The 72,089-nt window shown below is 38.3% G+C and overlaps 1 protein-coding gene across 3 annotated transcripts; it reads left to right on the top strand.

Moving 5' to 3' along the window:
• Positions 1 to 15,880: 15,880 nt before the first annotated feature.
• Positions 15,881 to 59,359, top strand: TFAP2D (transcription factor AP-2 delta). 3 transcript variants are annotated; one of them, XM_073625166.1, is made up of 8 exons: positions 15,881 to 16,597; positions 17,203 to 17,700; positions 20,966 to 21,026; positions 40,168 to 40,333; positions 44,316 to 44,434; positions 49,106 to 49,247; positions 51,278 to 51,391; positions 57,446 to 59,358. In XM_073625166.1, the coding sequence occupies exons 1-8, from the start codon at positions 16,559 to 16,561 to the stop codon at positions 57,663 to 57,665; spliced, it is 1,359 nt and encodes a 452-aa protein (XP_073481267.1). In that variant the 5' UTR covers positions 15,881 to 16,558; the 3' UTR covers positions 57,666 to 59,358. The 3 variants fall into 3 exon arrangements, with proteins under 3 accessions (XP_073481267.1, XP_073481269.1, XP_073481268.1); XM_073625168.1 differs by lacking the exon at positions 15,881 to 16,597 and adding an exon at positions 16,689 to 16,919 and having other exon boundaries at positions 57,446 to 59,359; XM_073625167.1 differs by lacking the exon at positions 15,881 to 16,597 and adding an exon at positions 16,689 to 17,004 and having other exon boundaries at positions 57,446 to 59,359.
• The last annotated feature ends 12,730 nt before the right edge of the window (positions 59,360 to 72,089 follow it).

Genomic DNA, 72,089 nt, shown 5'->3' with positions numbered 1-72,089 from the left:
TGTATTGGCTGTGTCCACAGCAGGTATGGGGCATAGGTTTAGGAAAATAGATGATGGATCCATGGCCTTTGTTAGGTAATGTGAAATTTGGGCATAACATAGAGCTGTCTAGTAAGTGCCGTTCACTATACAGAGGGAGCTTTTGTTACAATGCATATCCTGGTGTGATATGATCCAATGACATGCTGTAATCCTTGAGGACTGGCCATGGGTGAATTGCCATTTCATTGTACACTGTACAATTCAATGTATTCATTTTTACTGCTTGAGTGGGGCCTCATGTATAAGTTTTGCCTAAGGCCTCACAAAGCCTAGAGCCGCCTCTACTTAGGGAACCCAGTCAAGTAATTGCCAGACCATTGTTCCTAATTTTTACTGACAGTCTGCTGACTGGGATGGTACCAGCTGATTGGAGAAAAGCCAATGTAGCACCAATATTTAAAAAGGGCACAAAATACATCCCTGGGAATTACAGACCAGTTAGCCTAACATCAATAGTATGTAAACTCTTGGAGGGGGTGATAAGGGACTATATACAAGATTTTAGTAATGAGAACGGTATCATTAGCAGTAATCAGCATGGATTCATGAAGAATCGTTCTTGCCAAACCATTCTATTAACCTTCTATGAGGAGGTGAGCTGCCATCTAGATAAAGAAAGGCCCATAGACTGGTGTATCTGGATTTTACAAAAGCATTTGACATGGTTCTCCATAAACGTTTACTGTACAAAATAAGGTCCGTTGGCATGGACCATAGGGTGAGTACATGGATTGAAAACTGGCTACAAGAGCGAGTTCAGAGGGTGATGATCAATGGGGAGTACTCGGAATGGTCAGGGGTGGGTAGTGGGGTCCCCCCGGGTTCTGTGCTGGGACCAATCCTGTTTAATTTGTTCATAAACGACCTGGAGGATAGGGTAAACAGTTCAATCCCTGTATTTGCGGACAATACTAAGCTAAGCAGGGCAATAACTTCTCCGCAGGATGTGGAAACCTTGCAAAAAGATCTGAACAAATTAATGGGGTGGGCAACTACATGGCAAATGAGGTTCAATGTAGAAAAATGTAAAATAATGCATTTGGGTGGCAAAAATATGAATGTAATCTATACACTGGGGGAAAAACCTCTGGGGGAATCTAGGATGGAAAAGGACCTGGGGGTCCTAGTAGATGATAGGCTCAGCAATGGCATGCATTGCCAAGCTGCTGCTAACAAAGCAAACAGAATATTGGCATGCATTAAAAAGGGGATTAATTCCAGAGATAAAACGATAATTCTCCCACTCTACAAGACTCTTGTCCGGCCGCACCTAGAGTATACTGTCCAGTTCTGGGCACCAGTCCTCAGGAAGGATGTACTGGAGATTGGAGCGAGTACAAAGAAGGGCAACAAAGCTAATAAAGGGTTTGGAGGATATTAGTTACGAGGAAAGGTTGCGAGCACTGAACTTATTCTCTCTGGAGAAGAGAGGCTTGAGCGGGGATATGATTTCACTATACAAATACCATACTGGTGACCCCACAATAGGGATAAAACTTTTTCGCAGAAGGGAGTTTAACAAGACTCATGACCACTCATTAAAATTAGAAGAAAAGAGGTTAAACTACGTAGAGGGTTCTTTACTGTAAGAACGGCAAGGGTGTGGAATTCCCTTCCACAGGCGATGGTCTCAGCTGAGGGCATTGATAGTTTCAAGAAACTATTAGATAAGCACCTGAACGACCGCAACATACAGGGATATACAATGTAATACTGACATATAATCACACACACAGATTGGACTCTATTCTTTCAACCTCACCTACTATGTAACTACGTAACTACTATGGTGACCCCAGAGGAGACTGTAATGTGTATAGTGACCCTTCAACTTACCTAAACCCATTAGATTATAGTTGAGTAAATACAACCAAAACGAAAACAATTGCAGATGACTAATATACTGTATGCCTAAAACTAAATCGAAATTTGACGCCTAAGGCCCCTTTCACACTTAAAAGTTACGCGATTTTACCTTGATTTTGTGGCGGCGATTTTGACGTGATTTCGCCACGATTTTAGGGAATGCCTGTGTAAACTTGAGGTCTATGGACCTCAACTCACATGAAAGTCGGACCAAAGTATTACAGGGACTACTTTAAAGTTGGCACGACTTGAAGTCGCACAGATATGAATGGTTATCATTGGAAATCATGGAGAACGACTTGTCATGCAACTTTGCAGTCCCAAGTCGCACAAGTGTAAAAGGGGCCTAAATTAACACTGTATCCAGGAAGCCAGGGAGTTGAGGGAAATGGATTTAAAGGGGCCTGCTCCAGCATCTAAGTATGGTGAGGAAATGGACACTCCACTACAGACCAATGGTAAGGGGTTGGAGATGGAGATTAAAGTAAAAATAAAGTCCTACTGCAAAAAATGCAAGCAATTCAAAATTTATTGCCACTAAAACTTTTCCCCCAAACTGCTAGCAATTTTTTACTTCCTACACTCTTTGGCACTGTAAATTTAAAAACAGATCCAGATGGACATGGGCATGACTGAAAATACCACTGCACCAAACCGCATGGTACCAGCCACTGTAGTCACTTTGCCCTGCAGCTTTTTTTAGCGAGAGTCAATTTAAGGCAAATGTGAACCTAATCACTACTCTTTTCTCATATAAGCTTTAACCTTCATGTATAGCTTTCATTACAATACTATGAGGTGATCCTCCCATGAAGGTCTTTGTTCAAGTTCTTCCTGTCATAGGGTGACAGTGCTCTGTCCCTATGTCTCAAGTATCCTCCTGGGCTACTGATGGAAACTTTAAGTGGGTATACATCACCCAAGCATGGTCCACTATTATGACTGTCAGTACACCAGTCCTGAAAAGTGCCATGTGGCCATCTGTCAAGTACGAGGTGTGACAGTTTAATTCCCAGAATGCTCATGACGTAGCACTATGGTGGTGAGTCACACAGCCATTCACACTTGAGCATGTTCTGACATGTTCTAACTTGCACTCACCTGGGTTGCAGACCAGTTTACTCAATTTTATGGAGTAGCAGAAGAAATAACATTGCGCGTTGCACTGTGTGACAGGAGTGACAGGAATCTGGATCAGTGGATTCACATCAAATTTTGCATGAAAAACTGGCAAAAGTGCAAAAGCTGAACTTTAGCTTTGTTACAATAGGCTTATTTTGAACATTCCATGAAGAAATCGAGTGTTTTTGAATGGCATATGTAGTTTACGGATGGGCAGGAATATGTCCATGATGATGTAAGAAGTTTGCACTCAGAAACACAAAGGACAGATGTAAATGTGGACAGAGTGTGAACCCTTGTTCGCTCGTCCTGGTGTGTTTTTTTGTTATCACACAGGGATAGTTTGGGTTTCTAGAACATGGTACAATAGTCAACCACCTTTGGATAGAGCTTAGGATCTCCGCTCAAGCTTCCACAGCCCTGTTCGGTGGTTCCCATTGTGGGTACAGGCAAGATGAGAGTCTTCCTGACTCAATACAAACTGCAAGGTATGAAAAGTATCCCAGTCATCGCACACCATGCAAAGTTATCTATTGTGAGAATAATAGCAGCCTCAGGTGAGTCCACCTGAGCCACACCTCCCAACTAGTTTCGCACCCGACCTTGGGGCTTAATCATGGACAGAGTGAAATGCATCAGGGGCAGGGTTTAGACTGAATTAGTTGAGGCTGCTATTACTTTTGCGATAGATGGCTTTGCATGGTGTGCAGTGACTGGGATACTTTTAATGCCTTATGGTCAACCAATGTTTTTTTCTTGGAAATTCTGAAAAGGTCACAAAAATCTGTTCAGGGGAAAAGACTACACAAGGAACCACTACAAGCACTAAATGTATTCTCCCTGGAGAAGAGACGCTTGAGAGGAGATATGATAGTGATATACAAATATCCCAATGGTGATCCCAGCGTAGGTAGGAAATTATTCAGTTTCAGGGAGTGTAAAAAAACACAGGGACACTCAATGAGATTGGCTGCATAAGATTAGCAGCAACAAAGGATGAAAAAGGCAGAAACAAATATTTTCTTTAATAAAAAATCTCTTGGTTGTTTATGATAGAAAGTGATTTAGCAAACTTCAATTAGATTTTATGTACTTTAGCATTTGGGGGTAGGATAGAGTTAGGTGTACGAATTAGGTTACATGTTAAGGGTTCATTTTGAGAGTTGTCATGTGGCTCTTTCTTAAGCTTTAGGTTGAAGATTAAGTGTTACAGTAAACTGAGTGTTAGCTTTAGGTGGTGGGTTACATGGTTCAGTTAGTGAGGGGGGCAGAGATAGTGTAAAGGGGATGGAGACCTGACCCCCAACTAGGAAGGAAGTTTAGATATAGGAGGAAGTTTAGATATAAAGACAAATGGGGAAGTGCTGATCCAAAGGATGATGAATAATAAACCATGGTGGAAATCCCATATATGATAAAGGTTCTTTATATTATTCTTGCCAATAAAGAACCTTTATCATATATGGGATTTCCATCATGGTTTATTATTCATCATCCTTTGGATCAGCACTTCCCCATTTGTCTTTATATGTTTTCTCTCATCTGGTCTTTTGAGTTTGAGAGGTGCAGCCTCAGTTTGGTGATTATTATTTTTCCAACAGGACTTCCTTGCGCCTGTTTTTTTGTTGATTTTTTGAAAGAAGTTTAGAAACTAACATTAGAAAGTATTATTTTACCAAAAGAGTAGTTGATGTTTGGAGCAGACAGAGGTAGTGAGTCAGTGTACAGTAAGTGTATTTGAACATACTTGGCACAATATAGATTTATACAAAAAGGTAAAAAAATAAATAAATAAAAAAAGCTGAAAAAATAGCAGATTGGATGGACCACTTTTTTTTTCTTTACTGCCATCACTCTTGTTTGTTTCTATATTTCTATTATGGATACGTTTAGAGTTTAAGTTAAATGAGCAAACAAACTGCCCATATTTACAGAAATCAGTCCTAACTCTGTCATTTAGTGGCCATAGCAAAACCGCCAATAGAGAACATGACAGATCACCGGCATGGTTGCTTACATTCTAGCCCTGGGGGGTCTGGCAGTAGATTGTCATGTGGTGGGTCAACATGGTCAGGTATCACTCATAGTGAAAAACGTGGATATACTGTACATCAATAGATGTTGTGATAACTGTTGGATTTACTTTAGGGGACCATATTTGGTCAATGATGTCACCCAGGATCTCCAGTTCATTTGTTTACAAAGAAGCCAGCAAGGATCTGTCATTTAGTGCCTTCTAAAGGAGTACATCATGAAGCTATCAATGCTCCCTGCTGAGACCACCGCCTGTGGAAGGGAATTCCACATCCTTGCTGCTCTTACATTAAAGAACCCTCTACGTAGTTTAAGGTTAAACCTCTTTTCTTCTAATTTTAATGAGTGGCCACGAGTCTTGTTAAACTCTCTTCTGTGAAAAAGTTTTATTCCTATTGTGGGGTCACCACCAGTACGGTATTTGTATATTGAAATCATATCCCCTCTCAAGCGTCTCTTCTCCAGAGAGAATAAGTTCAGTGCTCGCAACCTTTCCTCATAACTAAGATCCTCCGGTACATCCTTCCTGAGGACTGGTGCCCAGAACTGGACAACATACTCTAGGTGCGGCCGGACCAGAGTCTTGTAGAGTGGGAGAATTATCGTTTTATCTCTGAAGTTGATCCCTTTTTAATGCATGCCAATATTCTGTTTGCTTTGTTAGCAGCACATTGGCATTGCATGCCATTGCTGAGTGGATCATCTACTAGGACCCCCAGGTCCTTTTCCATCCTAGATTCCCCCAGAGGTTCTCCCCCCAGTGTATAAATTGCATTCATATTTTTGCCACCCAAATGCATTATTTTACATTTTTCTACATTGAACCTCATTTGCCATGTAGTTGCCCACCCCATTCATTTGTTCAGATCTTTTTGCAAGGTTTCCACATCCTGCGGAGAAGTTACTGCCCTGCTTAGCTTAGTAACTTTTGCAAATACAGAGATTGAACTGTTTATCCCATCCTCCAGGTCATTTATGAACAAATTAAATAGCAATGGTCCCAGCACAGAACCCTGGGGGACCCCACTACCCAACCCTGACCATTCCAAGTACTCCCCATTTATCACCACCCTCTGAACTCGCCCTTGTAGCCAGTTTTCAATCCATGTACTCACCCTACGGTCCATGCCAACGGACCTTATTTTGTACAGTAAGCGTTTATGGGAAGCTGTGTCAAATGCTTTTGCAAAATCCAGATAAACCATGTCTACGGGCCTTCCTTTATCTAGCTGGCAACTCACCTCCTCATAGAAGGTTAGTAGATTGGTTTGGCAAGAACGATTCTGCATGAATCAATGCTGATTACTGCTAATGATACCGTTCTCATTACTAAAATCTTGTATATAGTCCCCTCCAAGAGTTTACATACTATTAATGTTAGGCTAACTGGTCTGTAATTCCCAGGGATGTATTTTGGGCCCTTTTTAAATATTGGTGCTACATTGGCTTTTCTCCAATCAGCTTGTGCCATTCCAGTCAGTAGACTGTCTGTAAAAATTAGGAACAATGGTCTGGCAATCACTTGACTGAGTTTCCTAAGTACCCTCGGATGCAAGGCATCTGGTCCCGGTGATTTATTAATGTTAAGTTTCTCAAGTCTAATTTTATTTCTGTCCTCTGTTAACCATGGAGGTGCTTCCTGTGTTGTGTAATGAGGATAAACACTGCAGTTTTGGTTACTGAAGCCCCCCGATTCCCTCGTGAAGACTGAGGAGAAGAATAAATTCAATACCTTTGCCATCTCCCCATCCTTTGTAACCGGATGTCCTTCTTCATTCTTTATGGGGCCAATATGATCTGTCCTCCCTTTTTTTACTGTTTACATACTTAAAGAATTTCTTGGGATTTTTTTTGCTGTCCTCCGCTACGTGTCTTTCATGTTCTATCTTAGCCATCCTAATTGCACCCTTACATTTCTTGTTGCATTCTTTATAAAGTCTGAATGCTGATGATGATCCCTCAACCGTGTATTTTTTGAAGGCCTTCTCCTTTGCTTTTATATGCATTTTTACATTGGAGTTAAGCCATCCAGGATTTTGTTCGTTCTTTTAAATTTATTACCCAATGGGATGCATTGGCTAATGCCCTTATTTAATATGCTCTTAAAGCAAACCCGTCTCTCCTTCGTGTTCTTTGTTCCTAAGATTTTATCCCAATTTATGCCTTTTAGCAAGGTTTGTAGTTTAGGGAAGTTGGCTCTTTTGAAATTCAGTGTCTTTGCATTCCCTTTATGTTTCCTATTTGTGTGATTTATACTAAAACTAATTGACCTGTGATCGCTGTTACCTAAATTGTCCCGTATTTCCATATCCGTGATCAGGTCTGTATTGTTGGTAATCAGTACATCCAGTAATGCTTTATTTTTAGTTGGTGCGTCTACCATCTGACCCATAAAATTATCCTGCAAGACATTAAGGAACTGGCGAGCCTTAAATGAATGTGCGGTTCCCTCCGCCCAGTCTATGTCTGGATAATTAAAATCCCCCATTATGATAACACTTCCAATCCTTGCTGCTAATCCAAATTGTGATAGAAGATCTGTCTCCACTTCCTCCCTCAGGTTAGGGGGCCTATAGCATACTCCCAGTATTATTTTCCCCTTAGCTTCATCCCTTTGGAGCTCTACCCATAAGGATTCCACCTCCTCCCTAGCTCCCTCAGTGATGTCATCTCTCACATTCACTTGTACATTATTCTTGATATATAGGCATACCCCTCCCTCTTTTTTACCCTCTCTATCCTTGCAGTAAAGGGTATACCCTTGAATGTTTGCCAGCCAATCATGAGAGCTGTTGAACCAGGTCTCTGAAATTCCCACAAAATCCAAATCCTCCTCATACAACAGTATCTCTAGTTCACCCATTTTGTCTGCCATGCTCCTGGCATTGGTGAACATGCCACATAGTTTAGACTGGTCGCATATTGTCCTTGTATTGGGTGTCCGGAGATTGCAACTAGGACTTGCTACTATACTTACTTTGGGTTTTTGTGCTTTGGTCAACCTACCACTAATCCCCCCCAATACTGCCCTCTGGAATATGTTCCGTGCTGACTATCTCTACCTATGGACCCTCCCTCCCATCACCTAGTTTAAAAACCCCTCTAACTTTTTGGCCATCTTCATTCCCAGCTGATCTGCACCCTCCCCATTTAGGTGCAGTCCGTCCCTTCTATAGTACTGGTTATCAACTGAGAAGTCGACCCAGTCCCCCAGGAACCAAAACCCCTCCTTACTACACCAGTTCTTCAGCCAATTGTTTACTTCCCTAATCTCCCTCTGCCTTTCTGGTGTGGCTCGATGTACGGGTAGTATTCCTGAGACTACTACCTTGGAGGTCCTTTTCCTCAATTTAGCTCCTAAGTCCCTAAAATTGTTCTTTAGGACACTCCATTTGCCTCTGACTTTGTCAATGGTGCCAACGTGCACCATGACAGCTGGGCCTTCCCCAGCCCCTCCCAGTAATCTGTCCACCAAATCCGTGATGTGCCAAACCCGAGCGCCCCGTAAATAACATACTGTTCGGCGCTTCATGTCTTTGTTACAGATTGCCCTCTCTGTCCTTCTAAGAATTGAGTCCCCTACCACCAGAATCTGTCTTTCCCTTCGCTTCCCCTCCACTCTCACTGGAGGAGTTCTTCCCCTGGCAGCTAGGAGAGTCCCTCAGCTCCAGCAGTGCTGGTCCCTGACTGGTTTCACCAATGTCACTCAATAGAGCATACTTATTGGGATGCTCCAGCCCTGGATCGGCCTCCCTGGCACTTCCCCCTCTACCCTTTCTTACTGTCACCCATCTACTCTTTGCTAGTGCCTGCACTTCTTTGTCTCCACCCGCCTCTGTGTTGGCCCCTGCCGGCACCTGTCTTGTACGTTCCTGGCTCACCTTTAGTATGGAGGGACTTCTCAGTGCTGACAGTTGCTTCCCCAGATTCAGAACCTGGGCTTCCAGGGAAACAATGTGCTTACATTTTGCACAGCAGTATTCGCCTTCGATTGGGTGATCAAGGAACGCACACATGCCGCAAGTGTACAAAGAGTCGCCTCTCCAAACCCTTTCTACGTTGAATGTTATTTAAAAAATTTTGTTCATTGGTACATGTCCTCCATGGAACTGTCCAGCTACCCTCACCCCATTTTTAACAGAAGCTTGCAAATTAGCTTTAAAAAAAAAACACAAAAAATTAGTTTGGGCTCCCATAGACTATTTTGGGGTATAGCAAGGTTCACCAAAACTTTTGCAAACCGAACTCTTCGTGGTTTTTTGTTCATCTCTAATTTAGTAGATATGCGTTAGTGATAAGTGATAATAAAATTAAAGTACTAAAGTCTTGTTTTTTTGTTGTCTAAAACAAGCATGTCATACTTACCTGCTCTATGAAGTGGTTTTGCACAAAGCAGCCCAGATCCTCCTCTTCTCAGGTCCCCCACCGGCGCTCCATTAACCCTCCCTCCTGTTGAGTGCCCCCACAGCAAGCAGCTTGCTATGGGGGCACCCGAGCCAATTCCTGTGTCCATTCAGACACGGAGCTGCGGCCCGGACCCACCCCCTTTCTCTCCTCATTGGCTCACTGACTTTGATTGACAGCAACGGGAGCCAATGGCGCCACGCTGCTGTCTATGCCAATGAGGAGGGAAGTCCCGAACAGCTGAGTCTCTCGTGCAACATCGCTGGATCGAGATGGGGCTCAGGTAAGTATTAAGGGGACTGCTGCACACAGAAGGTTTTTTTATCTTAATGCATAGAAGCTTTTACAACCACTTTAAGATTCGGTTCTTGTCAATAAGTCCTAAACAGAATGTCCAATGTTGGAATTCAGGTGCTTGAAAGTAACGTGCCAAGCCTTGTAAAAATCTATCTAGCTAAACTGGTGGAAAAAACTGAAGAGTATGAAATGGTATCTATCTATCTGTCTGTCTATCTATCTATTTTTATGTAGCAGTGTAAGGAGAGTGTGCATTGTGCAGTAGAAGCAGAGCCATCAGAATTACCGAATGCTTATTACTATATTATACCAATGATTTTATATACTGTAACATAAAGCTATTCAATGTAGCTATAAACCTGTTTATTTAGTTTGTCCACTTTTAGGTAGATGAGGCTGGACTTAAACTTGGGTAAAGATAGAAGGTACCCTCATGTTTAGTAGGCAATCCCCAGAACAATTCATCTCCTTGTAAAACACAAAAACAATTGCTGGAGTTGTAAGAAAACTCTGGATTTTAAGCAGCTTTCCTCTATACCGTACACTAATATTATGTAGAAAAGTCCACTGCATTATTTATGAGACTGTTGCATGTATTAATTATAAATCAGTCCCTCTTTCAAAGAGTTTCACGCGTACAGTCTGCATGTTGTAGAAATCTTTATTGGTGTTGATTCATGTATTAATCCACAGCCATTAAAATAGCTGACTGCCTGTGCCTTTCACTGCTTAGATAGATAGATAGATAGATAGATAGATAGATAGATAGATAGATAGATAGATAGATAGATAGATAGATAGATAGATAGATAGATAGATAGATAGATAGATAGATAGATAGATAGATAGATAGATAGATAGATAGATAGATAGATAGATAGATAGATAGATTGGACTATATAGGCCAAAACACGGAATTAAAAAAAAAAATAATCATACATTTTATTTTACATAGTATTAAAAACAGAGAAATTTCATACAAACAATTAGTGTGGTGCCAAGTGGATCAACTGTGCAGACATACCCCACTTTTAAGTACACAATGGGGTTTATTTACTAAAGCTGGAAAGTGCAAAATCAGGCTCACTTCTGCATAGAAACCAATGAGCTTCCAGGTTTTATTACCAAAGCTTAATTAAACAAGCTGGGGTTAGAAGCTCGTTGGTTTCTATGCAGAAGGGAGCCTGATTTTGCACTTTCCAGCTTTAGTAAACAAACCCCATTGTGTACTTAAAAGTGGGGTATGCCTGTATATATAGAGCAATGGTTATATTCCTACTTGTTATATCCAATACATTATTCTTAATTTGGTCTTCATGTGTCAACACGTTTCGCCAATATATAGCTTCCTCAGTGTCCATGAACACAGTATAGTAATCCTCTACAAAAAATATAACAACGTTTAGAAATCATTCATGCATATAATGGTACAGTACATTGTCAGCTTGCTGTGTGGAACATACCTTAGCAACCCAGCACCAAATGCACATGATCCCCTGAGGGCACTGGAGTAGCAAGGGGAAGCCCCTGTTTTGGGCTTCCCCTTGTTGCTCTGGTGCCTGCCTGGAGATCATGTGCATTTGATGGATAGATAGATAGATAGATAGATAGATAGATAGATAGATAGATAGATAGATAGATAGATAGATACCATTTCATACTCTTCAGTTTTTTCCACCAGTTTAGCCAAGTCTGTGGCTAATGAAATATTTGGCTCTTTGCAGACCAGAAAAGTAAAATGTTGTGCAGCTAAATCACTCTATGTAAATATATATATAGAGAGAGCAAGAGAGAAAGAGAGAGAGAGAGTAACTTGATGAAGACGTGTCATTATATTCAGTGTGGGGTGTGGTGTGGGGTGCTTCCTCCAGCCACGCAAACCTCCTAAACTGAGATATTTTAGTATACTGTATTTAAAGAGCCTAACATTATGTTATTTGTATTATTATTATTATTATTATTTAGCAATTTAAGCATTAAGCATGTCCTCTCCTTTTAGATATATTGTTTTGTGTACCCTCAATACTAAATAGACATCAGAGACATCAGAGTTTTTTTAATGTGAGCCAATGATTACTTAATAAATACTTACTTTACTGTCCTGCAAACTTTGGATATAAAATGTGTGAATCTTTCTGACTTCTGTTCTAATATTTATGTTGCAATATACAAACTCCAGACACAATAGGAGTGTGTGGTACACAAGTAGCAAGGAAATACATAGCAGACGAGGTAGGACTATGACACTGCGTTACGCGCGTGCTTTGAGGCAAGAAATCGCAAAGCTGGTAAAATGTCACAGCTATTTTTTTTTAGACTAAGAAAACAGATGTTCCCATCTCTACCCAGCTATTACATAACACAGGATAATGTGATCAGCCTGTACTGGGCATAGATGACAACTGTGTAAAGCTAGAGGCGAGGTTTTCATGGGGCTGCCATAATTCCTTATAGAAAGCCGGGTGGAAGGAGCAGCCCAGGCATCATTATATTGTGTGCGGTCAGCACCTAGGAGAAGAGCCGATATACAGAGTCCACATCTAAGAGTTTCCCTTGTAGAATTTCTTAATGTAATAAAGTAAATGAATCTTTATTTAATTTTTAATTGTGAGCTTTCTTATACAGTGTCATATTAGATAATGGGTATATGGATACTGTAGATAGATAGATAGATAGATAGATAGATAGATAGATAGATAGATAGATAGATAGATAGATAGACAGATCACGGGTATATGGCTAGAGAGATAATTAGACAGGTAATGTATATATATATATATATATATATATATATATATATATATATATATGTATATATGGACAATGTAGATAGTTAGATAGATAGATCATAGATATATGGATAGATAGATAATTAGATATATAGTGGATATATGGATACTGTAGATGGAGAGATAGAGAGATAGATAGATAGATAGATAGATAGATAGATAGATAGATAGATAGATAGATAGATAGATAGATACACAGAAAGATAATGGGTATATGGATAGAGAGCTAATTAGATAAGTAATGTATATATGGACAATGTAGATAGATAGATAGATAGATAGATAGATAGATAGATAGATAGATAGATAGATAGATAGATAGATAGATAGATAGATAGATAGATAGATAGATAGATACACAAAAAGATAGTTTGTGGATTTATGGATACCGTACATTGATAGATAGATGATAGATAATGTATGTATGGATACGATAGATAGATAGATAGATAGATAGATAGATAGATAGATAGATAGATAGATAGATAGATAGATAGATAGATAGATAGATAGATAAGGATAGATAGATAGATAGATAGATAGATAGATAGATAGATAGATAGATAGATAGATAGATAGATCATGGGTATATGGCTAGAGAGATAATTAGACAGGTAATGTATATAAATATGTATATATGGACAATGTAGATAGTTAGATAGATAGATCATAGACATATGAATAGATAGATAATTAGATATGTAGTGGATATATGGATACTGTAGATGGAGAGATAGATAGATAGATAGATAGATAGATAGATAGATAGATAGATAGATAGATAGATAGATAGATAGATAGATAGACAAAAAGCTAGTTTGTGGATTTATGGATACTGTACATAGATAAATAGATGATAAATAATTTATATATGGATACGATAGATAGATAGATAGATAGATAGATAGATAGATAGATAGATAGATAGATAGATAGATAGATAGATAGATAGATAGATAGATCATAAATATATGGATAGATAGATAATTAGATATATAGTGGATATATGGATACCGTACATTGATAGATAGATAGATAGATAGATAGATAGATAGATAGATAGATAGATAGATAGATAGATAGACAAAAAACTAGTTTGTTGATTTATGGATACTGTACATAGATGGATAGATGATAAATAACTTATATATGAATACGAAGGATAGATAGATAGATAGATAGATAGATAGATAGATAGATAGATAGATAGATAGACAGATAGACAGATAGACAGATCACAGGTATATGGCTAGAGAGATAATTAGACAGGTAAAGTATATATGGATGATGTAGATAGATAAAGAGATAGATAGAGAGATAGATAGATAGATAGATAGATAGATAGATAGATAGATAGATAGATAGATAGATAGATAGATAGATAGATAGATAGATAGATAGATCATAGATATATGGATAGATAGATAATTAGATATATAGTGGATATATGGATACTGTAGATGGAGAGATAGATAGATAGATAAAAATAGTTTGTTGATTTATGGATACTGTACATAGATAGATGATAAATAACTTATATATGGATACGAACGATAGATAGATAGATAGATAGATAGATAGATAGATAGATAGATAGATAGATAGATAGATAGATAGATAGATACACAGAAAGATAGTTTGTGGATTTATGGATACTGTACATTGATAGATAGATGATAGATAGATAGATAGATAGATAGATAGATAGATAGATAGATAGATAGATAGATAGATAGATAGATCATGGGTATATGGATAGAGAGCTAATTAGACAAGTTATGTATATATGGACAATGAAGATAGATAGATAGATAGATAGATAGATAGATAGATAGATAGATAGATAGATAGATAGATAGATAGATAGATAGATAGATAGATAGATAGACTTAACAGTCATTAGGATTTTTTTATTTATTTTTTTTCAATAAATTAATTATATATATATATATATATATATATATATATATATATATATATATATATATATATATATATATATATTTTTTTTTTTTTTTAATATAAAACATGAATCCTGACTCCCATGGACACTGACTAGAATTTGTATGGTCATTTTTCTCCAGTTTTAATGAACCAGCCCCATAGCTTTAGACAGGGATAGGGGTGGGAGATTGAGCAATAGATAGATTCCAGACAATTATAATTCCTGAATTTTAGGATTTTCTAAATGTGAAGAGAATCAGCGAGCCACTTGTGTAATCATTTCAGACGAGTACACATACACACAGATACTGATAAATGGTCGGAGGTGGATAGGTAGACTCCCACAACATTTTATATTTTATTGTTTGCACAAATTGTAACACCATAAAGCCATAAAGAGACATCCCAGTAACGCTCTCCAGGAGGCACCTTAAACTGTTGCATCTTACAAAGATCCATTGCAAGTGATTTAATAAACATTCTAAATTCTTTCTCTCCCTTCAGAAAAAAAACAAAAACAAAATCACATCTCTATTCATCCACGGCGTCTTCTAGCGAATGGCAGGTTTGCATTTTGTAAATAGACATTTTCTTCTATTTCTCTGTGCAAGTTGAGTGTTCGGGACCTCCTCCCTCTGTGACGCCTTCCACGGCGTCCAGACCTCCTCCTCCTTCTTCTCTTTTTTCCTCCTGTTTTATTTGATTATCTGAAATGGAGCACATTGGTTTGATGAGGCTGTTAATAATGTGTAGATAATGCTGCCTGTTGACCCCTATGTGGGCTAGTGAAGTGCATCTCAGTCTACTTCACACAAAAAGTGCCTGAGTGTTAGGCGTGTGCCTTTGTCCATTAGCCTAAAGAACACCAGTCCTGAATGACAGCTCCATAGACTGCCAGAACAAGTGAGCCAGCCCTCCCAAATCCTGACCCTTTTTACTCACAAGAACACAGTCTAGTCTTTGTTTGCCTGCGGCCCCATAATAAGACACCTTCCTCGTGTTAACACTTGAAAGAAGTGCATATTAACTCCCAATTAAAAGCTAGTCTTGCTCTAAGAGTCTCTCTCCGTGAACTTGCGTCCCATCGCATGCCACATAGCCATGTCTGGATAGACAGCGCTCGGTTAGTTAACCCTCCCAAAAGCACACACAATTATACACAATATAAAATAAAATAAAAACCCTATTGCTGTAGAACTTTTTGCTTTAAAACACTGAATTAAAAAAAATATATCCAATAAAACAACCATGCTACGATAAATATAGGGAGATGGATCCTAAATTAAAAGACTAGGTTTATTTAGTGCAACAACCAGCTTGAAAAACAAAATACATAACCGTTTATTTCATAAAACTATTTTTCAATTTCAAAACAGTTAAAAAAAAAATTTAAATTTAAAAAAAATATATAAAAAAAAGATTCAAAATGTAGTAATTTTTCTAGATTTTATTCGTTTTTTTATTTCTCTCTAACATTAAAATTATTGTTTTGTTTTTGTTTTTCTAGGCATCGTATAATTTGTTTGTAGATGTACACGATTTTTTAAAATTCTAAGCAATTAAATAAAAAAAATAGAAAAACGTATAATAAAATACCCCGGCCAAGAAGATCTTTTTTTTTTTCTCAGGTAAAGTAAAAGCGATAAGATTAGAAAAAAAAATGGATAAAAATGTGAAAATATCCCACAGTTCCTTATTAGGGGAAGATACAATATTTATTTCTTGTCTCCTGGGAAGAGGCTCTTCTATCTATTGTCCTCCCATCTCTCTCACTGCTGATGCTTAATTTTCAAAACTTCTATATTGCCAAGGGACCTACGACATCAGCCAAAGAATTACCCAGCAAGTACAAAATCTGATCCAGGGAGCTACTTGTGAGCAGAGGGGAGAGTTTTTCCTACAGGTTTCCAAGGAGAGTGGGAGAGAGAAGGTTTGACTCTATCAGTGCAAGCCTTTGGCTTTTTTTTTTTTTTTTTTAATTTGGAAAATACACATTTGGACCTACAAGAGGGGACCTTGCCTATAGGAAAAGTTGCTTTCTTTATATAAAAAGAAGAAAAATGTCTACTTCATTCCCAGGACTTGTCCACGATTCAGAGGTATTTTTTTTTGATCCTTTTATTTACTAGTTGTTTTTTTTTCCCCCTGTCCCTCATAATCCAAGCTAGCTAGCATTACAGTGAACTAACGTGTGCTCCTTAAAAAAAAAAAATCTTGCAGAAAAGATAGCAAGAAAATTCGTTATGACATCTGTCGCCTAAGATGGCATTCTGCAATACAACAGTTGTTATAACGAAAAGGGGGACAAAAATAATCCCTCATAGTGAAGCCACAGACTAAGGGGGCATGATGCTGCACGGCTCAACTGATCAGCTAGCACATCAGAAGTCCTGATAGACAAGGCTGCGATGCTGGTGTGGGGTGTGTGTTTATTTTGGGGGAGATGTGGAATTTTCCTTTATTTCTGGGACTGGAGGTCGCCTTGCATGCTTAGTTTTAGTACAGTGTAAGTGGAGCTTAGTGCAGATTTGGACCCAATTGTGAATTATTATTATTTTTTTTTATTATTGTGTGTGCTGAAGGAGTCTACCTACAATGTTCGAGTAGAAGATAACTTCACAATAGTGGCTCTGCTGTCGGTGCGTGCTATTTTAAATGACAAACCTATTTTTTTCCCTTCTCTTTTTGTCTCCCTTCCTTCCAGATACGTCATGACGGATCAAACAGTTACCGTTTGATGCAACTTGGATGTCTTGAGTCTGTAGCCAACTCCACTGTCGCCTATTCCTCCACGTCTCCTCTGACTTATTCCACCACTGGCACCGAGTTTACTTCGCCGTATTTCTCGGCTAACCACCAGTACACCCCTTTGCACCACCAGTCCTTCCACTACGAGTTCCAGCACAGCCACCCGGCTGTCAACCCAGACGCCTATTCACTAAACTCCCTGCACCATTCACAGCAATATTACCAGCAGATCCACCATGGGGAGCCCACAGACTTCATCAACTTGCACAATGCCCGGGCACTCAAGTCTTCTTGCCTGGACGATCAGAGGAGGGACTTTGGCTGTCTAGATGCGTATAGGCGCCATGACCTGTCTCTCATGAGCCATGGATCCCAATATGGCATGCACCCAGATCAAAGGCTTTTGCCAGGCTCTAGTCTGGGACTTGCCGGGGCTGGAGGGGAAGACTTCCAGGTAAAGCATATGCACTGGTTTGTGTTTTTAACATAATATGTACCATACACCTAAAGCAGAAATGTCATTGTATAGTCTCGTTAGACTGGGCGTGGCAGGGAATCAGGGCTGTGCAGAACAAATAGTAGCTAAAACACGGGCAAAAAATAAATGTAAATGCTTATAAAATACAAAGTAAAGTTTCATGTATTACATTATGCATCTATATTATATAATTCACTGATAACGAAATAACTGATATTATATCATAAGCTGCTTTTAATAATTACCTTTAAATGGATTGATCATTAACATCTGCTTGTAATGTTCTTCAATATATTTAGACATACAGATTTGTTTATTTAAAAGAAATATAAAAAAATTGAAAAACATTTGTATGGTCTCTCTAATTTTGGAGTGGCTCGGAAAAATTAAAAAAAATGAAATCAACATTTTTAAAAAAATGAAGGAAATGCCTTCTAAATGTAATGTGCAATCTGCATGTATTAGATCTAGAATTTTACATCTATGTTACATACTATTTTTTATAATTCTAGTCTAACAATCGGAAAAAAAACATGCTGGATGCTAAGAAAACATTTTTTTTTTGATAATTGTTTATCTATAATTGGATAGCTATTATATATATATATATATATATATATATATATATATATATATATATATATATATATATATATATATATATATATATATAATTTATTTATTATATATATACGTAAGGAGAAAGAAAGAAAGAAAGAAAGAAAGAAAGAAAGAAAGAAAGAAAGAAAGAAAGAAAGAAAGAACGAAAGAAAGAAAGAAAGAAAGAAAGAAAGAAAGAAAGAAAGAAAGAAAGAAAGAAAGAAAGAAAGAAAGAAAGAAAGAAAGAAAAAAGAAATATAATAATACTCCTACAAACTATACTAGTAGAAAAAATAAATAATAATAATCATTATTATAATGCCATAAACATCTGTATATATATATATATATATAAAATATATGATATAAATGTAAGTGTACAGGATGATGGTATAAAAAGAAGGTGTGTAATTTTAGGAGCTAGTGGTGTGTAAAAGGAGTGTCAGTTAAACGTGACTTTTCTTGTAAAAGCGAGTAAATTATTGTATTAGCTCACGTTCCACATTCTCGCTCAAGGCTCTTTAAAGCGAATAACCTTTTACAGCTTAGGAAAGCCATTTCTTCTTTTCACAACTGCCCGCGTCTGCTGCTGATTTTTCTCTATCTGTACAAATTTTCTCCCCATCGCCAGCCAGCGAGCATGGCATCTTTCAAAAGACGGATTAGGGCATTTGCAAGAGGCAGTACAAAAGATAATTCCCCAGCAAAAGAGCACCGTAGTTGATCCAATTTACTACTTAAAGCCATTCAACTAGTCATTTTATGCAATGTCATCCGACCAAACAGCATGTTTTGCTTTACTAGAAAGACCTGGTAAAAACAGTAACTAATCCATAGGTCGGACGGGGAAAAAAAAATACCAGCTGTCCAGATTTGGCATAGTAATTTTTAAGTTTGCATCAACTGTCAACTAATATTAAAGAATAATTTTCACCCTTTAGGATTTACTTAGGTCTTTTTATGGGAAAAATATTTTGACTAAAAATGTAATATGAATATATAATCTAGAATTACACATTAAAATAATAATTTGATGGTTTTTTTTTTAATTTAAGGACTGACGGAAAAAAAAAATGAAATGCCTTTTATTTTTGTATTAATATTACTTAGTCATAATATAGAGAGAATAATTAGTTTTAGTTAGCTGCAATACTTTTTCTTTAATTGGTTGAGCTATATTTTAAATATTTTAAAGATGTTAAATAATGAATGCTACAAATGTAAATTATTTTCCCTGTGTGGAATATTAAGTGAGCCCCCCAATACTTTGCAGTGTGCTTAAGTCAACGGAACAGATGCAAACAGTCTCGATGCCGCTAGAAGCATCTTTGAGCCCCCTAAAAAGATTTTCCATGGCCAACAAAAGCTCCTGTCACACCTTTTCTCATCACTGGGGTAATTTATACAGGGCTCAGAATTTTGCCTTCTATCGATTTCATAATCACTTTAAAGCATAACCCAAACGTGTGTTTAATTTTCTGAGCAGATTTTACAAGTCGCTTTTTAGGCGCAGGAGAGAAAGAAAATGTAAAGACTGTAATAGGGGTGACATAACCTGGTTGACTTATCCCACCATTTGCCAAGCTGGCTTCTTTTCTTATTCCTCCCCCTGTCTCGTATCTAAGAGGCCTGTTCAGCATTTCAACTTTAAAATATGGAATTATAGACATTAGGAATTCAGTAAATTTGCATCATTGTTGGAGAAACAGGAATTAAATATCCCTATATATATATATATATATATATATATATATATATATATATATATATATATATATATATATATATATATATATATATATATATATATATATATATATATATATATATATATATACTATTCAATGGGGTTTTCTGCCATTAAGTATTTTGCAAAATACATCTCATCATCATCTTTAAAATTGCAGAGAAAGTAAGAATTATAATATTAACAATAATAATAATGATTATTATTATCATTACTACTACTTCTAATAATAATAATAATAATAATAGTAATAATATACCAAAAATATCACTACTGTATTTTATAAGGCATCATATATGCAGGTTTATATAAATATAAAATTTAGCCTGTACAATTATATTGAATGTCTACTATTATTATTATTTATTTATTTTTAAGCTTGCATTTGATATATTCTATATAGAAATAGAGAGAGAACTAGATAAAAATATATAAACGCAATTTAGACAGCACAATATCCATGTTATCAATGATAGTAATTTTCATCATCATCTCAATCATTAAAATTTAAGATTGAGACACCCTTCAAACTATACAGATTTTTTTGTTCAAATAAATGTAACTGTTATAATAATGTAATTATTATTATTATAGTTACTATTATTTTAATCATTTACTATTATGCACAGTAGCATACCTAGATATAACAAAGATGGGTGCTTTTTAATTGGAAGTAATATCATGAATATCTTTAATATCAATTTTGATAGTAATAATATTTGTACAGTCACTATTTAAACAAAAAAAAAAAAGAGTAATTCTATTGTTCTGCAAGTGTTGTTATTCCTAATGATAAAAATAATAATAATAATAATAATTGTAATAAGAATAAAAATAAATACTTGTATGATTGTTTACTCATATCATCTCTATTTTCATAATTTTATCTTGAAGGGATCAGTGGAGGCGCAGTGTGGATTGGTACTAAACAGCCAAGGAGGTGTGATAAGAAGAGGTAACTATTTCCTACTCCTATTTACTACTGACAGTTAAAAAAGAGTCTATTGCCAAGTTTGTTTTTTGACAAATCTTTCTAGTTAGGCACTGGTAAGGAGTTTTTGGTGTCTTCCAAGTTTATTGATTTAGTTTTTTTTTACTTTATTAGCAAAGGGGACTGTTATTGTCTTTGAGATACAATACCATATTCACCAGCATAGTGGCTCTTGTAGGTACCAGTCTGGTGGAGGAGTGCAGGGGTTATATTATATATTACGTTTTTGGAAGTCGATGTTTCCTCTTTATTTTTATTGGACCGTGAGATATATATACATTGTGCTCCTGGACTTGCAGAGCTTTAAGGTTTGAGGTGTATTCTTTCTCAATAATGTTGGCAATGGAAGAGTTAACCTAATCACCTGACAGGTTTGAAAAACCCTTGTTATTTGTTTTTTTTACTCTCATTGTACGTAGGTAATGTTCTCACCACCTTCTCTATAACTGCACGTATGTTGTAGCCTGTGCCATTCTTATGGTTCTGATAACTCGCAGACAGTCTAGACTGCCAACAAGACCATTATTATAAGGCTTACACAATTCCGCACCTAGGCTGGCCAATGTGTGCATATTTAGGGAACTTTAGCTGTTTTTTTTTTTTATTTTTAGCGATTATAAATTTGCAGTTTTCTGTTTTTCTGTCATATTCAAAATATTGACTGCAAGCTTTTTGTAAACTGTGCAAAAAAAAAATTGGGCGTGCCTACTTAGCACTGGCAATCTGCCGAGACACAATGAAAGAGAGAGAAGGGGTGCTCAAGAACTATAAACCATTCCTTAAATTAAAAAGCCTCGAAAGCATATGTGTATTTATGAGTACATGTTTTTCCCCACATTATTTTGTCCCTGAACATATAGGTAGTTTTATTTAATCTTTTTTTTTAAATATAAGACATTGGCCAAACTGTGCAGGAGACCATTGTAATCTACCTATGTAGCTATAGATTCAGCTACAGTAGATACATGATTTCACCCTAAAGAACGTTTGTGCTCAGAGGCGTATTGAATGGAGACAAAAGAGAGAGAATAGTCGAGACATATCCCTCCAAAGTATGATGCAGTAATTATGCAGTAATAGCCCCCTAGTATTCTGCACCGTGATGCACACGCCGTGGTCGCTTACTGTAGCTTCCAGGCTGAGTCAGACAGCTGGCGGTTCTGGTAATCTGCTCGCCAGTTAGAGCAACGAAGCTAACGCTGTATATAACAATGCCGGTGCTGAAAGAACAGCTCCGCTCAGTGATAAGCCAAGGATTGTTTAACCCCTTCATGCCCATAAAGCTCTACATGCTCCTTGCAAATTCTTTCGCAAAGGTCGTTTTGAGTGTAGATCTGGATTGAGACAATTTGGGGTTGATAAAACCGAAGAGTGAAAAATCTAGCGTAGATGTGCATGGTAGCCAATCAGATTCTAACTTCATCTTGTTCAAATCGGCTTTGACCAAAAAACAAAAAAAAAAATAGAAGCTGATTTCTGGTTTCTGAACTGCACCAGATTTTACACTCTCCAGTTTTAGTAAATCGACCCCCTTTGAGTTTTGGTGTGTAGCCTTAGAATTTGGATAGTTGATGGCGTTATACCACAACATGATTTCAGATCATGTGATCATCATGTTCAGCCTATCCTGGCAATCGCGGGACCACAAGGAGAGTTTTCGCTATTTTTAGTTTAGCTCGGCCCTTGGACTGGGATACTGGAGGGAGCATAAGGAACCAATACGTGTGATTGTTAATCATGTGATCACCATGGTTGGCCAATAGTGATGAGAGTGTAAGTTTGTGTTTATAACCAACTTTGTGTATGCCTGCAGTGCAATGTCACCAAGTGACTGGCATGATAGGCAACAGCCCTGATTCCTCTGAGGGTGGCTACGGACAAGGAAATGTCTTACCTGTAAGGAAAGCCCATGCTATATTACCTGTCTTCAACAGCTCATGCACCTTCAGGATGCACCTTGATTTTTTTTTTTTTTTGACTGATGGAGACATGATGACAGCTTTGTTCTATTTTCTTTTTGGAAAAGGAGTACTCAACTTCTCACTACAAAAATGTTGGCCAAGCTGTTTATAAATCCAATACTAGACAATCGTTGCCAATGTTACCCCACTTCTCTATAGCAATCTCCTCTGTGATAGATGTTAACTGTGCATGTACAGCAGGACTTTCCTTCCCCTTGCTTCATAGAGAAGGGAAGGATTGGTGCCCACTCAAATGGAGATTTTCCATTAAATTGAAAAATAATAATAAACAATTCCAACAGTTGTATGTCTTCATTATTGCCTCCTGCATAGCCTGACTTTCCCTAGATAATTGTTGGCAATTCTTTAGATTGTTAAAAGGTAAGATTGTTTTAGCCGTAGGGCTTACATTAGGTAGAATATTTAAATGATAGTTTAGTATTATGAACGTTTGTGTTCTATTATTTTAAGTATGGTGGTTACATTTATAGATTAATTATTTTATTTGTCATAATCAATGCATGTTAATTAATTGATTGATTAGAGATATCTTTAGGGCATACATTAGGTAACATATTTAAATAATAGTTTAGTATTATGAACATTTGTGTTCTATTATTTTAAGTATGGTGGTTACATTTATTGGTTAATTTGTTTATTAGTCATAATCAATGCATGTTAATCAATTGATTGATGAGAGATATCTTTAGGGCCTACATTAGGTAACATATTTAAATTATAGTTTAGTATTATGAACATTTGTGTTCTATTATTTTAAGTATGGTGGTTATATTTATTGGTTCATTTGTTTATTAGTCATAATCAATGTATGTTAATTAATTGATTAATTAGAGATATATTTTTCAATTTATTCTATACATTATCATTTATGCCTGTATATTTATTTCTTTTCATTTCTTGTGATTATTTTTGCATTATCTTCCAATATAAGCTGAAATAACCCAAAGAGCCATTTTTACATCTAATGCCCATTGAATACTTGGGCATCCAACTCTCCTATGGGTGTCCATTTGTGAGTTATTTTTATTTGACAATAGGTGTGACAAAGACAGCCAGAATTAGACATACCACAGAAAAAATGCAGCCTGAAAACATTTTTTTTTTTAACCTTCAAGTTCTAAAAATACAGCCTTTGTTAAATACTGTAGGGTATTTGCTTTTTTTAAATTATATTTTTCGGGGCTATTTTTATTGTTTTGGCATCACTGCACCATTGAAAATGAAGCACAATATGGTGAAAATTTGTCATGGAAATAATTTAGCCTGGAAGCCAAAATACACACTGTTGACTTTACGCCCTTTAAAACGCCAATACAGTAAATTATTTCACATGTTGGATAAGACCAAGTAATAGGGTGCATTTTCTCATTGGCATTTTAAAAAAAATCATATGTTAGGAAACTAGCTGCATTGCTTTTTTTTTTTTTTTTTTTTACGCCATTCACTAATATATATTGTGTTTCAAAATAAAGAGCACAATACAGAACTGCCAGTTTTACAGTACATCAGTGGTTGAATATTCTGTTTACTTTGGAAGGATTTTATTAGGATTTATTTTTTATTTTTAGGCAGAACTCAAAATATAATAAAAAAGAAATAAATAAATAAAAAAAAGCTAAAAAAGAACATGTACACACTTGTTTGTCGAGCAATAAGCATATATCATTATTAAACCCTAAACAGTATTGATGTTACTGTAAATGGCATAGACAAGTGAAAATATTTTATTAAAATCCGTATTAGACATTTAAACAGTGCTTTGCATTAAACAAATTGAAAAGTCTTTTTTAATATGTTGCTTCATTTAGATTGAATTTAGTAATACATCTATGCAAGTTATTTTACCTAACAAAAGCCTAAAAAAAGTGTGAAAATAATTAAAAAATGTAAAACAGCTGAAATTTTATTTCTAGAGTTACCAAAATTTAAAAAAATAGTCTAGCAAAACATTAAAAGTAGTATGCTTTTTTTAGGGAAATATCTATCTATCTATCTATCTATCTATCTATCTATCTATCTATCTATCTATCTATCTATCTATCTATTTATCTGTCTATCTATGTTAAAATGTTTATTTTTTTAATCACTTAACACAATGCATGCTTATTTGCAAAATTGTGAAATATTAACCGCATGCTTTCCACCATACATAGCTTGAAGGCGCGAGGGTTGTAAATGATTTTCTTTTTTGTGCGCACCTCAAAGGGTCAAAGGATTGCACCATAATTCAAATAAGGAAGTAGAATTAATGTGCAGTTGAACAGCCTCTGGAAGATTAAGAGAAGCTCTGTACACTTTCGATCTGTTGATACCGGGCGAACGGGAACGCAACTCTAGTTTGATAGCAGACGTGAATAATCCAATGACCTTTCACTTTGGAGTTGTAAAGCTTGGTGTTATTGCATTGTGCTGGTGTCTAGAGGTGGGAGTATCATTAAAGCCCTCGGTCCAGTCTACCCAGGTGCGTGCTTCCCACCATCACAAGGTCTAGATTTAATATTTGCAGCCGAACTGACGCAAAGATCCCCCTGCTATCACTTTTAGTTAATGGTGTGCTGAATTTAGCCCCGAGCTCCTCTACTCTCCCCATCACAACCAATAATCTTTACTCTGGCTGCTTCTTGTGTATCGATGCCTTCTTCAGCCTGGGGCAAATACTTTGATATGCTAATATTTCCGAGTAGCAAACTCTGTTGAGATCATATTAACGCCGCTCATACAGAGTGGAGCCTCTGCCTTGGTTGAATATTCAGATATCCGATTTCAAAAGAAATTACTTGAAGTAGCTAGCCTTCTATTTACAGGGGAGCCGTCAGTGATTTTTAATCATTAATTTTTTATTTTTTTTACTTTCTCAAGAATTGATGCTTAGTTAAACAGATCAGGGTGTTTTTTTGTTTTTTTTTGTTTGTGTTTTTTTTTTGTGAACTGTTTGATACACAGTAAAGTGTACAGTTGCACTTAACTGAGTTTATTATAGGATTTGGATTTAGATTTTTTCTTTTTACACCCTGTATTTTAGATACAAAGGCATAAAAAATAAAGTGACTCTTTGGCCCGCACCATTTTATAAAACCTGAATGGCGGACTCCAAAAAAACTCATGTTCCTCTTTGTGATCATGCAGTCTGAATGCCCCAGGCAAATTTCAAAAAGCTTAAATACTACTATCGCCTCTAGGCCATGACGAGAGGACAAGACTACCGGCAACAGAGAGTTTTTTTTTTTCTTCCTCCGATTGCCCTTGGCAACATAAAATACAAACTACTTTGAATCAAAACATTTTTGGGGAATTAATATGATCTGAACTCCTTTCGTTTTAAAAGATCTTGAGTTTGTCAAATCGCTTAGAGGTGACTGACATACGAATGGCGAGGCATTTTATTTCTAGATAGGAATGTCAGATCTTATTTGATTAAAACTCTCTTCCAGCCCAGCAATGCTAGACAAATGTCTGCTACCAGCAGAGGATCCGGAACTACTCCCAACCACCCACCTTATTGCTTAGGCATTTTTCATATGGTTTCATGTGCTTCATTGACACGCAACTCAATGGTCGCACCACACCTTCACGTCCGGCTGTCATCTAAGGTCTATGACGCATTGGGGTTGATTTACTAAAGGAGTTGAGAATTTTTGACTTTGCAAAGTAAATGTTTCATTTTCTTTGTGAATAAGGGGGCACTGTGTTTAGTTCAGTCATCCAGTAACATGCAAGCATACATCAGTTTTTCTTTCTCCTTTACACTTGATATTCAAAATGAACACAACTCAACCTTAAGTAAAATTTCAATGGCAAAGGAACATCCAATACGCCTTTAGTAGAAGTTTCAAAATTATGCATGGTTCAACTATGGCAGACCTTTTAAAAGGTGAGACTGCTGCCTTCATTTGCAATTTTTTTGTTTTTTTTTTGAGGTTGAAAAATAATCTATTTTTGCCATTTGCCTATTGCTATTACCGCAATAGGGAGGTCACTGTAAATAATTACCCCATCTAAGGCACAAAATGACTTGAAGAATGATGTTTCTATTGCACTCTAATGCCTTGGGAAGTTTTATTTATTTTTTCTCTCTTCTTATACTGTGCATTATAATAAATTCTTGAAGGAAGCAATGAAGGATTATCCATCGTGCACCTACTAGTACCCTTGAATGTCATGAGAACAGGGTATTCTACATTGAATTGACTTTTTGGAAACCAATAATCAGATTCCTTTAAGTATTGTGAGGTTTTAGTGGACCAACATAGCTATGCCATTCATTATTAAAGGGGCCAGTCTACTGAAAAGAGATATTTTAGGTATAGGTGGCATTTGGTGGGTTGAGTTTTTTATAGCTGTGGAAAAACATAGGGCAACTGATATCCAGCCAAAAATAAATCTAAATGTGTACCTGTTCACAGAGTGCTATTCTGGATCATTGTTAAAACTGTTCCGCTTGATGCAAATCCCACCCCTGTCTTCCTCGGTCCGCCTCTTCTGACACTATCAAGAACCAGTGAACATAAACACTGCTCTGGCCCTGTACATTATTACATTTATTTCTGATTTATAGACAACCTTTTTCCTTCCTTCTTTCCCTTACTTCCTTTCTTCCTGCCATCACACTGTCCAAAAGCATTAGTGTGTACCTCTGCCATAATAACAGTTATAAAACCATAAATATTAACTTGTCTTCCTATTTTTGAGCTCTGAAGACAAAGCTGGTGGCATATGTGCAAAAATGTGGGACATTTAATTCCTTTCTTTTTTCCTTCTTTCTTTCCTTCTGCCCTTCTTATTTTTGAGCTGTGAAGACAAAACTGGTGGCAGATGTCTGAAAATGTAATGCATCTAATTCCTTCCATCCTTCCTTCCTTCCTTCCTTACTTCTTATTTTTGAACCCTAAAGACAAAACTGGTAGGAGAAATGCGAAAATGTAACACATTTACATTTTTCCTTCCTTCCCCTTGTATTTTTTTCTTCTTTCCTTCCTTCCTCCTTCACTTTCTTCCTTCCATCATACTGTTTGAAAAAAAAAATCTCAACTCCTTTAGTAAATCAACTCCAATGTGTCATAGCCATAGACCATTGGTCGGTTTCTCTCCCACAATTACAGTTATAAAACCATAAATATTACCATGCCTTAAAAAAGTTAATAAAAAACAGATAACCTACCCATCCACCTGCCAGGAAATTATTTTCTGGCATATAGACATCCCCAACATGTTGTGCATCTCTATTCTCTGTAGACACCCTGGATGCTGTATTTATGCCGAGGAATCTGCCTGAGACTTTTAATTTTTTCAACATCAAAGAGAAAATTAGGAAATTTGGGCAACATTTTTCCATATTGGTAAAATGCATTGGAGTTAATAGTAAAGGTGGTTTGGGTGTTTTTAAGGGTGCAGTGGACTTCAACGGCTCCTGGAGGTTATGAAAGCTTCTTTCAACTATCCTGGATCTGTTCTTGTACCATAACTGGAACCCCCGTTACCCCCAATATTTTGTGGAGTTTTTTTCACAGAGATCAAAAAATAGACAGTAAAAGAAAGGGCTCATTCACGCAGACAGAAAAAAATACTGCACTTTGTTTTGTGAGCATCTAAACGCAGCACTATAGTAATCAATGAGCCCATGCACACAAATGCATGCACATGCTGCATGTACAGTATGTACAATAATGTGCACTGTGTATAGCTGGGGATAAAAAAAGTAGGACACCTCTGCCTACAGTGCCGCACAGATCTGCAGATTTTAGTCGTGCATAAACCTAAACGTGAATACTTTAGGTGCTTTATTTTACACAGGACCTTTTGCCAGCTGTCTCCTGTGTTCATGCAGAAAATACGCATATGCCCGTGTGAATGGACCATAAAAGGTTAAATAAAAAAATAAATAAAGTGATAATGACTAAATAAATAAATAAAAAAACACTAATAAAAAGAACATTTAGGGGCATATTCATAAAGAAGTAAATGTGACTTTCACCAAAAACTCACTGCAAGTAAATCAGTTGCTCCAATTGATAACACGTGCACCAGGTAGATTCACCGCTAGTATGTGCATGGTGAATGTCACATTCACTACTTTATAAACACACCCCTTAATGTAATAAATAAAATGACAATAGCTACACAAAAAAAAAAAACATACCCTCTAAATAAGTAAAAAAAAGAGTTGATTTTTTTCCGGCAAATTTCACCTAAGCAAATACAGAAATCCCTATTTGGCAAAATTGCAGTACTTTTGTGGTAAATTCAACTTTGCAGACTTCACAGTTTATCCCTAATCATCTTCTGATACTGCCAGTTCTGGATTGAATCATCCGATCACCAGAAATCCTGGGAGCTTCACTTTGGGGTTGATTTACTTAAACTGGAGAGTGTAAAATCTGGTGCAGCGGTACATGGTAGCCAATCAGCTTCTAACTTCAGCTTGTTCAAATAAGCTTTGACAAAAAAGAAAGCTGATTGATTTCTATGCACAGCTGCGCCAGATTTTGCACTCTCCAGTTTTACTAGTTCAACCTCTTTGTGTTGATGAATAGGAAAAGTTTGGAAAATGTATGTGACTGATGGTTGGACTTGATGGACTTTTTCAACCTTACCAACTATGTAACTATGTTGTTGATCTTATGAGTACTTTAGATTTAGGAACTACTACTAAGTCCGCTATAGATAAATGATAGATTGGCAATCTTTTTGGGGTGTTTGCCCTGAAACTAGTGCAGGAATATGGGAAAACGCGAAGAAATCTTGTGGATCAAGATGTTGGTGATAACTGTGTAGATTAAATCCTGGAGTACATTCCTGGCATTCATTAGAATGTAAGAGGTGACTTGGATAGGCTGCAAAACGTCTTCAACATTACAAGTCCAGTTGAATGTAAATACCGACCACTAGCTTCCCTTGGATTTAAATTAACACAATTACACCTAACACACTATCTATATATCCTAGCTAACAGACTGTTGGGGGTGATTGGTCACTTGGTCCTTCGTGACCAATCTGGATTCATTCCTACACGCTCGACTGTGGATAATATAAGGCGTTTGTTCCCTAATTTGCAGATTTCTGCGGACAACCTTGGGAGTAGGGCTGTTCTTTTATTGGATGCTGCTAAAGCATTTGACAGTGTGGAGTGGCCCTATCTCTAGGAAATCCTGGGCCGCTTTGGCCTAGGGGACAACTTTATTAGCTGGGTGCGAGTACTCTACTCAACGCCTCGTGCTATGGCTATCAATGGCTCCCTCTCCTCCTCATTTTTGCTACATAAGGGCACTAGACAGGGGTGTCCATTGTCCCCCCTTTTGTTTGCATTAGTGGTGGAACTTTTGGCCATAATGATTAGGGAGAACCCTGCTTTTGTGGGCCTGCGTAGGGGTCAGCAGGAGGAGAAAATCTCCCTCTACACTGATGAAGCGCTGTTGTATCTGGTTCACTAGAAAATTTGATGGAAACTATCAAAAAAATGTGGTGTTTTTTCCAGATTTACCATTAACTGGTTGAAATCTATTCTTATGCCCATCGATCCACTGGTGTCCCCTCTGCCTGCCGGTGCCTCCCAGATAGCCGTGGCCTCGTCTTTTAAGTATTTGGGAGTGGTGGTTTCACCAAATTCATCTGAATATCTCAAACTTAATTTACCCCTCTATTGGATAAACAAAGAATTAAGTTTCAGGGCTGGTGTAAATTGCCTCTGTCGTGGTGGGATGAGTGAATCTGATAAAGATGATATGGGCCTCACAACTCTTATATATCTTTCATAACTCCCCTGTGTGGATATCTAATCAATGGTTCAAGCGTATTGACTATCTATATATCCTAACCTTTCACAATGGTCATTATTACTCAAAAAATATATTGTATTACATTAATGGTTGTATTCCATACTCTGTGGATAAATATGTGGATGTCAGAACTTTTGGCCATAACGCCTGAGGCAAGAACCAAACAGGTCTAAAAAGCTTGTATTTTTAAAATATTAGGTTAGCCAATAAATAGTATTATTTAAAGTGATTGTAAAGTCTAAAATACTTTTTTAAATAACAAACATATTGTACTTACCTGCTTTGTGCAATGGTAATTGCACAGAGCACCCCCGAACCTTCTCTTTTGGGGTCCCCCGCTGGCGCTCTTGGATCCTCCTCTTCTCCGTGCGCCGCCAGAGCAAATCTCCTCCTATGGAGGAGAATGTGTGAGCTCCCCTCCAAGCCGGGATCTGTGCGTCCATAAACATACACACACAGGGGTTTATTTACTAAAGCAGGAGAGTGCAAAATCAGGCTCACTTCTGCATAGAAACCAATCAGCTCCCAGGTTTTATTGCCAAAGCCTAATTGAACAGGCTGAGGTTAGAAGGTGATTGGTTTTTATGCAGAAGAGAGCCTGATTTTGCACTCTCCAGCTATAGTAAATAAATACCTCTGTGTGACTCAGTTCCGACCCACGATCTCTGCTCACAGAATTTCATTGACAGCACCAGGAGCCAATGGCTCTCACTGCTGCTTCTCTGTCCTGTTTATGCAGGTTGAGAGGAGAGAGCCACTACAGATCGTAAAAGGTAAATATTTTTGGTATTTGCCCATACAAATACTGGGGCATTTTTTACCTTAATGCAAGGAATGCATTAAGGTAAAAAGATGTCATGCCTTTACAACCACTTTAATCACTGTTTATAAAAGACCTTGTCAAAACAGTCTTGGTACTGTCTTTTTTTTTTTTTTGCCAGCTCCTGAGGATTCAGGTGATTGTAGAGCCACTTTTATGATACTTTGAAGGCACCGCCATGCTGTTGTACCCTTCCCAACCACATCTTTTATATTGTACTATACTGTGTTTGTGTGCAGCAAAAATTAATTTTAGTAGATTTTTTCCTAAAAATTCTTTTCATTAATATTAAATAATTATTATTATTTAATTATTGATTTATTCTGCTACATAAGAAAATTAAACCGCCTCTGTTTTATTCTACAGGGCCTCTTCTTTTAGAAAGCTTTCAGAAAAAATATAGTTGGGTTTTTTTTTTTTTTTCTAGCAAAAAAATGCATATTTTAACATGTGTGCAAAAAATGGACAGAAATTGGATAAAGTGCACTATTACCCAAGAATGAAAAATGTAATGTATGGCAGCTTATCGGTCCTTAGATGTGGTGGCTGTATTAGTTTTCTTTTTTTAGACTTGTTTCCTTTATTTTTACCTGGCGAATCTTGCAGTAACATACTTCCTGTCCTAGTGTGACAACGCTGTACAGGGGAACAGCATTGTCACCCTAGGACAGGAAGTGCTTTTTGGACTACAAAATCTCCATAACACAAGGGGATGTGTCCTGTAGCCTCCAGTGAGAACTGGGCAGGACTGATAACAATGCAAAGTGTATAGTGTGCACAGAATTTCTGGCAGGATCCACCGTTTTTTTTTTTTTGTGCTTATAAAGGTGATAATAAAACACAATATCAATGCTATAATTAACGGATTGCAGGGGAGTAAATAAGAGATCTAACTGTTATGCCCCGTACACATGGTCGGATTTTGCGATTGAAAATGTGTGATAGGACCTTGTTGTCGGAAATTCTGACCGTGTGTAGGCTCCATCACACATTTTCCATCGGATTTTCCAACACACAAAGTTTGAGAGCAGGATATAAAATTTTCCGACAACAAAATCCGTTGTCGGAAATTCTGAACGTGTGTACACAAATCCGACGGACAAAGTGCCACGCATACTCAGAATAAATAAAGAGATGAAAGCTATTGGCCACTGCCCCGTTTATAGTCCCGACGTACGTGTTTTACGTCACCGCGTTTAGAACGATCGGATTTTCCGACAACTTTGTGTGACCGTGTGTATGCAAGACAAGTTTGAGCCAACATCCGTCGGAAAAAATCCTAGGATTTTGTTGTCGGAATGTCCGAACAAAGTCCGACCGTGTGTACGGGGCATTAGAGTTTACATATACTCTAAATTCCAAACTTTCTACCTCCATTGTGGAGATCTTTTAAGGAGGATGCTCACTCTGTAAAAAAAAAAAAAAAAAAGTAAAAGTCAGCAGCTACAAATCTCAAACACAGAAATTGCCCATGGGACTTTAAAGGAGTTGCGCCCCAAAACAGCAAATGACAGCATTCATAAAATGTAACCTTTTTTATTCAAATATAATACCATTATGAATAGTTGTATGATAACATATATGCATACAGAAATAGCCAATTTATATTCCTTAAACTCAATGCATTTCATGAAGCAACATCCACTTCTTCAGGATATAGTATAATTTGGTAGGATATCTGTAGATAAACCATGTCATTAATATGTTTTTTTTTTTATTATGGCGTAAACCACTTAAGCACCAGGCCTTTTCTGGCACTTTTTGTTTACAAGTAAAAATCAGCATTTTTTTGCTAGAAAATTGCTTAGAACCCTAAACATTATATATTTTTTGTTTAGCGGAGACCCTAGAGAATAAAATGGTGATCGTTCCAATTTTTTATTTCACACAATATTTGCGCAGCAGTTTTTCAAACACAATTTTTGGGGAAAAGATAGACTTTAATAAAAAATTTAAAAAACACAATATATACCCATTTTTTGGTAAAATATAAAGGATGATTGAGTAAACATTGAGCAAATAGCTACCTAACATGTCACGCTTTAAAATTGCACACTTTTGTGGAATGGGGACAAACTATGATACTTAAAAATCTCTATAGGTGACGCTTTAAAAATGTTTACAGGTTACCTGTTTAGAGTAACAGAGGAGGTCTAGCACTAGAATTATTGCTCTTGCTCTAACGTTCACGGTGATATCTCACATGTGTGGTGAGAACATTTGCCCGTGCGACTTACGTATGAGTTCTTTTCTGCGCGTAAGCACGGAGGGATGGGGTGCTTTAAAAAAAACGTCCTTCTTATTTGTTTATTTAATTTTTTTTTTACACTGTCCCTTTATTTATTTATTTTTTTTATCACTTTTAATCCTTTTACAAGGAATGTAAACATCCCTTGTAATAGAAATAAGGGGTGACAGGTCCTCTTTATGGAGAAATCTGGGGTCTATAAGACCCCAGATCTCTCCTGTAACTTTGAAAGCAAAAGATTAAAAAAAAAAAAATTGATCGTATGCTTTAAAAAAAAAAAAATGTTTTCTTCCACCCTAGATCGGAAGTGGTGTCATGATGTTGCCCCGGTCTTCCTAGACCATAGAGGTGATCAGAGACGATCTGGTCTCTCTTTAACTCTATGGCCAGCCATGCGATCAGATCATTTTCTGTCTCACCGATAAGAATGGTAAGCCTGAGAAAAAAAACGTCTCTCTGCTTCTAAAACTGATTCAGCGGCTAATCAGCTACTCAGATTGCTTTTATGAGAAAGAGAATCCCTGGCTAAAAAAAAAAAAATTCAGGGTTTATGGCTAAAAGCCTGGTAAACCCCTTCAAAGCCATGAATGTATATATAGTTTCTCTACAGATATCCTACTAAATATTATTATATCCTGAATAATTGAATGTTGCTTCATGAAACTCGTTGAGTGTTAGGCTATCAACTGGCTATTTCTATATGCATATATATATATATATCATATAACTATTCATATTTTTTTTATATACTTTATGTACAGTACCTTTAATATGATTTTAATTATGTATTTGAAAAAAAATGTACTTTTTAAGAATGCTGTGAGTTGCTGTTTTTGGGTGCAACTCCTGCAATTTCTGTGTTTGCGAGTTCTCATATATCAGGGACTGAGCTGCATCATCATCCATTGTACCTTGGCCTTGTGTATTGTGTAGCAGCTACAAATTCTGTAGCTGCTGACTTTTAATAAAAGGACACTTACCTGTCCAGGGATCCAGTGCCATCTTCTCCCGGGCTAGTTTTTCACAGCGCCAACATCTCAACTGTGGGCAGCCAGCTATGTGGCTTTAGGCTTTAAAGCTGGCTGCGCACTGCGCATGTGCGAGTTTGTTTTATAGGATATGTTTTTTGAAAGGTCCCATAGTCTTCTGGGACCTGTGATAAGTCCCAGAAGACTGCAAGGAGGGAGGAGGAGAGCCGAACGGAAGTGAAAGCAGGTAAAAAACTCGGTACCCACTCCCTCCCCCCCCCAAAAAAAATAACATGCCAAACGTGGCAGGGGAGGAGGACTTAAACCAGAACTTCCCCTTTTGGGTGGAGTTACTCTTTAGGTATCTGTGAATTAACTGGATCCTGAAAGAATCCTTATGAGATGGTGCTTTTCAGTAATAATTGAAGACATTTATGTGCAAACATGTTTATAAATCCATTGTAGCTTGCCCTTATCTTGATGTAATGACCTCTGATGGACATTCCAACATTGGGGTGTCCTAATAATGTAGTCTAACACCCCAATTTGTGTTCTTGTGCTGCTGAGCTCCTGTTATTACAATGTAAAAGGCTGCCTCATATGAAGGCGCAAGCATATTTCTCCATAGATGTGAGTGTAAATAATATATTTCTCCAGGAATACAGGCAGCGTTGGGCTGAAGCAAAGACGTAGCCTTCAGCGATACGATTGTTGTTAGCAGCAGGATCCTTTTGTGGGCTTGTTCATGACTTATTTCAGAGAGCAATTGTCATTCATGTACATTAAAAATATATAGTGTATAGTCAGCCTCAAAGTCAATGAGAGAATAAAGAGATACGGACCCAGGCTAATTTAAATTTCACATGTCACAAGGCATTATGGAGGCCTAAATATAAATATAATACAAGGTGATCATCTACACCAACCAATATATTGTAAAAATCGATCTCATAACCCTTACCAAGCACTATCTATCTATCTATCTATCTATCTATCTATCTATCTATCTATCTATCTATCTATCTATCTATCTATCTATCTATCTATCTATCTATTTCACAACCGCATGAATCTTAATAAGAAACTTCTTCACTCTCCACCCCACATTTTTTTTTCTTAGTCCCTTACATCATCCCTTAGTTTCTGCAACATCCTCTTCCTCCCTGACATCATGAGGAGCTGACTGTCTTTTCCTGATTCCTGCAGCCTGCGCCCTTATGACATGACTGCAACGTAGCACATAATCAGGGTGTTGGCTGCAAGAATCAGGGAGAGACAGCTGGCGCATGTGCATTTTCTGTGGACTGGCACAAAGCTTTTGTGGATGCATGATGTGGGGATCTCAGATCTCAGAGAGCCACCATCAGGGGGGGCCAGCCCGCACACATGTAGGGGCCCAGGCGTCCTGAGGGGCCCCAACCAGGGTAGGGTTGCCACCTATCCTCGCAATCCCATTCAGTTGTAAGCTCTGCCATTCCCTGGCAGATTGCCACTATGTTGTCGGTCCTGCCAGTAGCACTCACACACAGCTGTAGGCCCCATCCTCCCCTGTTCTGCAGCCCACAGTGAGGCCTGCCTCCAGAACAGCTCTGCTCAGTCATTGAGGCTCCAGTGTGGATGGCAGGATGTCTGGTGGGAGGGAGGCCACCATGCAGGAGACGGAAGTTCACTCTCACCATACAGTTCATCCAGGTGAGACTTACATGGCGCTGTGCTGGAATGTGTAAGGAGGGGACCTGGAGGCCACACAGGCACGGGCTGTATGTGTTTTGGTTTGGGCAGCTTTATGGGGCCCCCAGGGCCACACCTTTCTGCTCTTTTATATTGTGTCTATGGGAGGGGGGCACATTCTGCTTCCTCTTTTTGATAGTATGCTGGAGCCCCATGGACCACACTGTGCTGCATTTATGTTTTGTGTTTTGGGTCCCTGGGGGCCACACTCTGCTGCTTTCCTACATTGTATTCTGGGGCACCCAGGGGCCACATTTTGCTTCTCTACTGTATTGTGTTTTGGGGCCCAACACTGTGCTGCTCTTTTATGCATTGCCTGGGGGCCACACTGGCTGCTATCAGTATATGGGGTGACACTAGGGTTGCCACCTGTAAAGGATTCACCCAGACAGTCTGGGTTTTGGATCATGTATCCGGGTTTCAGTTCACCTGAAACCTGGACACAGTAATCAGACCGGACTGTGGTGTAGTTTCAGGGGACCTGTGCTGTCTCCCTGTCACACCTGGGGGGCATTTACTAGAACCATTCACCTGTATTTTCCTGGGATGGAGGAGATGGGACTGGAGGAGGACATGGGATGGAGGAGATGGGACTGGAGGAGGATATGGGATGGAGGAGATGGGAATGGAGGAGATGGGAATGGAGGAGGAGGATGTGTTATGGAGGAGGAGGATATGGGAGTGAGGAGATGAGACTGGAAGAAGGGGCCATGGGATAGCATAGATGGGACTGGAGGAGGAAGGCATGGGATGGAGGAGGAATAGGACATGGTGGGATGGCCATTGAGCAAATTCAGTGGGTCGGCCAGTGGGTGGGCCCTGGGGAATGTTGTTGGTCAACATTCAGCCAATGTTGTTGGCCCTGGGTGCATGGCATGTCATTCTTAGCAAGGCAAGAAACCTGGCAGTGAGGCCCTTACAATAAAAAAAGGTATTAAAAAAAGAAATTTGGCGATTATGTGATTGTGTCTGATGCAGTGTGTGATATTTCTAAGATCTGCATAGAGATGGCTTGCCAAAACCTACATTCCCTGTAGTGCATGTCCCCGGTTACTCTGGACTTCATTTATGAAAGTGTCTATGTGCTCGTTCATGTGTGCAGCTATCGTTGAAGACCACTAAAAAGCTATCCACAGTAGATCGCTTCCTCCTTAATGCTCTAATGTATGCTGTGCATACTAGCACGTTATGGCGGAGTTACCTTTCCAACGAAGCCCTCCAGTGGCACTCTGTTGTCGCGCTGCCAGCATTTCCATCTTCTCCCGATCTTCCTTCTGGGTTCGCGCGCTCCAGCAAGTTTCTCCAGCAAGTTTAACAGCCTGGCTGTGATGACATAACTCCTGTGTATGCACGCAGGAATCATGAATGTGGTCCTGAATGCAGAGCACCAATAAGCTTACCTATAGGTACAAGTTTTAAAGCAGTAGTTTACTGACTGCCATTTTGCTGAAGCCCAAAGCCCTAGCTGTAAATCATAAAGCAGAAATAAACCTATCAATTTACCAGGTTAAAAAAAAAACTGACTTGATTGTGTCCTCAACCAAACTGTCAAACCATCAAATGGCTGGTGTCATAACTGATCACATGAGGAGCATCATGGCAGTTGCAGTTCAAACAGAAGTGGCTTCCTTGGCTGTAGAGGATGGGAGGGTTTAATTTCTCTTTAGGGCTGTCAGCAGATCGGCCTCTACAATCTCAGCAGTGACAAAAAATGGAGAACAACTGAGCATATGCAGCATGAGAGGCAGTATATTACTGGATTTAAAAAGTATATACACTTATTTTTCATGTTTTATATATAGCTATACCTGCAAAAGGGGTCAGCCTGAAGTGATCTAGCAGAACTTAATTTTCTGACCAAAGTTCCACTTTAAGGGTTGATTTACTAAAACTGGTGCAAAATCTGGTGCAGCTGTACATAGAAACCAATCAGACTTTATTTTTTATTTATTTTTTGTCAAAGCTTAATTGAACAAGCTGAAGTTAGACGCTGATTGGCTACCATGTACAGCCATGCCAGATTTAACATTCTCTAATTTAGTAAATCTTAATGTCAAAGGTTATATGAAATGTAGTGGTTGGGTTTAGATATGTTTTAACTCTGTTAAGCTCAAGCTTGGATATTATTGTGTTGCCCTTTTTTCAAACAGTAGTAGTAATGTAAGACAAAACCAGAAAAAATTCCCAGCTCAACTCACCAACCAGTTGAGCTGGGAATTTTCTCTAGTTTTGTTTTGCATGCATTGCCCTTCTATGTGCTCTTTGCTGTGAAGGCCAGTTATAGATGGGGTAGGGGCCATTTTGTTTGTTAGTAGTGGTAATGTTACTTTAAAAAATTGTTTGCATTTTCAAACTTACTTCTGTGTAGCAATCATGAGGGAAAGAAGGACAAAGGGATTAACTGGTTCCCGACCAGCCGCCGCAGTTGCGATAGGTTGGCTCTCCTGCGCGAATCGCCGCCATTGTACGTCGGGCGCATACATGGCGATCTGGGAGCGTGCACGGGCGCGTGCCCATTCACAAGTGGGGGAGCCAATCAGCGGGTCCGCCGGCCACCCACGATCACTCCACAGAGAGGCAGAACGGGGATCTACCAGTGTAATCAAAGCAGATCCCCTTTCTGTCAGGAGAGTAGAGTGAGATTGTTTGTTCCTAGTGATCAGGAACAGTGATCTCTCTCTACTCCCAGTCAGTCCACTCCCCCCACAGTTAGACAGCACCTCCCTAGGGAACATTTAATCCTTTGATCACCCCTGGTGTTAACCCCTTCCCTGCCAGTGTCATTTACACAGTAATCAGTGCATTTTTATAGCACTGATCGCTGTATAAATGTCACTGGTCCCAAAAAAGTGTCAAAAGTGTCCGATCTGTCCGCTGCAATGTCACAGTCCCCCTAAATATACCAGCTCACCGCCATTACTAGTATAAAAAAAAATAGTAATAAAAATGCCATAAATCTATCCCCTATTTTGTAGACGCAATAACTTTTGTGCAAACCAATCAATATACACTAATTGGAATTTTTTTACCAAAAATATGTAGAAGAATACATATTCGCCTAAACTGAGGAAGAAATTTGTTTTTTAAAGATTTCTTGGGGGATATTTATTATAGCAAAAAGTAAAAAATATTGTTTTTTTTTTAAATTGTCGCTTTTTTTTGTTTATAGCGCAAAAAATAAAAACCACAGAGGTGATCAAATTCCACCAAAAGAAAGCTCTATTTGTAGGAGAAAAAAGACATCTATTTTGTTTGGGTACAGCGTTGCACGACCGCGCAATTGTCAGTTAAAGCGACACAGTGCCGTATCGCAAAAATTGGCCTGGTCAGGAAGTGGCTAATTCCTTCCGGGGCTGAAGTGGTTACGATTTAAATAGGGAAAGCTGTGTGCTAATCACTACTTAGTACTGTATAACTTACTGCTGCAGACTAAGGGTGCATTATAAGACACAAAAAGACTATATTTTGAGTGCAGTAAGGCTTGCTCTTTCTATCTAGGTAATAAGAGTACTGGAGATACATGTGTTTCTGCATGTTTTGTATTTATTTATTGACTTCTATCATTCTCATTCTGGTTTCTTTAGGTGGTGCCTGTGTAGTAAATCCCACAGATCTCTTCTGTTCTGTTCCTGGTCGGCTGTCTTTACTAAGTTCCACGTCTAAATACAAGGTCACTATAGCGGAGGTGAAAAGGCGATTGTCTCCACCAGAATGCCTCAATGCGTCTCTGCTGGGTGGAATATTACGAAGGTGAAGTGTGATCAGTTTCTAGTAGTTCATTTGTTTTGTAAATTGACTTTCACATTTTAGGCCCATTCCAGCCAAAACCTTTTTTTCTATTGCTTTGTACAAGCTGGGGAAGCTTGAAAACCTTTGTCATTTTTAGCTACTCTCTGTATCCCTCACTTCTTAGGAGGCTACCAAAACAGAAAGTGATTGCCAAAAAGTGGGAAAAGTGAACAGAATTCTAGGACTGTTTCACTAGCAGGATCATCAGCAGCAGGAAGGGCGTCCTTGTTCTTCTATAGAGATCTTATTTATCACTAGAGGAATCGCTATCAGGAGGAACGAGGTCCTGATTCCGTCGAATAGATCTTTAGTTATCACTTCAGGAGGGAAGTTGGTCTTGATTCTTCTATATAGCTCTTTAATTATCACTAGAGGGATTACCAGCAGGAGGAAGGGGATCCTTGTTCCTCTGTTATGATCTTTAATTAACACTAGAGGGATCACTAGCAGGAAGAAGGAGGTCCTGATCCTCTTTTATAGATTTTATTTACCACTATGAGGATCACCAGCAGGGGGAAGGAGGTCCTAATTCTCCTATATATATATCTTTAGTTATTACTAGTGGTATCACTATCAGAAAGAAGGAGGTCCTGATTCCTCTGTATACATCTTCATTTATCACTAGAGGGTTCACTAGCAGGAGGAAGGAGGTCCTGATTTCTCTGTATAGAACTTTAGTTATCACTAGAGGGATCATCGGCAAGAGGATGGAGTTCCTGATTTCCCTATGTAGATTTTCGATCTTGGATCACTGGAACAATCATCATTAGGAGAAAGAAGGAGGTCCTGATTCATGTAGGTCAGTGGTCTCTAAACTGCAGTCCGTGGCCCTTGGGACAGTCTTCCCCTCACTGATATAAGATACTATTCCAACCACTGACACCAATGATGGGGCATAATTCCTCCTACTTATACCAATTATGGGGCATTATGCTTTCAACTGACACCAATGATGGGACACTATTCCTCCCACTGACAGAACAATGGGGTACTGATCCTACCGCTGACAACGACTGGGCATTATTCCTCCCACTGACACCAACGTCCGGACCCCCTAAGGTCTGAAGGACAGTAAACTGGCACTTTCTTTAGAAAGTTTTGGAGATCCGTGATATGTAAGTGATGCAAGTACAGTTGTTACAGCTTCATAAATGAGGGGGAGCTCTGCTGACTTCCATCATCCAATCAAGTGCAAGCAAAAATGCTTTTTTTTCTTGCCTTTTGTAAATCAACCACAGTGCTAAAGGTTGCCTATCTCCCTACTGCTGTATGCACATTCCTATTGGCTACTGAGCCAGCCTATAATAGGGAAGGGCCAACAGGAATGCTGAACGGAGAACTTGCCTTAGAAGTGTCAACGCTTTCTCTGTACACGATGCCAGGCATTCAAGCACATTAAAAGATACTGAAGGTGCTGTAGGTCTGTGCAACGCTTGGTGCCTGCACTTTATAGCAATTGCAACATTCAGTATTCTTTAGGTGCTCAAGTCTTTTTAAAGGATAAGTCATTAGGAAATTAGGTGCCACATTGTAGTATTATGGTCCAAATAAAAGGTTAATCCAAAGATGTTTGCCTTTATACTTATTATACATTTATTAAGCCTACCCAGAAAAAAAAAAACATTTTCTCAAAGAAACCCCAGTTCCAAAGTGCCCGGCCAACAGAGACACTCTGTTTACATAAGGTCTAAGAAGACCTTAAGGGCAGCACAGTGGTGTAGTGGTTAGCCCTTTCACCTACTAGCAAAAGGGTCACTGGTTCAAATCCCAAACATGACACTACCTGCCTGGAGTTTGCATGTTCTCCCTGTGCCTGCGTGGGTTTCCTCCCACACTCCAAAAACAAGCTGGTAGCTTATTTGGATTCTGTCTAAATTGGCCCCAGTGTATGAATGTGCATTAGGGACCTTAGATTGTAAGTTACTTGAGGGCAAGGACTGATGTGAATGTACAAGTAAATTGACTGTGCTATATAGGTACCTGAAATAAATAAATAAGGCCTGCTCCATCTCCATGTCATGTACAACCAGATCTATAAGACTACAGGGTTAATCAGTTCTGACTAGGATATAATAAACAGAGGAACAATTGACTCTATCTCCATCCCTTCATTTATTCTCTAGTGGGACACAACAGGAAGACCATGTTTATGTTATTATTATAACCTATAGCTACTATAAGGTGCACACATAAGTGACATTATTAGGAGTTACCTTTCCGGTTTCTCTATGTATTCATTTTATATCAAAAACATTGTTGATTACATGTAAAAAGGAATCTTCTGCAACATATGGAATGTACCACATTTGATAAGTATAAGAAGCACTGTTGCATTGACTGAAACCTCAGGACACCCATCCATACATCATCTGAAAATGCACAGAGTCTATATCCCCTTCTTCCCTCCAGCATACACTATATGTTTGTTTGGGTGGGCCCCCTAATGTTTCGTTATTCTTCCTACACTCTATTTCAAAAACCTACCAAAGTAGCCACAAGGTCATCACAAATGTATCACTCACAGATGGATTCACAAGTGTTTCTTTTTATATTTAATTTGAAATATTCCATCACTGGACATCTTAAGACTGCTAAAAAAAAAAAAAAAAAGCATGGTATTCAAATTGACACAGATCACCCAAGATTGAGAACTGGATTTTGGGTGGTGTTGGTCGTTAAGCAATCTAACTGCCAGTAGTGAGATCAGTTTGATTGCTAAAGATGGCTGCTGTCTGAATGTCTAGTATGAATGCACAAGTCAGATAGGATATTTACATTATTTTGGGTTGTGGGTTTTCATTTTGGCCCTCAAAAAACGGTGCCGCCCTCCACTAAGCTGCAGGTTTGCTTAGGATGGCTATTGTCCCATGTTTAGCCCTTGTTATAGTAATACAATATAATATGTTGTAAAAAATAATGTTGATTATTTTTATGCGTTTATATAAAGTATTTATGGAGCAGGAGACTTGTTAAGGTGATGACTTTTTACTATGAGATTTAGCCTAATTTTAGAGTGATTTTCACTTACTTTCTGTTGAGTCTCCATGACAGTTAGTGAAATCGCCAAACAAAAAAACAAGAAAAACAACTTTTTCTTCTAAAACAAGATAAAAAGGTTTTGGCTTTAGATACCCTTTAAAATGTTGTTTTGTTTTATTGTTGGAAAGTAATGTTCCTTTACATTTGTTAAAAGATAAAAAATGTGTTGTTTAAAGTAAAGAACTTTTGGCATTTTAAAATTAAAACGAATAAATGAGGAAAAAAGGAGTTCTTTACTTTAAACAACATTTCCTAAAAAATGTAAGCCAAATGTTCACCTTTACTGTAGTTCATGTTTTTCTGTAGGCAAAACGTTTTTTTCACATTTTGAATACAGTAGGGAAACACAAAGTGAATACCACGCCAGATGTTATGGATTCCAGAAATCAAAATGTAGTGGCCCTCAGTAAGGATGATACAAGATTTTATGCCATCATGTTTCAAGGGTTGTTAACGCCCTCCTTCATCAGGGCTTTAAAAGCTGTATAAAACTAGGAAGAGGAACGTTTGGAAAAGGCTTTAGGGACTTATTTGTTTATTTGATATGGAAGTATTGCAGCAGTCAAGCAGATATTTTTTCATAGCTGTCTCCACTGGATAGATTCACCCTCCCTACTGGTCCTTCTGGCCATTGTCACTGAGATTGAAAATGATGGGTAAGGGTAATCCAGAATTGTTTTGGTTGCCAAAAAGGGGGAGGGGATCTCCAATGGGTACACTTGTTTTTTAGAGAAAGTAACTCAATCTGGTAGAGACTGATCACTGCATCAATAAAGTTTTATCATGATATGGGAATTGTTCATTTAGCCTCCATTCTTCAATTAATAATATTAAGGCAGGAACTCTCTGTTTCTTGCTAAATGGATATTTAATTTCATCCAAGTTGTTTTTGCTTTCACCGCAGGGCAAAGTCCAAAAACGGGGGTCGCTGTTTGAGAGAGAAGCTGGACAGGCTGGGTCTTAATTTACCTGCTGGCAGAAGGAAAGCTGCCAATGTAACCCTGCTGACATCCTTGGTAGAAGGTAAGTGTCTCATCCCTCCATTGTTACCTGGATTAACTTTTACTGCACTGTCCAGTAATCATAAGACTATTGCAAATCTTTCCAGTTGTTCAGTACCTCGACATGTGAGGGAGGTAGCTCGCTTGCCTTTGATCATTTTAGATGAAGTCGCATAGCGTACGAGAGGATAAAGCACCTGAAATGGAGTAGTGCTTACAGTCAGAGCAGATGAAAGTAGAGCCTCACATGATGGGTATTACAATCCACTTTCCTTTATTCCCTTGAATGTTTGGATGCACTGATCAAATCAAGCAGTAGCTTTCTTCTGAGGCCCTAGGAGATCTTTCAAATACACTTCTAATAACTCCTCGTCATACAATGCAGTTGTCTCATGTTTTCCTGGCCAAAAACCTGCAATGTTTATTTTGATGTAGGTGCTTTTTTTCTGTTGTTTGCTATAAATTGCCCAGTATATTTTTCATTTAGTCTTTTTTGTGGAGTTGATGGGTTGGTGGTTTGTTAAAGAGAATGTAGAGTCTTGTTTTTTTTAGATATATATGTAAAAGAGACCAGCGTATTGGAAATCATTTTTCAATATGTGTTTGATTATAAAAACTCTCTTTTATTTATAACGAACTATGGCTAAAAGTATTTGGGTAGCCCTTCAAACTTCACTCGCCTCTGCCACATTTGGCAAATTATATTTTTTTTTGTGGAGGAGCAGATACCTAGTTTTGATAGGTACCTACTCCTACTTCATAACCACAGTAATACTTGTAATGGAAAGTGTTGTTCATTGTTCCATGATCATGCTGACCAATGTGAAGCTCACATCAGCCTTCTTCTTCTGGTAAGTTGTTCCAGAAGAAAGAATATCAAAGGTCAGCACAGTCATGTGGTCAAGTTGACCAATGAGTACTTGCCATTGCCAGCATTATGTTAGATACTCACTGCTGTAATATGAATTGTGGTGTATAGGTGTATAGTGGTCAGACCACATTATGATGGATACTGCGGGGCTATGTATTGTGGTGTATGGTGCTCAGACTGGAAACTCAAAGGGGCCTCTACAGAACCCTGACTTAAATTATATTAAACACTTTTGAGAAGAATGGCATTGCCAATCCAGGTCTTCTCATTCATCATCAGTATCTAACCTCACAAATGCGCTTTCAGTTACATGGGCATACATTCTCACAGACACACTCCAAAATCTTGTGGAAACCCTTCCCAAAAAATTGGAGGCTGTTATAGCACCAAATAGGGGGCACCTCCATATTAATGTTCATAACTTTGGAATGGGATGTCTAACAAGCTTAAAAAAGTGTGATGGTCATGTGCTCACAACTTTTGACCATATAGTGTATGTATATTAGGGCAACCATAATTGGTTATTAAAATCATAGGCTTTGCTTCCTGGTTGTAGTCCTACACAATGGGCAGAATGCTCACTGACTTTAATAAATAGGATTAAGAATTGTGTGCTAGCAAAACTTCTGTTTTTTGGATCCCCCTCAACACATGATTGGACATTCAAAGTGAGCACAGGTTCACCTTATTTACTGTAACTGCATTTGTAAGGCGTACATTACTTTTGCCCCTACTGTTTTAGAAAAGCAACCCAAATATAACCCAGTATATACAGCCACTTGTGCCCAGTATATGCAGCCACTTGTGCCCAGTATATGCAGCCACTTGTGCCCATCAAATGCAGCCAGGCGTGTCCCCCGGCTGTCACTTCACTAACCCCCCCCGCCACCGGGAAGCGGCGGCTGCGGCTCCTGTGTCCGCTCGGCTCCTCAGGCTTCCTCCACCGTGTCACCTCTTCCGCCAAAGTGTTAGGCATCCAATAGGATCGCCTAATGCTTTGGCCAATTGGGAGACAGGTCTTACTGACCTGCCTGCTGATTGGCAGGGAGGAACGTTAGTGTGAAAAAAATTCATTCGCTATGCCACACAACAGGGTGGGATCGGGACGCAGTGCTCTGCGCCTCAAGCCCACCCTATTTTGAAGCCTATTAGAGCCTCTGGCTCTAATCACGTGCTTCAAAATACACACCCTCTGCCTATGCATAGTATTTCATGTGTCCGATGTTCTGAAAGGGGCCGGGCACATGAATAGGGAGGGTGGCGGAGGTGTCGGGGGGGTGGCGCCCGTGCGCCCACAATGCATGGTTTCTACCAGGAAGGGCTTTTGTAGGCTGTGCAGCACATAGTATGATATTATGAAAAGTGAATCAAATCATGGATCTGGCCTGAGCTGTAAAGAAGAATAGTAGTAGTTATGTGATATTTAAGAGGTGTCTGCACAATGTACTACACAGTATAGTCAAAGTCGGCATTTTTTGCAAACATGCGTTACACCCAGCTTTTATTCATTCTGAGCAGATATAGTATTCATGAGCTCTTTAATACATTTAATCACTTTACTTTATGTGCATTACGATTTGATATTTTGATAAACATCTCAAAAAGAGATGCCACCATTTCTGAGAAATTATGTATATGTGTGATAGCACTGGACTGATAAAAGCAAGGTATTCATACTGTTGGATATAAAATAGAGTGAGTCCTCCTTCAAACAAGCTATTGTACAATGAAGGTATCCTTTAGATCAGGGGTGGGCAAAAATGTCATGCTTACCTGCTCTTCTGCTCGGGTCCCCCGCCGGTGCTTTTGGCTCCCCCCCTTAACCAGTGCTCCCAATACCAAACCGTTTGCGATGGAGGAACTGGTGTTTACTCATTCCCGAGCCCTGCTCTATGCATCCTTAGGACACATAGAGCCATGGTTTAGCCCCGCTCTCTCGATTAGTTCACTGGCTGTGATTGACAGCAGTGGGAGCTCATGGCTAAAAACGGTAGCTGAACCATGGTTTGTCCACCCACCTGCACTGTAAAATAACAGCTGCATGGGTCTGTTAAAATTACGTGGCTGCAATGCTTTGCTTCGTGGAAACTGCATTTTTAAATCTGGGAGCAGAGTTTGACAAGCTCTGCAAACTTGCCCACTAAGTTAAATGGGGCTGCATCACAACCGCGTGCTTTTCCGCGGCCATGGTAGCAGTGAGGAGGCAATAACACCTCCTCTCCACCTGTCAAATGCTCTCTGAAAAGTACTTTGACTGGAAGGAGAGAGCCTGAGATTGGTACAGTGGGGATTTCTGCAGATCCTGACATGGAATGCAGAACAGGTGCAGAGCTACTGGGGTTTGCAGCATGCAGGCTCTAACACAGGGGGAACTTGCCTGGGTAGCAGATTGGTGGGAGAACATCGGGATGTCTCTAACATTCCCACAAGAACCAAGCCTCCCTGCTTCTGCTGTACCAGCTCCTCGGGCTCTCTCCTAGTTCTTGCAGCTCTCCACACATGGACCATTGTCAGCATGCTTCACTGAGGAGGCTGACAGGCTCAGAGAGGCATGCTGACAGTGGAGGCATCACGAGCCAGACAGGAACGACCAAAAGGCCAGATGTGGCCTTGGGGGCCACAATTTGCTCAGGTCCAGTATAAATTAATCTTGTTTCAGTCTCAGACTGCTGCTTTTCTCAAAAAGGACACTCAGTAGAAGACAATCTCTAGTGTGGGTAATTGGGGAGCTCCCAGTACTTTTAAAATCAATGGCGACAGGCCCCATTGTTACCGGTCAGGCAAGTAAACTTCTGGCCACCCCATCTTAACCAGATAAGAAATATGTTTCAGGAATATACAATAGTTGAAATGTATCTCCAGCTAACTTCTTTTTTAATTTTTTCGGATAGACCTGGTATGGATTACAACCTATTTCAGGTTATTCTTGCTCTTGGTTAATTCACTTTCTCTACAGGTCCTGGTGACCACAGTCACTAGAACAGAAAATGATGGAAAAAAAAATTCAGTTGTCACAAGAAGAGGAACAGAAAGGAAATCTACTGGTTATACAAGTTTCGGTGACAGTTGTCTAAGAAGGGATTTCCCTCACTTCTGAGAATTAGGGGTTCATTTACTGAAGGGAAATAGACTGTGCACTTTGCAAGTGCAGTTTCACTTTTGAGAGGACAGTTGCCTCAGAGCTTAGTAAATCAGGTAAAACATCACTTTGCAAAGAATACCCAATCAGGTACAAGAAAAAAAATACAGCATTTTTGATGCACATGATTGTCTGATGGAAGTCAGCAGAGCTTCCCCTTACAAAGCTCTGGAGCAACAACACTTTGTAGAGTGCAACTGCAATTTCAAAGTGCATTGTCTATTTGCCTTTAGTAAATCATCCCAAAGTCTCTCACTTCTTGTTGTGTCTCCAGAAGAAGAAGTCAAATATAATCTCAGAACCCTTAGAAAAAGCAAAAAGAAGTTGAGTTCAAGTAATTAGCCTGGTCATCATCCTTTAAAAAGAACCACTGGATCATACTAGTGTGAGGATTTGATACTTTCCATGTGCACAAATGTAAATGCAGTTGGGGAAGCCACCAAGCTGTCCAGACTTTGCACATGGATATGCAGCTATAAACAAAAGTTACAAAGTTACATAATTTGTAATTTTTGTCTTATGAGTTTAGAGGATTTTCTTCTGTTTTTCCATCTGTGTTAGCTTTAAAGTAAATCAATTATTTTGTTGTAATGAGATAAAATAAAATGTAATTTTGGATGGTGGATATTCAATCTTACATTCGTGTCTTATTTTGACACTTGTTATTTTTGTTCTTTTTACAGGAGAGGCATTGCATTTGGCCAGAGATTTCGGGTATACCTGTGAAACAGAGTTTCCAGCAAAGGCCGTAGGTGAACACTTGGCCAGACAGCACATGGAACAGAAAGAGCAAACAGCGAGGAAAAAGATGATCCTTGCCACAAAGTAAGCATAAAGTCACACGTTGTAAATATATTTGTGTACAAGTTAAAAATCACCCATACATGCAAACTTTGGGAATTTTTTTACATGAATGCAGAGAATGCATTAAACTAAAAAAAATGTCCAGGCTTTAGAATCACTTTAATCTGTTATAATGATAGATCTTTTTTAATGTAAAAGAAAAAGTTTATTCAAAGTTGCTCCTCTGCGGTACTAAACCTTGCCTTCTGTGCATTTGCACATTAGATCATATTAAGCACTACAAAGTTTACACGTGTGTACCAGATATAGAATATAGACTTTTTGTTGTGTTCTCAAGAACAAACATCATCTTACATCTACACTGGCAATGTAATGGTGGACTACAGTGGTAAAATACTTCACTAATTTCTCATGAGTCCAACCATGGAGTTTTACATAGGGGGAGATTGTGTTGAGTGGCAATCACTGGCAGCATTGCAAAGATTCATTCCTATAAATAACTGCCACGGCTCCAGGGACTGAAATACAATGAACTAACATCTCAAGGCCTCACTGTCAAGGTGAAGATATAGCTCCTTCATAAAAATGACCTGCAGGCAAATAATCAATATGAAATTGGTTAATAAAATTAAAAAAAACTTTCACTATCAGTGAAATTTTACTTTTTTTGAGAAAAGATCAGACATTGGTGTTGATTTATTAAAATTGTAGAGTACAAAATCTTGTGCAGCTCTGCATAGAAACGAATCAGCTTCCAGATTTTATTGTAAAAGTTTAACTGAACAAACTGAAGTTAGAAGCTGATTGGCTACCATGCACATTTGCGTCTGATTTTGCACTCTCCAGTTTTAGTAAATCAACCCCTTAGTGCTCATTTTGGCAAAAATCAAAGCAGATAGTTAAGTGTTTTGGTCTGGTAAATACATAGATAGGTCAGAGAAAAATATATGTAAAATGAAAAATAAATGTAGCATCCCCCCTCACCCCCACCCCTAAACAAGTTTGTATAGAGCAGCCATTCTCAACCAGGGTTCCATGGAATCTTAGGGTTCCTTTGGAGATTGCTAAGAGTTCCTTGAGCTGTGGCTGACTGAACTCTAATTTGAGGGTGTCTGCATGGTTCCAGTGCTAATGTCACTTGGCAGAGCCAGCTGCAGGACACATGTAGCACCCCCTTACCCATGAACAAGTAGTAGTTGGCCCCAGATTATTTAGAGCAGCCATTCTTCTCCAGTGTTCCATGGAACCTTAGGGTTCCTTTAGAGATTTCTAGGTGCTCCTTGAGCTGTGGCTAACTGACCTCTAACATTGACTTTGGTCATTTGTCTTTTCAAGCACAATACTGCCTGTTTGCAGTACCTGGAGCACTGGTGGGCAGTCACTCCATTTGTATTACATGTTGGGAGTTTTAATTCTGGTGTCTGCCTGACTGTATATCTATTTCTATGACTTAAGTTGAACTTTAAAACTCCAAACAGTAACCTTAATTTATTTCTCAGGCTGGTTGGGATCTTGCAAAAAGATCTTATGGGAAAGCCTGCTATTGATAGTATTGATAGATAGTGGCTCAGTGTTGGACCCGGAAGCAAGTGGAGATCACTGGAGTACCGATATCTTCTTCAGTGATTTCCAGCTTCCCGGGCATCGGTAAGGTATGGTATATGTATAATTATATTGGTCCAAGCTGGATGAATGTCACTTTGTATAAAATATCCTTGAATTCTTCTTTAAGTCTTGTAGCAGCATTTATGATACGTTGTAGATATGGGAGTTTTTTTAGTAGTATTCTGTATTGGAGAATATTATCGTAGTGAAGGAGAGAGATTGTGAAAGTGTAGGTTTGTGGATTTCTAAGTTGGGAAGGAGCACAGTTTGGAAATGTACAAGTGGAAGTGACAAATGGAATAATAGAGAGAGCCAAAGGTATTCCAAAGATACTTAACTTGTGGGATCTTATGAAAAACCTGGTGTCATCACTAGAGCTTAACCATAAAGGTTTTGTTTGCAAAAAAACATATATTAATAATAATTTATTTGGTCCTATTTTAAAGGCAAATTTGCAAAGAATTTCAAGATCTTCTAAGTCAAGACAGATCGCCTTTGGGCTCCTCTAGACCCACTCCAATCCTAGACCTTGACATTCAGAGACACTTAACGCATTTTAGGTAAGATAATTATCATTTGGCATTATGGTTTCCTATGATTTTCTATTGTGCTCTCATGACACAAATGCTGCCCAACTACTAACTGACACAAATATGTGATACCAAATTTTATGCATGTGAGTGTTGAAATTTCTCTTTTAAAGGCTATGTTCACCTTTCAAAAATAATAAATGCACATAATTTTGCAGGTAACAAAATCAGCATTTAGTTTCAGCAGATCACGGATGCAATGTCAGCACGGACTTCCTCTAGCTTTGTGCCCATATACCCGTTTGACCTTTCAGTTACAAAGCTAGTGGAAGACTGAATAAAGCATACTGAGCAGCTCACTTGCAGTCCATTCAAACTACAAGTACATCTGCCGCGGTGGAAGATGGTACTGGTAACCCTGCACATCCGTGCTGTTTTCAAAAAATGACAGCGGGTGCAGGGAGAGGATACCCCACCCACTGTCACAGAGAGGGGAGCACTAACGGCGGGAGGTGGGTGCATAGGAGCATGTTTTAATATATGTGCTACTTTCTCCTAAAAGTTGAACTTATCCTTTAAAATTATTTCACCCTATTTTTTTCCTACAAAAATGTCCATATCTTAAGTCCAGTTCTTTAACAGATTTGGCTTCAGATTCCTGAGCATTAATTTGACTTACTGGCCCCAAGGCCACATTTATGGATTGTGTTTTGGACAATAGAAGAGGTTGTAGAAAAGAAAACCCCTATGGTTATTCAATCATTAGGTTAAAAACACCCTACATTGCCCCATTATTGTCAACATTAGAGGATACATGAGTCAAAACACAAGTCTTGTTAGGGAATTTCCAAAAAGCAAAAGAAGCCCCCTAGCAAGACCTATTTTGGCACCTCTATTCATGTACCCCATGCCAGTGGAGATACCCCTTCTACCTCCATTATTCTACCCAATGCCAGTGGAGATACCCCATCTACACCGTCAGTGGACAGTGGTGGGCATTATATAGCAACCTGCTCCCCATGCAAAGTTTCAGCTCGTGATTACAGCATTTAGAAGATGCTCTAAGATGCCATTTGGCCAAATGCAGAGAACCACAAGAAAGCTGATGCTGGAATATGTGGAAAGCTGTGTCATGTAAAAATCATGACTGCATTATCTAAAGTCAACAGAAACCTGTCCCAACCATAAAAGAGCAAATTTATTTTATTTGCCCAAAGGTTCACAGTCATATTCTGATCGATTGACAACTATATAGTAGTATTCTTTGTCCAGGTCTACAAAACAGTGGGAAGGGTGCCAACACCCATATGGCCCAAATTTACTATAGATTGGCCCCTAGCTCTCAGAGGGTCCAGCTGCACAAAAGTTGTATCTAACCCAACTCGAATTACTTGAAAGAAGTTAACGTTCTCATTTACCCAATATGCATTCTGTCTTTCAAAGAGGTAGCTTAGATGCAAGCTGCTTCATAATCCTTGCAATCTAGGTGTATTTTTTGTTTACGTTTATCATTTATTTATGTCGAGGACTAAGAATTAGATTTTTTTTAAACTGTCAGATAAAGATAAATTATTTCATGTAAATAATTCATATGCATGATTTCCAGCCAGCAGGTGGAGCCAAAAGCACCCTGTTACATGGTTACCAGGTGCTTACCTTGGCTTTGTTAAAAAAAAAAAAATCGATTAATGCACTCCTCCCTTTTTTACCTAATTGAAATATAAGGAAGTGAGGCATGCATGCTTAGAAGTAGGCTGCTAGAATCAAGGCCATATGTTTTCTACATTAAAGAACTGGCCAGTGCATAGTTCAGTTCTGGCTTATGGGTTATAGCGAGCATTTTAAGCGTCCATTGCATTTGGATTTTGTAAATAAGGGTAGGGCTTACCTGTTACATCCCTGGAAATTGAGAACCTGTTAGGTTAGTTTGTAATCTTAGTAAATTATGCCTACAGACCTAAGATGGGGGCATGACCAGTCCAGAAAGTATTTGCCAGCTAAATAATTAATGAAGACTGAGTACATTAATCTGTATAAGTTTAAAGAGCTAATCCACAAAAAATGTAAGTGGTTGCAAAGGCTGAAGTTTTTTTTTTACCTTCGTGCATTCTATGCATGAAGAAAAAAAAACCTTCTGTATGCTGCTCCCATCGCAGCCCCCCAATACTCACCTGAGCTCCCTCTCGATCCAGCGATGTGCATGAGAGCCTTGGCTGTCCCAGGACTCCCTCACCTCATTGGCTAACTTTATGTGACCAATGGTTTCTGGACACCTGACCATAACAACTATATTTATTGGACATCCCATTACAAAACCATGGGTATTAAAATGAAATTCCCCTTTGTGACCAGCCTTCAAGCTTCTTGGAGGGATTTCCCATGTGATTTTGGATTTTGTCTATAGGAATTTTGCTCATTCAACCAAACGAAAATTTGTGAATTCAGACCTGCCTCGCAATGAATTAAACAATTCATCCTAAGGAGTTTAATAGGGTTGAGGTCAGAGCTGTGTGCAGGCCACTCAAGTTCTCCTACACTAACCTCATTGAACCATGTCTTCAGTCCTTTTGGGACAGGGAGAGGTTTTCCTAAACTGTTGAAACAATGTTGGTAGAATATCTATAATGTCTATGCATGCTTGGATATTAACAACACCCCTCTCTGAATTCCATAATTTTAAAGGGGTGCCCCTATACTTTTGGTCATACGGCTAGTTGATCATCAGGTGTGCACAAAATATTACCCTTAAAGTGTAAATGAAAATCTAACAGGGAGCAAGGGAACTTTGGCTTCTGCAGCTCTGCAGATCCTGGAAATCAAGCACAGAGAGCTCATCAAAAGTCCTTGTGAGATATGAGACATATCTAACAAAAACTATAATGCAACTGAAGTGATCTGACCCTTTAAATAACACAAGGAACTCAGTCTGTTATTTAAAATTCTGACATAAGCTCTACATGTATTTTTTTTTTTTTGCATCATTGTTCTCTAATTATAAAATATAAATTCTTGGCACAATAGAAATGTACAAGGTAAATGAGCTTTTCTAAGTAAAGATAGTCCCAGTTGAATAACTGCATAATTCTGAGAAATACATTGATTTTTGGAGCAATCTCATGTGTTGTTTCAAGGATATTGATCGTTCTAACTTTATGTAAACAGCATTGTTAAGCACTAACTGTAAGACCTTATTTTACATCATATTTTGTTTTTCTTCAGTTTTTAGTTTGTATTTTTGTATTTAATTTCAAAGGGTATGTTTATTTATCTGTATAGACCATCTGAGGGTATTCTATGCTGACACCATAGTCCCTTTTTTACATCCTTTGTTGAGATGATGGGGGAAGCATGTGACAGATGCTGATTATATTGTGGAAGAAACACTTCCTTTCTTTTTTAAATATGATGTACAGTACAGTTATCTTTCCAGCCACATAGTATTATGACAGATTAATAAGATTGCCTAATAATGATTGTGTGATTATTTAATGTAATATCGTGTATGATATTTTGTTGAGTTTGACATTGGGAGCATATCATCTGGTAACGGCGTAAATCTATCATTGTGTCACAAATAAGGTTTTAATGATAATATTAATTTTAAAATATATGTCCAGACAAAATGTTTCTTTTCAGTTCTTGATAGAGTAGGAGAGGATTTAAACCCCTGGCAGGTTTTATTGCTTCAAATCCTCTCCTGGTGACAATGGTTTCACCAGACAAGAAATCTCCAACAGAAACACTGACAGAAATAAAATGTTAGTAGCCCTGTTGGCTTTTTTTTTTTTTTTTTTTTTGCTGTCTGTGTTGTAGATTTTCTCTCACTTACTGAATAATAAAAACATTATCATCAGGTCAGAAAATTAGTGAAAACCTGTCTAACAAAGCAGTGAAGATCCTTCTGGGGTGCTAATCCTTCTCCACACACGGAAAGGTTTTGGCTGGACACGCACCTTAATTATTAAGACTAAATATATACTCTTGTTTCTCTTCAAATCAAATATATCATTCGTCTTTTACTAAAGATCTCCATAGAACAACTATCAGTCTACTTTTTTTTGGGCCTGGTGAAAACCAACAGGCTTAAAAAAAATTTCAAAAAAGGACTAAATATAATTAATGATATATATATTTTTTTTATTTCTTTATTGTTTTTTCTTTATGACAAATATATACCCAAATATAAAAATACACTTATCAACCACCAAATACTATTTATCATTATTTATAACCCCCGACCCCACCCCCTTTTATTACTAAACCTCTGCCGTGATTACCAACCTCCCCCCTTCCTCTGTTTTCTTTAATTCTACATATCTCCTTGACAGCTTAAACTCTCTCCAGACCCTCCATTTACTTTCAAATCGTTCTATTCCCTCCTCTCCACAGAACCTGAGATATTCCATATTGTAAATCTCATCCACTTTTTTACACCAACTTCCCATCTTTCTATCTCCTGCCACTGCCAAGGTATTAAGCTTTAGGCTGCATTCATTAGATGGGGAACCAATGTACTCTAGTAATGTTTAATTGGCATTCTTACCCCATGAAACAAACACCTCCATGGTTCCTCTGGAATCTCTGTATTGGTAATCTCCTTAATTACCTGCAACACCTCTCTCCGATAGTTTTTAATTTTTGGGCACTTCCACCATACGTGGGCCCCACATTCCCGCCAACATAGTCGTAAAACTTCCTTTTGAGATTTATGTGCCTTATCCGGTGTTATATACCATGGTGCTAAAAATGTATAATTCATTTCTATGGTGTTACTGTCTATTGCCTTGGAATGTGTCATCTTGAGGATTTTCCTATAGTCTTGATCTTTCTCTCCCTTACCCAGTTCTTCTTCCCACTTTGTTATGAATGGCGAAATTTCCAGCCCCTTCAATCTCACAAGCACTTTATAGATCCTTGAGATCCCCATCTTTGTTCCTTTTGCCATACATAGCCACTGGAATGGCCGTAAGTCCTCCTTGGATCTTACTGGTTGAGGCAATGATGTAACAAAATGTTTCAGCTAGGAGTACCGCCATTCGTCTATTACCATTAAGTCATTTTTTTTGTTTAAAATCCTGTAACCCAAACAATCTCCCTTTCCCCGGTGGAAAAAAAATTTGATTCTTTTAATGGTATCCAAAGGTTTCCTTTGTGTGCATCAAATCCCAGATTGCCAAGATTTTCTTTGTTTTAACGTGTGTATTTTCACTTATTTCTCTATATTCAGGTGGTATCCAAATTATTTTCCCCAGTGCTACATTGCTAATCGTGTTTTCCAATTTAACCCATCTTTTTTCTTTATTCATTTTTACCCATTCTAACACCCATGATAGTGATATTGCATTATAGTAATTTTTTATATCCGGCACCCCCAGCCCCCCTTGCCTTTTGTCTTTATTCAGTACCACGAGGCTTATCCTCAGTTTCTTTTTCTGCCATATAAACCTGAGTAGTAATGTTTTTAGTGTGTTAAAATACGCTTGTTGGAGGGGGATTGGCAGCATTTGCATTTTATATGTGATCTTAGGCCATTTTAAAGATATTTAGGATATTTATCCTGCCTAACCAAGAGAGGTGTCCTGTTGCAGTTTTGTTAATTTCCGTTTTTTGTTTTTTTTCTGAAAAAAAATTTGCTTGGTATATTGTCTCTTCAAATGGTGTTATTTTTACACCCAGTCCTAAGTATTTTAATTCCTTTTCTCGCCATATAAATGGGAACTCTTGGAATATCTGCGCGATCCTGTTTCTTCACGTTGATATTAAGAATACCTGATTTGGAGGAGTTCATTTTAAAGTTTGATATTTCTCCATAGGTTTTTAATAGCTTCATTAGATTGGGAAGAGTTACTCTAGGTTTGGTGATGCAAAACAGTATATCATCAGCATTAATATTATTTATTTTGTTATTATATTAACTATTAATATAATTAATGAATGATAAAATTAATAATACAAGACAAGAAATACAATTTTAACATAGCTAGCATTTATTGTAATGTTTGACATTTTAAAAGCCCCATGTCATGTGAATTTAAATTATAGGTTTACTTATGGACCTTAATTTGTCTGCTTTTTCTATTTTAGTTTGATTACCCATGGTTTTGGAACCCCAGCAATATGCGCAGCTCTTAGCACTTTCCAAACAGTCCTAAGCGAAATGCTAAATTATTTGGAAAAACACACGACAAACAAATCCGGGGGAGTTACAGAAGGCAGTCAAGGAAATGGCAACTCGGAAAAAGGACCCTTGCGAAAATCTTCTGATGTTGTGGTCAAAGATGCCAAAACTGAAAAGACTGATTAGCCTGGCCAATTATATCCAGAGTTTTTTTGCTGCTGATTATTTTTTTCTTTTATATATACATATAAATATATCTTTAGTTTAAACTATACAAGGGACCAAATCACTTATTCTTGAACTGTAAAGTTATTTGACAAAACTTTTTTCACATTTTTAGTTTGTTTTTAAATTCTGAAAAAAAATGAATATATATAATGATGCAAATGATGTTCATACCTCCAACAGGTCTCACTGCGGATGTAATTTTCAGATTATTTTGGTCAATATTTACTTTTTTTTCACTTGTTTTTATTCAACGTTATCTGATTTTGGTATGCAGAAAAAGCACCATACGGAGAAAAAAACTTACAGAGGAGAATAAAGCTGAAAGCAATCAAATTTACTATGTTTTATGTTCATCGTATTGTGTTAAAAAAAAATTGTTTTGATTTAGTTGTAAAAAATTGCATGTCACAAAAAGCCTCCACTGAATTAGAAAAAAAAAATGTCTTAATTCATAAATTTATAAGTAAATGTGTTTTTTAATTAAAGTCCTTAGATTTTCATTATTTCAAGTTAGCATAATCAAATCTTGAAGTAAAATATTGTTCCCATTTGATAATTACTTTTAACGAGATTTAAAAGGTCAGCATTTACTATAATAGGTCTATAAAATGTTAACATAATGCTATGTTAACCATCTTGCTGAGGCAGATACATGAATAGTGATAAAAGGCCCTAAAGTTACTCGCTTTAAGAGGAAAAAAGCTACCCACAGTGATGAAGTGTATCACATAGAGAAAGTGTCAGAGAGTTTGCCCAATTGGACAGAGCGGAGGCACAATTTTTTGTTGTTAGTGTGATGAAGTCACTTTAAGTACTTACCTTTCATGAAGAATATGCTGTCCAGGCTCTTTTCAGTGCTGGCCACAGATCTAAAGACCTATTTAATTGGTCATATGATTATTGCTAAATAGGAAGGATCACACTTTAGATTGTCTCATGGTCTCTTGCAGCAGATATTCTGTGACTAGATGGCAGATTTTCAAATAAACGTTTGTACGAACGTTTATAAAAAAAAAAAAAATCCTTAGTACATTTAATGACTTAAAGAATGTCACTCAAAAGTACTTCAAAGTGTTGCTTTTAAATTCTATTTTGGAACAAATGGACTTTCCCCAACAGAAACCACATTTGTTATTAGAAATGTATTTGTTCATGAAAAAAAAATCCACTGTATATACATCTGTATATACAGTAAAGCATGTTTGTTATATTCACTGTGGCACCTAAGGGGTTAATCCTCTGCAATGTGTAAAAAGGCTGTCTTATCCTGTCTTCTCTGATCTTCCTCTTCTTCCAAAGTCCCCAATCCATCTCATGATAAGACAGAGCCGTTTGAGGCACTCTGCACATGCTTAGTTGGTGTGTATTGCTAAAGAGTTTTTTGTTTTTTTGTTTTCTTGGGAGGGTGCATGTGATCAGCACAGGGCCAATCGGCACTGTCCAGATAGAGGGGCAGGGGTTCTACAGCCTTATAGGACAGTCAGAGGAGAATGAAAACTCCTCCTACAAGCTTTGACTAGACACCGATAGAAGTCACAAGACATCTATATACTGCTGATGGGAAAAGGTATTTAGCAGTTTAAATTTCCTTAAATAATTGCATTTCCATGTTCTGTGTACTGTGGGAGACCAGATATAGTGAATGTAGGATCCTGGGTTTAGTAACATTTTAACTATACTTTACCTCCTTCATGACCAGAGCATTTTTTGCTATTCAGCACTGTGCTACTTTAACTGGCAAATGCGCGGTCATGCAACAATGTATACAAATGAAATTCATATTATTTTTTTTTCACACAAATAGAGCTTTCTTTTGGTGGTATTTGATCACCACTTTGTGTGTTTTTTTTATTTTTTTATTATATAAAAAGACTGAACATTTTTGAAAAATAAAACAATGATATTTTCTACTTTCTGTTATAAAACATATTTGATAAAAAATTGAAAAGAAATCAAATTTCTTCATAGATTTAGGCCAAAATGTATTCTGCTACAGGTCTCTGGTAAAAATAACAAACAAAAAAACAATAAGTGTATATTGATTGGATTGTGTGACAGTGTCTATGGTATATATACTGGAATTTACAAAGCTATAGACACTATACTTGTGATGCTGATGATCAAAAACTTATAGTGTGACTGTGATAGGGTGGAGGGCAATCTGCCACTAACAGACACTGGCTGGGAGGGTCACTAACTGACACTGATGTCGCTAGTGACACTAGTACAGTGATCAGTGGTAATACTGTACAGTACATTGTACTAAAGACACTGGCTGGGAAGGGGTTAACATCTAGGGGCAATCAAGGGGTTACCTGTGTGCCTAACAATGTGTAATGTGTGCTGCTTCTACTTTACTTTCTGGCTGTGTTTTCTCCCTGCTTTCAGGGAGAAGAAACAGCCAGATCACTGTTCCTATGTACATATAGGTGTGTTTGTAAATTCAGAACCCAATGTGTGAATGGACACAGCCGATCAGCTGAATTTAGCAAAAATCATTGACTGAAATCTGCTGCCAAACTGGTGCTTTGTCCAGTCACAACATGGGTCGGCATGTTGCCCGAACCCGGAAGACAGACGACGACGTACAGGTATGTTATCCAGCCTGCTTGTGCTGCCCATCCACAGTAAATCTACTGTGGGTGGGCAGCAGGTAGTTAAAATGAAAATGTGGAAAATTATACAGCTTTTGATTCTAGGTCTTTACTTGAGCTCACATAGGGATATAGAATCATCCTGTAAAAGGTCTTTTTTTTGGAGATAAGTACATGGAGACATCCATATTTATATGTTGCATATTCATACTCTATTTCTTGCTTTTTCTTTTGTTTCGGGTAATAGTAAGTGATGGTGGTGGTAGGAGGGCAAGTGCTGTGGGTAGTAGGGTGGTTGTAGTGGCAGCATTGTCCTGATTAATAGTGGCAGACAGTGATTATATTTCAATGCTCATCTATTTCTACTGAAGTCTATGGTTTAGATGACCTCACCGAGAACTACAGAGTTTCTACAGTTGTGCTCATAAGTTTACATGGCAGAATTTATGATTCTGTTCATTTTTCAGAGAATATGAATGAGAACACAAAAACTTTTCTTGCACTCATGGTTAGTGTTTGGCTGAAGCTATTTATTATCAATCAACTGTCTTTACTCTTTTTAAATGATAATGACAAAAGAAACTACCCAAATGAACCTCATCAAAAGTTTACATACCCCAGTTCTTAATACCGTGTATTGCCCCCTTTAAGATCAATGACAGCTTAAAGTCTTTGTGGTATTTGTGGATGAGGCTCTTTATCTTCTCAGGTGGTAAAGCTGCCCATTTCTCCTGGCAAAAAGCCTCCAGTTCCTGTAAATTCTTGTGCTGTCTTGCATGAACTGCATGTTTGAGATCTCCCCAGAGAGGCTCAATGATATTGAGGTCAGGAGACTGTGATGGCCACTCCAGAACCTTCACTTTATTCTGCTGTAGCCAATGACAGGTCGACTTGGCCTTGTGTTTTGGATCATTGCCCTGTGGGAATGTCCAAGTACGTCCCATGCACAGCTTCCTGGCTGATGAATGCAAATGTCCCTCCAGTATTTTTCTATAACATACTGCATTCATCTTGCCATCAATTTTGACCAAATTTCCTGTTCCTTTGTAGCTCACATGTCCTCAAAACAATTGCGATCCACCTATGTGTTTCACAGTAGGTGTACCTTTTATCATAGGCCTTGTTGACTCCTCTCCAAATGTAGCGTTTATGGTTGTGGCCAAAAAGCTCAATTTTGGTCTCATCACTCCAAATGACTTTGTGCCAGAAGGTTTGAGGCTTGTCTCTGTGCTGTTTGGGGTATTGTAAGTGGGATACTTTGTGGCATTTGTGGAGTAATGGCTTTCTTCTGGCGACTCGACCATGCAGTCCATCTTTATTCAAGTGCCTCCTTATTGTGCATCTTGAAACAGCCACTCCACATGTTTTCAGAGAGTCCTGTATTTCACCTGAAGTTATTTGTGAGTTTTTCTTTGCATCCCAAACAATTTTCCTGGCAGTTGTGGCTAAAATCTTAGTTGGTCTACCTGACCATGGTTTGGTTTCAACAGAACCCCTCATTTTCCACTTATCGATTAGAGTTTGAACACTGCTCAATGGCATTCTCAATTCCTTGGATATCTTTTTATATCCCTTTCCTATTTTATACAGTTCACCTACCTTTTCCCACAGATCCTTTGACAATTCTTTTGCTTTCCCCATGACTCAGAATCCAGAAACGTCAGTGCAGCCTGGATGGAAGGTGCAAGGGTCTGTCAGGAGTATAGAAACTCATTGACCTTTTATACACGCACACTAATTACAAGCAAACAGATTACAGGTGAGGATGGTTACCTTTAATAGCCGTTCAAACACCTTTGTGTCAACTTGTGTGCATGTTATCAGGCCAAAATCACCAGGGTATGTAAACTTTTGAACAGGGTCATTTGGGTAGTTTCTGTTGTCATTATGATTTAAAAAGAGTAAACACAGTTGATTGGCAATAAATGGCTTTAGCTAAACGCTAACCATGAGTGAAAGAAATGTTTTTGCGTTTATCATTCATATTCTCTGAAAAATGACCAAGAAATCATAAATTCTGCCAGGGTATGTAAACTTATGAGCACAACTGTATATGGCAAAATGCACTTAGGAAACTGTTATTAAACATGGATTCCAGTCACTCCCTGAAAGCGATAAGTCAAAGAATCAAAAATGTTTCTCCTTCAAATCAAGTGAACTAGACCCAAAATTTACTAGTGAAAATCATCTCCATCAATGTCGAAATCCAACAGTAGAAGGTCTTTGGTTGAGTGGAGGTAAAGATTCCTTCCCCAAGTAAAGATTTATTCACCAGTTTTCATCATTCTGCACTATATCAAGACTGGAAGAAAAAAGAACGAAGAGAACAGAAATGTGTGGCACTCATGGGTGGTATTCCTGAGAAAGGCCCAGTGGTGCAATTATGTTTTAAAAGGAAACTCTGCCAGTACTTATAGCTTGATTTGCTTTAGTTTATCTAGCAAGGTTACTTTGCACTAAGGAAGCTTGGACCTCTGCAGTGTATAAATGTGCTTTTACTATACAAAAAATGCTGTACATACAAAACTATTTCAATATTAGGAATACCAGGCAACACTGACAGATATACGGGTACCTCTAACAAGCCAAATGCTACTTACTTCCTAGCAAATAAATAGCCTATGGTCTGTAAAAACTAGAAATATGCTTAAAAGTTACTTAACTCAAATTTCAGTGTGTTCATGATCTGCATAGCAATGAGGACTCAGACTTAATAAGCAGTTGCTGAAGATCAGGCAAAAGCGTTCTTCTTCTTCAATGGCTTCTTGCAGATTACAGACTTTTCCTGGTTCTAAGGAATGATGAGAGTCCCTGTCCAGCTTATCTCTGACAACTTTTTACATGTCAGGTTGTTTACAATAGTTACCGACAACGGTTACAAACTTGTTTACCTTAACAACAAAATACCAGACTGCTGCACTGTATCATTTTCAATTAGAGAGGCGTTCTCAAATTCTACCTCAAGATGGCACTCTGGTATCATACATGCTATTTGACCAGGTTACTTGTTTACTGTACTGACAAAGACAATAGACTGCTCAACAGTAAATTGAAATGCAAAAATGGTATCTAAGTTCACATTGTTTGAGGACAGCCTGTGTACTGGTTACTAAGGCACTAGTTTGAGAAGCATCCCCAAACAAACTCAACAGTAACCTGATTTCTGTTTCTATCTAAACAGGTTGTTTTTTAAGACCAACTAGTCTGATGGAGAAAAATCATTCTTTAAAAAAAAAAGTATACCCACATCCAAAGAAAAAACAGGCAGATGTAAAAAACTGCGTGGAAAAAGTATATATAGTTTGAATATGTTTGAATATGTGAATCCACACAAAAAAGAAAGTCCCCAATTAGGAAATTCACAGCAGATTAATAGTGAATCTTCCAAAATAATTTAATTTCACACAAAGTGAAAATGAGACAACTCCACGGCAAACACGTGCTCTACTGAATAGATGCACCATACCGGAATGTTTGACCACCTATTACGGATGGTTAAACAAACTTTGTGTATATTCCATGTGACAAGACAAGGGGGATCATCAAACCTCTGAGAAGCAGCTCCAGGGGGAGTGAACTAAAGCCCTGATGAAGTCTGTGGTGACGAAACACGTCACTTTGGGCCAACAACGCAATCACGCAAGCCGGGACCGGGAGTGGATGCGCAACATGAGGAAGAAGTCTGGAGGCTTATGTACAGTTTTAACATACCACTCCTTTACCGCATTTGTCTTGTGAGTAGTTTTAATCTTTTATATTAAATCAGCTTTTACTAAGTACTACACTATGAGAGTCCTTTATATTTCCTTTTGATCTGAATGGATTTCATGTGAGCTACTACATGGTGTGCTGTTTCTCGGACGTTTGATGATCGCCTTGTCATGTCACATGGAATATGCACAAAGTTTGTTTGGCCATCCATTATAGGTGGTGAAACCTTCTGCTAAGGTGCATCCGTACTCTAGAGTACATGTTTGCGGTGGGGGTGTCTCATTTTTACTCCCTTCATTTGAAATTAATTTATTTTGGAAGGTTCACTAATAATCTACTGGGAATTTCCTAAATAGGACTTCCTTTTTGTGTGGATTCATCACACAATTGAACTATATATACTTTTTTCATGCTGTTTTTTTACGTCAGCCTGATTTTTTCAGCCTTCTTTGGATGGATATACAGAGGTGCAATTATTTGGTAGAAAATGACACAAGACATACATGTCCCCAGATTATCCATGACAACAGGTCCCAGTGCTTACTTGTAACAGTCTAAAGAAGTTACATAATCCAGGCCAGGTGGATTTTAGGTGTTTTTAGCCATAGCTACTTTGTTAAAGAGAATTGTATGACGTGATTGCATTTGAAATCCCTCTCTGAAATATAGAAGAATGAGAATTAAAAAAAACAAAAACTTAAAAATGATTTCTTTCCAAAAACAGCATCCTAGTTCCCTACATACTTACGGTATTTCTGTTTGGTTCATTTTTTGGGGGGGTTGTAGACAATAGCAGCATAATTAGCAATTAGTAAAAAGCACAGACACAGCAGGAGATATATCATGGTACACATTGGGCTTGATAAAGTACCAATCACAGCAGGTTTGTGGCAAAATGTCAACTTTTTTTTTCTTTTTTTTTTAATGCAAGGACACAGCAAAACCTCTACTCCACTTTGATCATCCAATCTTGAAAAAAAATAAAATCCCTTTTTTTTTTATTTCCCTTCCCTGATCTGGTGTTCAAAGTTAATACATCTTTATCTTATTTATCAAGCTCAGTAAACCTTCACTTTGCTTAGAAAATAGTTTTTCTTTAGTTTTTACTGCTTCAGTGAATCAACCGGATGGGGTCATGGTTGGATAGAGCTTTGAAGAAGTGTAACTGCTATAGTATAATATGACCTTCTGTAATGTGAGTGGAAATTTTGCCAGTATTTTTCCTCACTTTTTTCTATTCCCAATACCTAGAAACAGTTATGCCCTGTACACACGGTCGAATTTTCCGACAGAAAATGTGTGATAGGACCTTGTTGTCGGAAATTCCGATCGTGTGTGGGCTCCATCACACATTTTCCATCGGATTTTCCGACACACAAAGTTTGAGAGCAGGCTATAAAATTTTCCGACAACAATATCCGTTGTCGGAAATTCCGATCGTGTGTACACAAATCCGACAGACAAAGTGCCACGCATGCTCAGAATAAATAAAGAGATGAAAGCTATTGGCTACTGCCCCGTTTATAGTCCCGACGTACGTGTTTTACGTCACCGCGTTCAGAATGATCGGATTTTCCGACAACTTTGTGTGACCGTGTGTATGCAAGACAAGTTTGAGCCAACATCCGTCTGAAAAAATCCTAGGATTTTGTTGTCAGAATGTCCGATCAATGTCCGATCGTGTGTACGGGGCATTAGACTTTCTGAAAGTCCCACAAATTATCTTTATATCCATCAAATTCGACAAAGAGTAGAATATGTTCTCCTTTTTAAAGCATATTTTCATTGCGCTTATTGTATTAGGTTAAGCTGTGTTTACTTTTAATACTCAATCATGTGCAAGGAAAATTAACAATAGCGCTGATACCTGTATACCCCTTATGAACCAGAGCAATTTTTACAATTTCATTATTTTCACCAATAACTCATCATTATTCAAGATAACAAAAAAGTAATACATATTAGGGTGTTTAAAAAGAGAATAGATATACCAATGCGCTACCATATACGCTTTTGCTCTAAAAATAAGAAAGAACCAAAACACTAAGATGGAGCTGGGAATCCCTGTAGTGTCACCACATACAAAAGTAATATGTATAAAGGTATGGAACATACGAGTGGATATAAAATATAAGTGATAAAACAGTACTAACAATATTCTCAAAATATATTGGAAATTCTTCTTATTGTGAAAATAATGCAAATAGAAACATATGCAATAAAACACATACAATGTGTGGAATACAATTTGTGAAAAAAGAGTCCAGAAAAAAATTCAAATCACTAGTGATAAATCCAAGTCCGGTGTAGAAAAATAATAAAGAAAAAGGCTATAATCAATACTGTGATCCAATGAAGTCAAATGGTGATCCAGCATGAAGCAATTCTGAACTTCCAAGTTAACGAGTCAGTGACACAACGCGTCAGCAGAAGCTGGGTGACGTCACTTCTGGTCTTCAGCCAAGACAGGAAGTTCAGAATTGCTTCACACTGCATCGCTGTGTAATCCTTTGGTCACGGTGTTCTTTAGACATCTCAGTGTTTTTAGTGTTTAAAGTGTTTAAAGTTACTACATTGTTTTAATAAAGCTGAATTTACTTACTTCACTATGGAGATCTTTATTCCCATTATATGTGCAATCTGAGCTTGATTTACCATAAGATGATCTTTACCAGTTGATGGTGAAGAGCGCATTATCATCTACAATAAGGTGAACGGCCATTGCACTTGGTAGTGGATTGTCGGTGTTGGGATTTCAGCACTCTTTTTTGGATCACCATTTGACTTCATCGGATCACAGTATTGATTAAACACTTTTTATTTATTATTTTTCTACACTGGACTTGGATTTATCACTAGTGATTTCAATTTTTTTTCTGGACTGTTTTTTCACAAATTGTATTCCGCACATTGTATGTGTTTTATTGCACATATTTCTATTTGCATTATTTTCAGAAGGGGGCTTTTGAGACACTACTTTTGAGACACGGTCCTTTTTTATATTCTGCTTGATTTTAACCACTTCAGCCCCGGAAAGATTTACCCTCTTTCTGACCAGAGCACTTTTTACAATTTGGCACTGCGTCGCTTTAACTGCTAATTGCTTGGTCATGCAATGCTGTACCCAAACAAAATTTGCCAACAAATAGAGCTTTCTTTCGATGGTATTTGATCACCTCTGCGGTTTTTATTTTTTGCGCTATAAACGGAAAAAGACTGAAATTTTTGAAAAAAATGATATTTTCTACTTTTTGTTATAAAAAAAATCCAATAAACTCAATTTTAGTCATACATTTAGGCCAAAATGTATTCGGCCACATGTCTTTGGTAAAAAAAATGTCAATAAGCATATATTTATTGGATTGCGCAAAAGTTATAGCGTCTACAAACTAGGGTACATTTTCTGGAATTTACACAGCCTTTAATTTATGACTGCCTATCTCATTTCTTGAGGTGCTAAAATGGCAGGGCAGTACAACCCCCCCCCCCCCCCCCAAATGACCCCATTTTGGAAAGTAGACACTTCAAGGAAATTGCTCAGAGGCATGTTGAGCCCATTAAATATTATTTTTTTTTTTTTAAAATAATGAATAATGATAAAAAAAAGTTTTACAAAAAGTTGTCACTAAATGATATATTGCTCACACATGCCATGGTTATATGTGAAATTGCACCCCAAAATACGTTTAGCTGCTTCTCCTGAGTATGGGAATACCACACGTGTGGGATTTTTTGGGAGCCTAGCCGCATACGGGGTCCAGAAAACCAAGCACCATCTTCAGGATTTCTAAGGGCGTAAATTTTTGATTTCACTCCTCACTACCTATCACAGTTTTGAAGGCCATAAAATGCCAAGATGGCACAAAACCCCCTAAATGACCCCATTTTGGAAAGTAGACACCCCAAGCTATTTGCTGAGAGGCATGTTGAGTCCATGGAATATTTTATATTTTGACACAAGTTGCGGGAAAATTACAAACTTTTTTTTTTTTTTTTTGCACAAAGTTGTCACTAAATGATATATTGATCACACAGGCTATGGGCATATGTGGAATTGCACCCCAAAATACATTCTACTGATTCTCCTGAGTATGGGTATACCACATGTGCAGGACTTTTTGGGAGCCTAGCCGCGTACGGGGCCCCGAAAACCAAGCACCGCCTTCAGGATTTCTAAGGGCGGCAATTTTTGATTTCACTCCTCACTACCTATCACAGTTTTGAAGGCCATAAAATTCCCAGATGGCACAACCCCCCCCCCCCCAATGACCCCATTTTGGAAAGTAGACAACCCAAGCTATTTGCTGAGAGGCATGTTGAGTCCATGGAATATTTTATATTTTGACACAAGTTGCAGGAAAGTGACAATTTTTTTTTTTTTTGCACAAAGTTGTCACTAAATGATATATTGCTCAAACATGCCATGAGCATATGTGGAATTACACCCCAAAATACATTCTGCTTCTTCTCCCGAGTACGGGGATACCACATGTGTGGGACTTTTTGATAACCTAGCTGCATACGGGGCCCCGAAAATCAATCACCGCCTTCAGGATTTCTAAGGGCGTAAATTTTTGATTTCACTCCTCACTACCTATCACAGTTTCGAAGGCCATAAAATGCCAAGATAGCACAAACCCCCCCAAATGACCCCACTTTGGAAAGTAGACACCCCAAGCTATTTGCTGAGAGGCATGGTGAGTATTTTGCAGCTCTCATTTGTTTTTGAAAATGAAGAAAGACAAGAAAAATGTATTTTTTTTCTTTTTTCAATTTTAAAAACTTTGTGACAAAAAGTGAGGTCTGCAAAATACTCACTATACCTCTCAGCAAATAGCTTGGGGTGTCTACTTTCCAAAATGGGGTCATTGGGGGGGGGGTAGTGCCACCTTGGCATTCCATGGCCTCCGAAACTGTGATAAGCAGTGAAGAGTGAAATCAAAAATTTACACCCTTAGAAAGCCTGAAGGCGGTGCTTGGTTTTCGGGGTCCTGTACACGGCTAGGCTCCCAAAAAGTCTCACACATGTGGTATCCTCGTACTCAGGAGGAGCAACAGAATGTATTTTGGGGTGTAATTTCACATATGCCCATGGCATGTTTGAGCAATATATCATTTAGTGACAACTTTGTGCAAAAAAAAAAAAAATTGTCTTTTTCCCGCAACTTGTGTCACAATATAAAATATTCCATGGACTCGACATGCCTCTCAGCAAATAGCTTGGGGTGTCTACTTTCCAAAATGGGGTGATTTGAGGGGGTTTGAACTGTCCTGGCATTTTATGCACAACATTTAGAAGCTAATGTCACACATCACCCACTCTTCTAACCACTTGAAGATAACGCCCTTTCTGACACTTTTTGTTTACATGAAAAAATTATTTTTTTTTGCAAGAAAATTACTTTGAACCCCCAAACATTATATATTTTTTCAAGCAAATGCCCTACAGATTAAAATGGTGGGTGTTTAATTTTTTATTTCACACAGTATTTGCGCATCGATTTTTCAAACGCATTTTTTTGGGGAAAAAACACACTTTTTAAAATTTTAATGCACTAAAACACACTATATTGCCCAAATGTTTGTCTGAGCACATGGATACCATGGATACCAAACACGACATGCTTTAAAATTGCGCACAAACGTGCAGTGGCGACAAACTAAATACATTTTTAAAAGCCTTTAAAAGCCTTTACAGGTTACCACTTTAGATTTACAGAGGAGGTCTACTGCTAAAATTACTGCCCTCGATCTGACCTTCGCGGCAATACCTCACATGCATGGTGCAATTGCTGTTTACATTTGACACCAGACTGATGCTTGCGTTCGCCTTTGCGGGAGAGCAGGGGGGTCTGGATCTCTCCTCTGCCCTCAAAGCATCTGACCACACCAAGATCGGTGTGATAAAATGCTTTCCCAATTTCCCAATGGCGCTGTTTACATCCGGCGAAATCTAAGTCATAAAATGCTCGTAGCTTCCGGTTTCTTAGGCCATAGAGATGTTTGGAGCCATTCTGGTCTCTGATCAGCTCTATGGTCAGCTGGCCGAATCACCGGCTGCATTCTCAAGTTCCCTGTTGGGACAGGAGAGCCAGAGAAAAGCATGGAAGATGGTGGGGGGGGCATTCCCTCCCACTGCTTGTAAAAGCAGTCTAGAGGCTAATTAGCTGCTAGGATTTTTTTTCATGAAAGCCGACTGCTGGCTGAAAAGAATGATACCAAGATGATAGCTAAACCTGCAGGCATCATTCTGGTATAACCATTCCAGTATGTTGCTGGTCCTTGTTGGGCATATATTGTAAACTTTTTTTTCATGCAGCCTGTGGGCTGCCTGTGGGCTGAACGAAAAAAAGAGATTGATCGGTGGGTATGCCCACCATTAAAATACCTCTCTTCATCCACCTACTTCTAATGATGGGCATACATGCACCGTTTATATATGCCGAAGCATGAGGACATAGAGTGAGAATAGAGAGAGAACAATAAAACGACAACTATTTTTGTTTTCTTTTATTTTAATATATTTTTTTGTGTGTTTTTTTTTTTTACGTTTTTTTTTTTTTACACTTTTTTTGTAATTGTAACTTTTGTAACTGTAACCGGTTCCAGGTTTGGGTATCTCAAAATGCGATGGCATCTTGGGAGACCTTGTGAAAGTGTGCCTAGTCTGTGCAGTGCTGTACCCTACGCTAATACTCAACTAGTGTATGGAAGTGTTCAAAACATTCACCAATGCAAAGACCAGGATTGTCAGGACAGGAGGGACAATAATAGCAGGTGTCACGTCTATATCCGTACTTTCTGTAGACACGACATCTTTTTTGGGGGTCTCGTTGGGTAAGGGTACTCGGGAGGACATAAAGAAAATGCCTCTCATGCAGCCGGCTTACTGCATTTGGTTGGGGAAGGTGAGGTGGAGCACTGTCTGGAAACAGAAGGGCTCTGACGATCTCTTCCTGGAATTTAAGGAAGCATCCAGTCCGTCCTGAAGCTCTGTATAGCGTTCAGCAAAGCCAATTGAAATAAATAAACAGACAGTTAGTTGTACCAGCGTCTGGCCTTGCGGGCAATTAGGTACGGCGCCAACAACCGGTCTTTGATGTCCACCCCTCCCATCTTTTGGTTATATTAGTGGACACAGAGGGGTTTCTCCAAAACACCAGTCGCCGTTGTAATTTGGACCATGAAGGGAGGTAAGAATGAAAACATTCTTATTATCCCTCCACTTCATAGCAAGCAAGTTATTACACTTAAAGCAGGCTCTCTCCCCTAGCCTAAGACGGGAATCTACAAGCCGCTGGGGAAAGCCCCAGCAATTAGGTCGCACGGTGCCACATGCTCCAATCTGCTGATCAAACAAGTGACTAAAAAGTGGCACGCTCATGTAATAATTGTCGACATATCAGTGGTACCCCTTTCCGAATAAGGGTGACACCAAGTCCCACACAATCTTGCCAGCGCTTCCTATGTAGTCAGGGCAGTTTGTCGGCTCTACATGACTATCTTTTCCCTTGTAAACCATAAAACTACATGTATAGCCTGTGGCCCTGTCACAGAGCTTATACATCTTGACCCCGTATCTGGCATGCTTGCTGGGAAGGTACTGTTTGCATGACAAGCGGCCAGAAAACTTAATCAGGGACTCATCAACGCAGACAACTTGATGGGGAGTAAACAAGTCTGCAAAACGTTGGTTGAAGTGGTTTACGAGGGGCCGAATTTTGTAGAGCCGATCGTATCCAGGGTTTCCACGAGGATGACAGAGTTCATTGTCATTGAAGTGCATGAACCACAAGATCTGCTCGTATCGTACCCTGGTCATGGAGGCAGAGAACAAGGGCATATGGTGAATTGGGTCAGTGGACCAATATGACCGCAACTCACTCTTTTTAGTTATGCCCATGTTGAGGGAATGGCCCAGAAAGAGCTTAAATTCGGAAACTGTAATTGGTCTCCAATCTCTGGCAAGGGAGGACTGGGGAATAGTGGTGATGTGTTGACCAGCGTACAAATTGCTTTGGTCCACAATAGATCTATAGAGATCTTCGGTGAAAAACAGCAAATAAAAATCAAGTGA

This window comes from Aquarana catesbeiana, linkage group LG04 (assembly GCF_042186555.1).
Source record: "Aquarana catesbeiana isolate 2022-GZ linkage group LG04, ASM4218655v1, whole genome shotgun sequence".
Taxonomy (NCBI): domain Eukaryota; kingdom Metazoa; phylum Chordata; class Amphibia; order Anura; family Ranidae; genus Aquarana; species Aquarana catesbeiana.
This window is presented reverse-complemented; position numbering and strand designations above follow the sequence as displayed.

Coding starts and splice junctions, on each gene's coding strand:
- TFAP2D (XM_073625166.1), top strand. CDS start 16,559: ATGTCTACTTCATTCCCAGGACTTGTCCACGATTCAGAG. Junction 17,701..20,965: donor CTGGAGGGGAAGACTTCCAG/GTAAAGCATATG, acceptor TTTATCTTGAAG/GGATCAGTGGAGGCGCAGTG. Junction 40,334..44,315: donor CTGGGTGGAATATTACGAAG/GTGAAGTGTGAT, acceptor CTTTCACCGCAG/GGCAAAGTCCAAAAACGGGG.